At 45.8% G+C, this 72,089-nt stretch overlaps 1 protein-coding gene across 1 annotated transcript; it reads left to right on the top strand.

The window, feature by feature from the left end:
• Nucleotides 1-38,417: 38,417 nt before the first annotated feature.
• On the top strand, nt 38,418-65,284 carry NDP (norrin cystine knot growth factor NDP). The gene is made up of 3 exons (XM_047076401.1): nt 38,418-38,653; nt 53,708-54,087; nt 63,990-65,284. Exons 2-3 carry the CDS (start codon nt 53,914-53,916, stop codon nt 64,215-64,217), a joined length of 402 nt encoding a protein of 133 aa, XP_046932357.1. The 5' UTR covers nt 38,418-38,653; nt 53,708-53,913; the 3' UTR covers nt 64,218-65,284.
• Nucleotides 65,285-72,089: the final 6,805 nt, after the last annotated feature.

Here is a 72,089-nt window from a genome sequence, read left to right as displayed (position 1 = left end):
GAAATGGGAGGCAAGGAGATAGAAGGAGCCTGGGCCCCTGCTGCCTTCTGAGACACAGCACCCTCTGTACTTAGGTCTTACAGAAATAAAATTGTCTCTTGTTGGACCCACTATCATCGAGGGTCTCAGTTTCCATGCCCGAAACAATACTGAATGTTTCCCCAGGTAAGTTGGGTTGAGGCTGTTTCAAGTCAAAATACTTGGGATCCTTTCTGCTTTGCCCAGAGGTGACTTAGGCTTTTATAAGCTCTGACCTGACAAAGGAGTTTCTGTCACTGTTCGTTTTCTATGGCCATCGTAACACATGACCATAAACTTAGTGACATATAACAACATACTTTTATTACCTTACTGTTATGTGGCTTAGAAGTCCAACATGGGTCTCACTGGGATAAAACCAAGATGTTGCCCTCTCTGGAAGCTCTAGAGGAGAATAAGTTTCCTTGCCTTTCCAGCATCTAGATGTCACCTGCTTTCTTTGGTTCGTGGGACCCCTTCCTCCATCTTCGAACATCTTCGAATGTTAGTTAATTCTTCTCATGCTAGCCACCTGTCTTCTGCCTCTGTCTTCTGCTTTTAAGGATCCTTGTGACCCACCTGGATCATCTAGGATCATCTCCCCATCTTAAGGCCGGCCAATTGGCAAACTTAATTCCTCTTGTAACTTTAATTCTCCTTTGCCATGTGACCCAAGATATTTATAATTTCTGGGCAATCTGACTTGGACCACTATGGTGCCTACCTCAGTCTCTTTCTTTTTCTTCCTCTTCTGTGCACTGCCCACTCTCCAAAAATTCTGTTTTCTGTACATATATGGATGTTTCTTTGTTATATGCCTCCATCTATTTGCTACCTCTGTCCAATGGGTTGGCCTAGAAGCAATCCTAGAGACACCGTAGGAGCGATCGAGCATGCCTTGCACCTAGATTTGGTTTCTATCTCCAAAAAACAAATCTAGACTTCTTGGAGAAATAGATGATTCCACGGTGGGGGCAGAGAAAGTACAAGATGAGTCTGGAACATCTTATTATGCCATCCAGTAAGGAAGGGCTCAAGGAGTTATAGAGACATGACAAAAGGACACAAGAGCGGCCTTGAAAGGGCTACCATTGGGTAATTGGAGACCATTTGAGATTAAAATAAACAATGATAATAAAGGGTTATAACCCACCAAACAAAATAAGAATCCATGTGTCTAGGAAAAACTCTGTTTTCCTTTATTCTCACATTGAATATTTCTGACACTAGATTTGGGGGGGACTTTTCCTCCAATGACCAATTCTCTGACACCAGCTGGGTGCCCTAAAATTCAATTCAATTCTGACCATCCCCAGGGTTCTCATAAACCCCACAGATTAAGGGCTCAATTCCATAAGACTGTCCCCCATTTCAGATGCCAATCACAAGTAGTAAGTCTCAGGTTACCCACAACTCTTGTACAGCTTAGCTGCCGATTGGAAAGTCCCATGACCCCCTCCTGGAGTTGGCTAATTTTCCATAGGGGCTCACACAACTTAGGCAAACTGTTTACTTACTGGCGCTGATTTATTACAAAGAATGTTTTAAAGGATACAAAGAACAGCCAGATGGAGAGATACATAGAGTGAGGTCTGGAAGGGTCCTGAGTTCAGGAGCTTGTGTCCCAGTGGAGTTGAGGTGTGCCCCTCTCCCCTTCCCAAATAATGGCAGGCGAGTCTAAAAGTTCCAAGCTTCTAATCATGGCTTGGTCTTTCTGGTGACCAGTCCCCATCCTGAAACCATCCAGGAGCCACGAAGAACCACCTTACCAGAACAAAAGACGCTCTCCGTCACCCAGGAAATTACAATGGATTTAGGAGCTCTGTGTCAGGAACCAGGGTCAAAAACCAAATAGTAGAACAAAAGACACTCCTGGTGTTCTTATCACTTAGGAAGTCACAAGGGTTTCGGGAGCCCCGTGTCAAGGATGGGTCAAAGGCCAAATGTTAGAACAAGAGATGCTTCTAGTGCTCTTATCACTTGGGAAATTACAAGGATTTTAGGAGCCTTGTGTCAGGAACCAGGGGCAGAGACCAATGCATACGTTTTCTATTATTTCACACCATGGTAATATAAATGTGTACATAAATAAATACAGGAGAAGATAATACTCTTTCTTACAATAGAAAGGTCCCAAATAGAATTAGAAGGAATGTCAGAAATGGAAAAATCACCATTTAGCATCATTCTAATGATCACTGGGTTAGGCAAGAATCATCAATGGATGACTAGAACCAGCCAGACACGTCCCATCCAGGCTGACCACAGTGGGACATCTGATCTTGTTCTACACATAAACAAAGTAACACATGTGACCCACTATTATTCTTTAAAAGCAGCATCCGGGACCAACTGTTGTTTCTGGCTTTGAGTAGATGCCTGTGAGGGTGTAGTTGACATCCTCTGTGGCTTCTAAAGAACTTTTCTTATTCAGGCTCTCAGTGGCTGGTCAAGAGCTTCGCATCCAGGATCTGGGACCCAGGAGGCGCTCAGGGAACCTGTGTCATGGGCACAAGTTGATCATGTCCCAAGACGTCCATCGTCATTTGTATCTCAAAGGAGCCATCATTTCTTGAGCTAGCAGATATTTTGCACGATTCACCATGCTCTCTCTTTTGTAACTTTGGACATTTGAGGAGGATGCACGAGGCTTCCTGGGAGGAACAGTCGAACCTGTTGCAATGGTGGCCCTGCGTAAGCCATGCCTCCCTGTACTCTTGTTCCGCGTACTCCCTTTCCACGCTGACCCCGGGCTGGCGCATTGAAGCTTTTCTGCTTGGAAAGCTCACTCTAAGAGCCAATCGACCCCCGTGTAAGAAGCCTGCGGATTCTGAGCTCACTATGCTGTCAGGAAGCTGACGCTAGCCACGTGGAACAGCCAAGGTACTCAGGCTGTGTTACACAAAAGAATGGCTCCCCAAAGATCGCCATGTCCTAAACTTTGGAACCTGGAAATATGTCAAATTACATGCAATGTTACACGTTGGATGCTATGCAGCGTTTCCGGTGTTCTGGTAAGAACAAAAGACATATATATACATGTAACAAGCTGTAAAATATGAATTGACTAACATTGGTGATTTGGCACATGAGTTGAGTACTCTTATATACGCCTTCAAAATTGGCATTGAACACTATAAAGATAAATGGTGACACTTGAACTCATAATTTATAATTTTAATTTTTAATGACAGATCTTTTGATTGCAAGTAACAGAAAAGTACGTGAGCTATCTTAGGTTAAAAACAAAAATGGCGGGGGGTGGGGGTGGGGGGGACATGGGTGGCTCAGCCAGTTAAGCATCCAACTCTTGATTTTGGCTCAGGTCATGATCTCATGGCGTCTGGGATTGAGCCCCGTGTCGGGCTCTGTGAGGACAGAGCAGAGCCTGCTTGGGATTCTCTCTCTCCCTCTCTCTCTGCCCCTCCCTTGCTCGTGCGTGTGCATGCACCCCCCCCCAAATAAATAATTAAAAAACCCAAAAATGTATGAGGAAGATTTATTATAACAATACAGAGGTATGTCACAAACCGGAAAATGAGGGAAGAACACAGGAGGGCCTTGAACCAGGACCTGATAAACCATCAGAAGCACAGCAGGGCTCTCTCTGCCTCTTTAGAAATTCATGGTCAAACAGGGTATTCCCAAGCCCAACCTTTCTTTAGCTTGCAGTCCAAGCTCCCAGTACCCCCGATCAATACCTGTGATCCTCGACTGTAAATTCCTTGGAGAAAGTAAGTGGTCCAGGTGGGTCATTTATGCATCCATGGCCCAATCGGCAGTGGCCGGGGGGGCGGGGTCAGCGGATGCAGGGCCTGTGTGCATGCGTGCGCGTGTACATATGGAAGTGTGCGTCCACACGAGCGTGACGGCATTTTGAAGCGGGCAGGCACACTAGACATGTCCTTATAACCCAGCATGTCGAGGCGGTAGTCATCTTTTGGGGCCTGGCTCTAGGACTTTGAGGAAAGTCAGAAGCGTAGGTAGGACAGGGGATCCCAGAGGCCAAAGCCAGGAATCCTGGGACTACGGAGCCAGATGCCCTTCTCGGGAAGGCCTGAGTCAGACGCCGCTTCCTGGAACTCGCACCCCACCCGCTCACCCTCAGATGGGAGAAGTCCGGACCTATGGGACTTTCGGGGCATGGGCGTTCGGGAAGCTACCGTGTGGCGTGGGCGGTGAAGAAATAGCCTGTCTGTGCCGAATCTGCCTCTAGACAACGTGCTCCTTTATGTTTCGCTACCCTTCCTAACGCACGTCTCCCTTTGAGGAACTGAAACTGCCACACCCTCGTAAGTGTGATTGCGTCTTCCAGGTGAATTAGTTATCGTGACTCACATCCAGTCTGTGGTTGTAACAATGACGATTCATTTTGAAATAAGCATCCATCCCCCCCCCCCTTCCCCCCCAGGAGATTCTGATGCATCTTCTCTGGGGGAAGGGCACTCCACTGCCCCACACCAAAATGGAATCCCACCCCGGGTTGAGATTAACTGACTTCAAGCATAAAACAGACTCTGCCTTTCCACAGATATTCTTATCGGTGGTAATTGTTATCAAATCAACACTTTGGGAATCTAAGAAATGGCTTTCGAGCGAAGATTCATGAGGATGCATTTCCTTGCGACGAAGCAGTCGCCTTGAGCCACTTCATTTTATTAAATTGCCTTTGTATTGGACATCTTTATATCTGCTATTAAAACGTCAGCTCTTTTAGATGTGCCCTCATATTGTGCTATACTTTCTGAAGTATATATAAAATGCCATTTGTGGGGCACCTGGGTGGCGCAGTCGGTTAAGCGTCCGACTTCAGCCAGGTCACGATCTCGCGGTCCGTGAGTTCGAGCCCCGCGTCGGGCTCTGGGCTGATGGCTCAGAGCCTGGAGCCTGTTTCCGATTCTGTGTCTCCCTCTCTCTCTGCCCCTCCCCCGTTCATGCTCTGTCTCTCTGTCCCAAAAATAAATAAACGTTGAAAAAAAAAAAAAATAAAAATAAAATGCCATTTGTGCAAATGAATAAAATCGCAAACTCGACGGCTGGCTGATCTCTGCATGGCCGGGATAATAAGTTTTCCCAGCGTGGCCCTCCTACCTACAAGCCAAGTGGTAGTTAAGAACCGTATTATGTCTTTGTTACTCTCACATCCCATCATTCACTGAGAATTGGGTTTATTAAGGCCACCTCTTGTGGTCTTTGAACATTGGCAAAAGACCTCATGCTATTTCTGCTTGAAAGATAAGTTGTTTTCAGCAAATATCGAGAAAGGCTGACGTCTAAAACCCTTCTCCCTAGAACAGTTAAAACGAGAACAGGTTGAGCCTTTCTTGTCTTGGAAAGATCTAGCAGAGTATTTCCCCAACTGTGTTCTGTGTGATGTTATCAGATAGGATGCAGAGAGCTGGGGGATGAGAGTCCTCGTGTAAACAAACATCAAGAGCTTTACTGCAGGACCACTCAGCATCCGTAACACACTAATGCAGGGTGGATATATCCAGGAAGACGACACGGGTCCACTGCTTCAAAGCAAATTGGACCACGGAAGTCCTTTATGGAGAACCATGTTGGGAGATTATAACTCCATGCAATGTGTTTTTGGAAAAGCCCATCTATCGTATGGTGGCTTTTTAAGAAACCGAGGCGATATTCACATAACAGAAACTAAATCGTTTTCCGTGGCAGTTAGTGCATCCGGGTTGTTGTGCAAACACCACTTCTATCTAGTTCAAAACATGTTCATCATCCCAAGAGGAAACTCCCTGCTCATTAAGCAACCATTCCCTGTTCCCGCCTCCCCTAAGCCTCTGGCAACCCGTGATCTTCTGTCTTTACGGATTTAGTATGGTGGCTTAAAAAAAAAAAAAAAAAACAAACTTCATTTTTTAGAGCAGTTTTAGGTTAACAGCAAAATTGAGCAGAAGTTACAGAGAGTTCCCATTACCCCCCTGCCCCTACACATGCACAGCCTCCCCCACCATCAACCCAACACCAGAGAGGTACATTTGTTACAATTTTATGTTGGCTTTTTAATTGGACACTTGTAATGGTTCTTTATTATTTTTTTAATGTTTATTTATTTTTGAGAGAAAGAGAGAGAGAGACAGAGCATGAGCAGGGGAGAGACAGAGTCAGAGGGAGACACAGAATCTGAAGCAGGCTCCAGGCTCTGCGCTGACAGCACAGAGCCCGACGCGGGGCTTGAACCCACGAGCTGTGAGGTCAGGACCTGAGCTGAAGTCGGACGCCTAACCGACTGAGCCACCCAGGCGCCCCTGTAATGGTTCTTTAAAGCCTTGTTTCCCTAGCTCAGATATTTTATATGAAAAGCTATACATGGCATATTTCTACAGAATTGTTCTATAGTTCCGCGTTTAACTCTGTTGTCCTCTTTCCCCCAAATGGCGTCTACACGAGCGGTTTCCCCTACTCATCTGCATCATAACATCTTGCTTCATGACTATGATGCTGAAGTGCAAAGGTATTTTCCGATGACCCTTTGGAGTTTGGTCGTGTCACCTCTCCAAGACTGGCATTGTGGCTTCCACAGAAGACATTACTAATCATACCTTACACCTCACCTCCCTGGAGCAAGAAGTCTATTTCCTGAGCAGAGTAATGGATGCGTTGTAGAAAGATGAGGAAGCATCCAGTTTTTAAATGTAGTCCTCTCAATCTTCGGGTGAAATGTAAAACTTTAGGCCATCGTTGTTTCCATCTTAAGATAGCCACTAATTTAGAATTTGAAATCAGCTCATCGATCATTCAGTCATTCGATGACCATTTTTCAGGCACCCTCAGGTCTTCTGGTTGCTTTGGAGGAAAACCAAAAAATGTAAAAAGGAAACAACAAAAAAAAAACCAAAACCTAGACACCTGTGTTTAGTTGGGGAGATAATGAATAGTTGTGGGTAAAGTTCCTTAGGCTTGAGCCCAAGCACTCAAAACACGCAACTTGTATTGATTTTCTTTTTTAAAAAAGTTTTTATGTACATTCTAGTTAGTTAACATGTAGTGTAATATTGGTCTCAGGGTAGAATTTAGTGATTCATCGCTTACATACAGCACCCAGCGGTCAGCCCAATAAGTGCCCTCCTTAACGCCCATGACCCATTTAGTCCATCCCCCCACCCACGTCCCTCCAGCAACTCTGATTTTCTACTAGAGTTCTCGAAAACTCCTCTGTATGACTGGTTATCTCTAGCTCCCATCATGCTTGGTAAAAAGAAACTTCACTGTAGTTTTTTTCCCACATACATTTCATCCGTCCGGGGTTTTCTTGGTCATTTCAAAGCTTCCCCTTTCTGCCTTGTCTCTGGGGTGGTAGCCAACTTCTCAGAGGCTCAGTATCAGGCAAGGAATGGGGTTTTTAGCTTCAGCAGAGGAACCAGGATGGGTCTGCTCCCCCGGTCCCTGCACGTCATTGGCATTCATGCTTGCTCGCACCCACCCAGATATTTCCACCTGGTCTCTGGTCAGTGGACCTCTGCCAGTTACCTGTGTCCTCCTTGCCCAAACTCAGGATGCTCTAGTTCCATTGTTGTCCTCTCGGTTACACCTATGCTTGAGAAAACCCGGGACTGCTCCTTGGACCATACTGGAGTGCATGGGGGCTCCCCAAGGGTTCCTTACGTCCTTCTGCCCGGCCATTCCCAACCCTCAAGAGCCACTGTCACTTACCTGTATTCATTCCACAGAGGAGGGCATGGGAAGCTTGTTCAGAATAGTTCACTCCAACTGGAAAGGGACCACAGGTTTCTATCTCCATCTCCTACTTCCTGCAAAAGCCCCTCCCCCCGCTCTGATTCTCTTTGCCTTTGCCCAGCTCAGGTCATTGTTATCTCTTCTCCATGCCTTTTGATCGGCAGTCTATGGCTCCTGAGTGTCCTTGACTTTTCAAACTGGAAACGACTCTCCTCTTGGAATGCAATCCTTTGCTTTCAAACTACTGGCTCTTCCACAAATTTCAAAAGCCTTTTTTTTTTTCTTTCGGTAAAACAGTATAGAGATTCCTCAAAAAAAATTAAAGATAGGACTACTCTATGACCCAGCAGCTACATTACTAGGTATTTATCCAAAGGATACAAAAATGCTGATTCGAAGGGGCACATGCACCCCGATGTTTCTAGCAGCATTATCAACAGTAGCCAAATTATGGAAAGAGCCCAAATGTCCATCGTCCATCGACTGATGAATGGATAAAGATGTGAGATAGATATCTATATCTATATCTATATATAGAGAGATATAGACACAGATAGATATAGATATCAGAATACTGTTCGGAGATTAAAAAGAGTAGTATTTATAACATGTGGATGGGACTGGAGGGTATTATGCTAAGTGAAATAAGTCAGTCAGAGAAAGGCATATATCATATAATTTCACTCACATGTGGAATTTGAGAAACAAAACAGATGAACATAAGAACATAGGGGAAGGGAAGGAAAAATAAGATACAAACAGAGAGGGAGGCAAACCATAAGAGACTCTTAAATACAGAGAACAAACTGAGGGCTGCTGGAGGGAAGGTGGATGGGGGAATGGGCTAGAGGCATGATAGGCAAGGAGGGCACTTGTAGGGATGAGCACTGGGTGTTCTACCTAAGTGATGAATCACTGGGTTCTACTCCTGAAACCAATACTAACTGTTAACTAACTTGAATTTAAATACATTTTTAAAAAATTTTAAGCTTATCTTTATATTCAAAACCCCAAAAAACTGGGCACACTTTTTCCCGTTTACTCTGCGCTAATAATTCTTTCTTCCCTAAGTTGATGCCTGTGCCTAGAAGGGGGGAGGACCGTCAAGGCACATCTCAAATTGCTAACCTCCCCCTCTCTGTCTCTGTCTCAAAGAAGAAGAAGAGTGTAAGAATTCACTAAAATATAAGGCTACATTACAAGAGGTGTCACAAAGCTGCTTTTGGTTATTGACCAAACTGATACAAATAGTATGCAGTCAGTGGCAGGTCAGATCAATATGGGATGGTCTCGGGAGTTTTCGAAGAGGAGAGGGGCATTGATTTGTTCGTAATACGTAAATCAGTGGAAAGAAACACCTAGTGGGTTCCACGCTCAACCACTGAGATGGGAATGCACAAGGCATGGCCATGGAGGGCACATGGGGACGACTTCAAGGAGGAAAGGGCCGAGTGTATGACAAGCTATAAGGAAGTAAAAGCAAAGACCTATTGAGAAAAGGCTATTGTGTTGGCTGGAAAGTTCCCATGTGTTGCTGTTGGGAAACCACCCAGCAACATTCCCTGATGTTTCAAAAGTATTGACTTCTCAATGGAGCGAAACAATGGAGACTGTAGGAGTGGACAAAGACAGGTAGGACATGTTGGGCTCGTGGTGGAAAATATTCACTGACCCGGAAAACTGCCAGAGAACAGTTCCACCTCCCGTGGATACGGGTCCCTGGGGCTCTGTACCCATAACAGACATACTGGGGGTGGGGGCTACTTGGCTATCCGCAAGTATGCAAATGACAAGAAAAGAGGAATAATATTAGCATTCTATTACAAACTGGCAAGGGAGTATGTTCAAAATCAGCCTTCCTTTATTTTTTTTTTTCAGCTTATTTATTTTTAGAAAGACACAGAAGGAGAGGGAGAATCCCCAGCAGGCTCCATGCCACCAGCACAGAGCCTGACAAGGGCGTGGGGGGGGGGGGGGTGGGGTTCAACTTACGAACTACAAGATCATGACCTGAGCAGAAATCAGGGGTCAGATACTCAACTGACTGAGCCACCCAGGTGCCCTTAAATCGGCCTTACTTTAATCTGTGCATATAGTGGGGCGTTCTCTCAGCTGTGCTCAGCCGTTATTTATTTATTAGTATTCTAGATGGGCTCTCAATGCCGTATGTCTACGTTAGAAATGCACAAACAAAAAGTTTGGAGAAAAAGTTAGTGGAGACTCAGCCTGCAGTATTAAATTTTATATTGCATAGCATGTTCATAATATTCTTGGGTCTTTTTTTTTTTTTTTTCATTTTAAAGAATTCCTTTCTGTTCCACTGATTTGAGGGGGAGAATAGATGACCTTCATTAGATTGTAAAAAAAAAAAAAAAAATGGCTTTGGCTTACCTGGAATCAGTGTCTTGAAGCCATTTTAGTCTTGTCTTTGTACTGTGTATAAAATGAATACAGAAATCTGCTCAGAATGATGAGTCCAAAAAATCTATAACTTTAAAGGGCTCAATCTATTTTTTTTTCATGTTTATTTATCGTTGAGAGAGAGAGAGACAGAGTGCGAGCAGGGGAGGGGCAGAGAGAGAGGGAGACACAGAATCGGAAGCGGGCTCCAGGCTCTGAGCTGTCAGCACAGAGCCCGATGCGGGGCTCGAACCCAAGAAATGCGAGATCATGACCTGAGCTGAAGTCGGACGCTGAACTGACTGAGCCACCCCCCCCCCCCCGCCCCTGATCTATTTTAATGCAGTTACTGAAGGATCAGTTTGATGTGTGACAGAGCCTTCAATAGCATCAATTTTGAAGTAACTGCATGGTGAGCATTTGCTGTTAGCCAAATAAGCATTTGGGGAACTTGGTGATAAGAATAAAATCTTGATCCAAGTGAGAGGACACTATCAGAGCCCAGTTAAAGTGTCTGTCTGCTGAAGAGCCAGATAATGGTTCCACTGGGCAACTGGGAATTAGACCTCAGAGCAAAATGAGGGGGTGAAAGACACCCTCTGTCTCAGTGACAGCGAGAGGCGGAGGGTGCAACTGAATGAGTGGCCGCAGGTGGTTGATGAATGCCCGCGAGGGCGTGAAGAGAACGAAATTGATTTCGAGACACTCCCAGGTGTAGACCTCCGTCCACACGTGACCGTGGGGTCACAGTCTTTCTGCTTACTTAAGTCCTCACTTGGTGGCCGCCACTCTTTCACACATTTCACCAGGATCAGGCAGTGACCTAGAAATGCTAGAGGCACCCGGAAGTTTTTAGGACAGGGAAAAGAGTTTCACAAGTACAGAGAGTCAGTATCACGAAGCGATCTTTACCAAAATTAAGAGTGCCCTTGTGGTGACGAGCCCCGAGTGACGTATAGAACTGGTGAGTTGCTATATTGGTGCTATACCCGAAACTGATAGAACACGCGGATGTGTACGTTGATTTTCCTGGAATGTTTTCAATAAATAAATAAATAAAAAGACCAAAAAAAAAAAAAAAAAAAAAAAAGAACTAAACCAAAATAGAAAAAAGATGAATCCTGGAAGAAGGTCTTTCTACTCCACCAGACTTTCTGGATTCACGCGTCTGTGACGGAAGATACTTCTTACAACGAAGGACTCGACCAAGAAAGCAAGTGAGCAATGAATGATGGGGCCCACGCTGGGTGCTGAGGACTCCTAGTGGGTCCGGATGTCTGTCCCCAGTGCCTCCTCGTAGGACCTGTTCGGCCTAGCTTGACTCTTACATTCTGGAACCCGCTCACTTCTTCTCTGCCCTGGACTCGCATGCGTGCTGCCCCTCTACTTGGAATGATTTCCCCCAAGTCATGGGCCTCTTCCTTCTCATCCCTCAGGTCACGGCAGCAAGCTGTCCTGAGTACTCAACCCGGACAGTTCACCACTCTTTTTTTTTTTTTTTAATTTTTTTTTTTTTTCAACGTTTATTTATTTTTGGGACAGAGAGAGACAGAGCATGAACAGGGGAGGGGCAGAGAGAGAGGCAGACACAGAATCGGAAACAGGCTCCAGGCTCTGAGCCATCAGCCCAGAGCCCGACGCGGGGCTCGAACTCACAGACCGCGAGATCGTGACCTGGCTGAAGTCGGACGCTCAACCGACTGCGCCACCCAGGCGCCCCTACCACTCTTAATGATATACTTGTTTGTCTGTTTACTTATTGGTTCCTTTTCCCCCTCAATGGTGACTGGCTTCATTTCCTGGGGCTGCCATAACCAAGTACCACAGGCTGGATGACATAAGCAAAGAAAGTTCATTGTCTCATGCTTCTGGAGGCCAGAAGTCTAAACTCAAGGTGTTGTTGGTGTTGGTGCCTTCTGGGGGCCGTGAGGGAGAATGTGTTCCAGGCCTGTCTCCTTGCCCTTGTAAGACGACCTTCTTCTCCATGTGTCTTCACGTTGTCTTCCCTCTATGGGTGTCTGTGTCCAAAGTTCCCGTTTTCATGTGGACACCAGTCCTACTGGGTCAGGGCCGACACCAATGACTCCGTTTTTGTTTTTTTAATGTTTATTTTTGAGAAAGAGAGAGAGAGAGAGAATGAGCGGGGAAGGGGCAGAGAAAGAGGGAGACACAGAATCCGAAGCAGACTCCGGGCTCCGAGCTGTCAGCACAGAGCCCGATGCAGGGCTCGAACCCACGAACTGTGAGATCATGACCTGAGCCAAAGTCAGATGCTCAACCAACAGAGCCACTCAGGCGCCCCACTAGTGACTCCATTTTAACTTGATGATCTCTGTGAAGACCCTATCTCCAAATATAGTCACATTCTGAGGAGCTGGGGGTTTGGACTCCAACACGTGAACGGGGAAGGGGCACAATTCAGCCCAGAACAACAGGAATTATGCAGTTTTCTCATTATTCGCTGTACGGCTGCTCAGCACCTAGAAGAGGATCTGGCACATCATAGCCCCTCAACTAATGTTAGTTGAGTGAATGAATGACCTATTCTCAGCTGTTTAAGAAATGAGTTCTTTTGTGGGGCTGGTACCGACTCCCCTCTGCTGTGCTTTATGATTCTTGCATGCTGGGAAATTCTTGTATTACCTCACAGCCCTTAGCGGGCGTACTTACAACCTTATACCAATTCTGTGTCTTCCCTGGAAAGACTTAAGCTAACTTATTGGAATACACAAAATACAAGATGACAAGGTTCTTACGCGGAACAATTACATGTCACATAGATTCATACCCTTGTTTACAGAGGTGAACATAGGTTGTCTCCAAGCTTTCTGGTTTACATGGTTCATAGGGTCCATCAGATAAAAACAGGTCAACTGCTCGGGACAAGAGCAACTGTCATTGGTTGTTCTTGTCAAGAATGGATAAGAATTTCTCCAGGGTGTTCCCCTGAAGGAGGCACTGCCTGTCATGACAAACGCATACTGACAAAAGATTTTTCCATCAGACACACCAAGAGGTCCACGAGACTGCTTGTTTCCCTTTTTTGACTTCTTAAAAGTATTTTTGACTTAATTTTAATGTATTGACAATTTCTGATTATAGAAGAGTGCGTGCTCGCTGAAGAAAATGTGAAACCAACAGGTAAGCCAAAAAAAAAGATGTTATAAATCATCTGAAATCCCAGCATCTAGGAAAAAAGCATTGTTAACATTCCGGTATGTGCTTTTCCTGTCTTATATTCTGCATGAATGTAATTTTTAACAAAAAGTTCAAACTGCATGTTATTTTTCAATCTGTTTTTAATTAAACTATATATCATGCACATTTTCCCATGTCATTAAATATTCTTTAAAAAATACATTTAATGGCTTCTAGGTATTTCATTAGATAAAGGCATTTATTTATTGAGCCAATCCTTTATTAGAGAATAGTGAGTTGGTTTCCAAGATTGGCCATTATAAGAAATGAGGCTGTGGATGTACTTACAGATAAATCATTGGAGAAATGTATAATTATTTCCTTAAGGACAAATTCCCAGAAGCCCAATGGTCCATATATACACACGTATATATATACATATATATATACATATATATATACGTGTGTATATATACATATATATGTATATATATATGTGTGTATATATACATATATATATATGTATATGTACATCTGACCACTTTTCTACACAGAACGTTATAAAATTTACACTCTTGCCAGCTGTATTTGGGAGTACCAGGGGTGGCACACTTCACCAAACTTAGTGTGTCGTAATTTTATTTCAGCCTTGTCAGTTGACTACACAAAAGGTGATGTATACCTTGTGGTTATTTTGATTTGCACTCTGTTGTTAAAGAAGCTACACTTTTGCTAAAAATAAAGCGACTGGCTCTGCGATTCGGTGAATTACATTTTCCTGGCCTTTGCCAATTCCAACATTACTTTTTTCTCTGACTTGTGAAAGCTCTTTATGGTGTATCTTTTTATTTTTCTGCTTCATATGTAGTCACGATGTTTTCCCAATTTTGTTTGTGCTCTTCCACCAGAGGAGCACACTAGGCTTGAGTTTATAATATGTATTGTTGTTGCTTTTATGTGTTAATATTTTTATAGAGTGAAAGATACCAGTGTTTTCTTCTTGTGATGTTGCTTTCAGTGTTATGATTTGAAAAGCCTACTGCACTCCAGAATGACATAAATGTGTATCTATATTCTCTTCTGGAACAGTTCGTGCTTTTTTTTCCCCCTAAAAATTTACATTTTTTTTTAGCCCAGCTGAAATCTATTCTGGAATGTAATGAAGTTAGATGAATTTTTCCACAAATATTTAGTCAAGTTCTATAAAAATATGGTTTTTAAATGAGACAGCTATCATATGCTAAATTCTTAAACATTCCGTGTCTGTTCTGGACTTTCTATTTGTGTTACCTTGAATTGTTTGGCTAGTCCTGCATCCACACCACATTGTTCAAATTATTGCGGCTTTATAATATATTTCAACATTTGGCTTCAAGTCCCTTCTCATTTTTCTTTAAAAAATTTTCTTGGTTATTCTTGCCTGTTTATCCTTCTGGATAAACTTGAAAAGCCTTTGGTCAAGTTGCAAGAATGTGAAGTTGGTGTTGGATTAGATTAGAAATGTATCACATTTGTAAAGCAAACTGGGAAGAATTAACACTTTAGTAATAATGGGTTTTCCTATCCAGAAATACAGGGTGCTTCTGCATTGTATTCTAAACTCTTCTTTTAAGTCTATTTTTGTTTTCTTTTCTTTTTTATTTTACGAAAGTTTATTTTATTTATTTCTGAGAGAGGGAGAGCATGAGCAGGGGAGGGACAGGGAGAGAGGGAGAGAGAGGATCCCAAGCAGGCTCCAAGCTCTGAGCTGTCCGCACAGAGCCGGATGCGGGGCTCAAACTCACAGACTGAGATCATGACCTGAGCCGAAGTTGGACGCCCAACCGACTGAGCCACCCAGGCGCCCCTGTTGTCTTTACACAGTGTTGCACATTTCTCGTTAAGATCATTTGTAAATAGGTTATATTTTTTGTTCATTTTGTGAATGAAATAATGTATATTTTTTAATATGTGAAAGTTATCGATACTTGTAAATTTGTGTTGGTGCCCATCACTTCCTAGTAGTGACAACCTTTTCGTGGATGATTTTCTTGAAGTTTCAAGAAAAAAATTCAAAATGGCATTACTTCTATTCTCTCTCCAGTGTTTATGCCTCCTATTTCTTTTCTTGTTTCCTTATGTGGTTTGGAACTTACAACAAATGAAAAAGAATAGTGATGATGTGAAGCATCCTTATATTATTCCTCTCTTCAATTGAAAGGCCTATCAGAATGACGTAAATCGTTGGTTTGCAAAATATGCTATTTATCATGTTGGCAAAATTTTCTTCTAGTCCCAGTTTACTACACATATTTGTAATGCATGGTATTTAATTTTATCACTGATTAATTAATTTGGGATGTCTGTTGAATTTTTTTCTCTTCTCCCTTGATGTGATAAATTATGTGAATCGATTTTTAAATATTAAATAACCCTTGCATTCCTAGTATAAATTTGTTTCTATTGTGGTGTACTATTCTTTTCTTTTCATGCTGGATTCGGTTAATGAATGCAATGTTTAGGATTTTTGTTTCTACATATTTGCTGGACTATTTAATAAGCTTTGTCTCTGAGTGTTTAATCTTTATCAGGTTTTAACATCGTGGTTTTGCTAGCTTCGTAAAATGAGTTGGAAACTTTCCATTGCTTTCTCTACTTTGGAATTATTTAAATAGCATTGGAATATTATAAAAATGAAAATAACTCAATAATTCATTTTTGACAAGGTTTGTGATTTCTTCCACGGTCTATTTCTGGTCTACTCCAGTCTATTTCATTTCTATTTCTGGTCTATTCCAGTGTCTTACTTCTTCTTGAATCAGTTCATAAAGCACTTTCTCAGGAAAGTGTTTCTGGAACATTAATGTACACACAGATCTCCTAGGGATCTCCTTGGTGTCTAGATTCTGATCCATTAGAACTAAACCATAAGAGACTCTTAAATACGGAGAACAAACTGAGAGTTGCTGGAGAGGTGCTGGGTGAGGGGATGAGCTAAATGTGTGATGGGCATTAAGGAGGGCACTTGTTGGGATGAGCAGTGGGTGTTATATGTGATGAACCACTAAATTCTACTCCTAAAACCAATACCACACTACATGTTAACTAACTTGAAATTAAATTAAAGAAAAAAACAAAAAGAACTACACCATGTATCCTACTCTCTAGTGAGTCACCCTAATTCACAGAAAGCTAGTAGAATGTCGGAGACTCTGGGTCTGGAGTTCTCTCTTGTCCAGTAAGAGAGCGGAGGCAGGATTAAAATGCAAGAGAGGCTGATGTCCAGGAGGAGACAAGAGCCCCAGGTAAGGGTCCTTGCTCCGTTTTTATTAGGATCAGAGGGCCTGCAAGCATGATGGACGTGCACAAGGAGACAATGAAATCGTGATCATTAACTCATGGGTGTGGGGGAAAGGGGGTTTTGAAGATACGCGGTGTCAGGGGTTTGGGTCGATACAAAACAAAATCCCGGCACCGGGAGGATGGCTGTTTACAGCAGACAAGAGACACCACCTCGGTTTACCTAAACTTGCCTAGGGGACAAGAAAGGCAGAGCATGCTACCTCAGGGTCAACAAGGCACCTTTCTTTTGCTAATTAGCTCTGCTCTGGGCAACTTTGCCCTGCCATGGACTGTAGCCCTCTGTGTTCCTGTTTTTGTCCTTCCTTCCTGTGAAAGCGCCTTTCTGCTATTGTACTAAGTTGGGAGATGCTTCCGCCCTGAATGCCTAATCTTGTTTACCTCATCTTGGATGCTTTCATCCTGAAATTTCCAATTCCTATGCCTTTGCCCTGTTTACCTAATCTTGTTTACCTAATCTTGGATGCGTTCATCCTGGGACTTTCTATGTCTTTATGTCTTGTTAACCCATCGGTGCAAACTCAGGGAATTCCTAAGCTTATTCCCCACAGTTGCCCCTTTTTGTTTTTCTTGGTTCTTCCAGTCTTGTGTTTGAGGACTGTCATGACCAGCTCCTGGTCCTTCTTTTGCTTTTGGATGGTTTGGAGGCTGATGGTCTGTGGAGTGGTTTCAGGACAAAGAGTCCATGAAGAGGCATCCTCCATCTTGAAAAAGGGGTGGGGTGGTGGCTACTCATTCAGAGTCATTCTCTGGATGTCCTGGTTCATTGGAAGATATCCTGGGGGTCTCCACCATGCCATGGTACGGCTTCCCCAACTGAGAGGGAATCCACAGAGGTCTGGAATCTGAAAGAACACAAGCATATTCTCGATCCCGGGTGTGGTGTTTAGTGGGCCCAGTCTGTGTGGACCCCCATTCAGGGATTTTGTATAGCGTCCTAACTTGAGAGGGTTTATCTGATTTTGAAGAATGTCACTCAGCGGCAGGTAGTCCTTGAGGATTAAGATTTAAAAACTTAAGAGTAATCATAGCACAATTCAGAAGGAGCTGAGGTCGTCATGCAGACAGTCAGGGGTATCTCCCCCTTTTTGTTTTTTTTAACATGTTTTGGAGCGTATTATGTGCTCATTTTACAATTGCTTGGCCTTGTGGATTATAAGGAATGGGCAATTCCAACCAAGGCTTAAGTAAAACAACTTAAAAAGGGCATTGTGTCCTGTTGTTTTACCCTTTTGGTGAAATTATATTTATTTATAATTAATAAATATATGTATATGTTCATACATAAATATATGTGTATATTTATTTTCAATATATGTATGTATTTATTTATAAATATATGTGTGTATTTATTTACTTATTTATTACCTGTAACAAAAATGTATTTTCATTTTTTGTATCTTTCTTACGTATCTCTTACTTTCTTATAGACGAAGTTACTTATTTCCATTAGCCTTAATTACATTTAGCAGAATGTTAACTTTTAGAAACCTTAGTCTCCCTTGAAAACTAAGTAGCAAGCAATTGTGAACTGTCTGTTACATCAGAAATTTTTTAGGTGGCAGAGTTATGAATCCATTAAGCATAGAGCATGTTTGTTTTTTTTTTAATGGGTTTAAATATTCTTAGTTTTTGTGGGTTTTTTGCCATAAGAAGTCAGAAGCATAAACCTATGTTTAGCAAGCAAAGCTGCAACATCCCGTTGGATTTGGAAGAGGCCTAAATGTCCGACGAACTTAATTCAATGTGTCATTTAAGCAAAACGTGCAAGTTTTAGGTTACCAAAGACCCTGAAAGCTATTTTAACAATTACGCCTGAAAACTATGAGACGGACAAAGTTCACCATTCCTTTAAGTCGTCCTCTTGCTGACAAACTGGAACAGAGATAACATGAGTTTATTGGACCTTTAGTAAACCTTAGTAGAATGAAGTTTTATTCTTTAATTTTAATAATTCAAAAGACATGTCTACCTTAATTAGATTTCAGCTGTGTCCCCTTAAAAGTTTACCACTGTTGGGGCGCCTGGGTGGCTCAGTCGGTTGAGCGTCCGACCTCGGCCCGGGTCAGGATCTCACTCACGGTCCGTGAGTTCGAGCCCCGCGTCGGGCTCTGTGCTGACAGCTCGGAGCCTGGAGCCTGCTTCGGATTCTGTGTCTCTCTCTCTCTCTCTCTCTCTCTCTCTGCCCCTCCCAGCACATGCTCACACTCTGTCTCTGTCAATAATAAAGAAACTTAAATTTTTTTTTGGAAAAAAAAAAGTTTACCACTGTCAATTTTTTTCTGGTGGAAACAGCGAGGAAATCTGAAGCAGGCGGCATAAGTCTTAGGGGGTGTTTTTTGCTTTCTGACAGGTGGGGAGGAAGGGAAGGCAGAAAAGGTGAGGTGCCGCCACCAAGAGGCCTGAAGGCAGATAAAGGCGCAGAGAAAGAGTTCACGTGGTCCTAAAGCCTGTCGGCTCAGAGAGATGAGCAAGATAGCGATTTTGGTTGTGTTTTGTATTATTTGGTTTTCCACTAGTGGGATCTGGGCAGTCCGTATCGGGCCAGAGAAGACAGGGAAGTTCCCCGAGACAAAAGGAGTTTCGGCAGCTGCTTGAGAATATTCCTTAAAATCTCCATCCCGAGGTAGACCCTTAGCCAGAGACAGTTGGCTCTAATCATCATCGTTCTTAAGCCGGGAAATGAATGAGGGAGAAGCCCCCCGCATACGGTTAGTGCATTGTTTTATTGTCAATGATTGGAAGCTGGGCTCGCTGGCTTGGTTGGGAATATTGCCCTGTGCTGGACAGTCGTTCAAAAGACGCCGGAACAGCAGCGTCAAAGTGTTGCTTAGCACAAGCCACGCAAGCAGCCCGAAACTCTTGGGCATAGATAGCGTGTTGGGCCAGGGTCAAAACGATGTTCGTAAGGGAGCCCCAGTCCCAGGCCCACATGGAACGAGTGCCACAAGTATTTTCTAAAATGCCGATTGCACAAGGGCTGTGCTGGCCATACAGCTGAACTGATTCTTGCCATTCCTTTACTATTGGAAAGAGCAGGCCTTCATGGACATATTGCCTACTTTGCCTGACAACGGGAAACCGCTGGAATCTACCGGCCTTATGAGCTTTCTTCACGTACTTTTGCATTGGGGTAAGGACCGTATCGGAACCGGTCAGTGAGGTTTTTAGAGGCTCAATATCGTCCCATCTTTTTGAGGGAGGGGGAGGTGCGGGCTGTAAAGGCACCGAAGGCACAGGCTGACTAAAAAAAGCTCAAGGTTTTCTTCTTCTTTTGGGTAATTTTACATCTTTATATACATCCTCTGAACTCAAGGGGAGAGGGGCAGTGTGGACAAGGGACCAAGTGAGGACGACCTCAGGGGGGACATTAGCCCCCTCAGAACGCCCAGCTCTAAATGTTTTCCCTACTTGTTCCCAAACGTCAAGATCACAAGTTCCCTGTTTGGGGAACCAAGGGCAGTGTTGCTGGGTACTCATTAATAATGTAAGGAGTGCTTTCTGATTGAGGATAATGTTGGCCACCTTTTCCGATGACTGTAAAATACGAACGTGTAGTTCCTGTTTTGGGGATAGGGAGTCTCCCGTGATAAATCTCTCCAAAGTTCCGCGGCAGCGAATCCTAATATAGTTTCGCTTATCTCTTACCTCGTCAGGAAGAGATTGTAATCTGGTGCCTTTTTCTTGGAGCTCTTTAGTCGCTCCACGGCGTCCTGCAGTCCTTGAGTCGCACCACCTCCTGGCCATGTCGGCCTGTAGTGCTCTGGGTTCCAATCCTGCCGGCGTCACCATCTGTCGTAGACTCTGGGTCTGGAGTTCTCTCTTGTCCAGCAAGAGAGCGGAGGCGGGATTAAAATGCAAGAGAGGCTGATGTCCAGGAGGAGACAAGAGCCCCAGGTAAGGGTCCTTGCTCCGTTTTTATTAGGATCAGAGGGCCTGCAAGCATGATGGACGTGCACAAGGAGACAATGAAATCGTGATCATTAACTCATGGGTGTGGGGGAAAGGGGGTTTTGAAGATACGCGGTGTCAGGGGTTTGGGTCGACACAAAACAAAATCCTGGCACCGGGAGGATGGCTGTTTACAGCAGACATGAGACACCACATCTGTTTGTCTAAACTTGCCTAGGGGACAAGAAAGGCAGAGCATGCTACCTCAGGGTCAACAAGGCACCTTTCTTTTGCTAATTAGCTCTGCTCTGGGCAACTTTGCCCTGCCATGGACTGTAGCCCTCTGTGTTCCTGTTTTTGTCCTTCCTTCCTGTGAAAGCGCCTTTCTGCTATTGTACTAAGTTGGGAGATGCTTCCGCCCTGAATGCCTAATCTTGTTTACCTCATCTTGGATGCTTTCATCCTGAGATTTCCTATTCCTATGCCTTTGCCCTGTTTACCTAATCTTGTTTACCTAATCTTGGATGCGTTCATCCTGGGACTTTCTATGTCTTTATGCCTTGTTAACCCATCGGCGCAAGCTCAGGGAATTCCTAAACGTATTCCCCACAGTAGAATATCTAAGGAAATGGAGAGCACTTATGTCTTGTTCTCCAGAAGCAGACCCTCCCTAATGTGAGGGCTCAAATTTGTGCCCTCAAAATCTGATTTCTTTAAAACATGTTCCCAGGAGAAACTGGCAAGGGCGTTGGGGCAGACAAGAGGGAAGAAGGGGAAGAAGCTAAGGAAGGGTGTGAGGTCGAGTGACGTCCCAACCTGAACCTGATCCTACGGGGGGCTCTGGAGGAGAAATTGCAACTCAGAGTCTGTCCTGACCCGGGGCAAAGGAACTGTCCTACACCCACCAGAAGTTGGGGGAGGGGGGACACACTGTTATAAGGGATCCCGGGGATCTGAGCAGAGTAATGAACGGGGGGATTCTGTATGATTCTATATGAACAGGGGGAATTCTCTATCCCTCAAGTAATCTTCCCCAGACATTTTCTTTTTATTTCAGGCAAACATTCAATGAAAAATAGAGCAACAGAGGGTTTGAGATTGCGCTCTGATAAGTTCTGACAGTCAGCCTTTGTATGTTGGAATACTTTTGCAGACGGTCGATCACCCGGGAGTAGGGTTGACATCCATTTGCAAGAAGCTGGGAATCACTTAATAAGGGTATATGACCGAATAGGGAGCCATATTACCTCTGCTTTAAGGTGAGACAGGGGCGCACCGTGGGCCAGGCCAAGATCCTCCTAGAAAATTGTTTTTCATTTACTACAGTACATAGACACATAGGAAATAGAAGCCCAAACTCTATTTCATATGCAGCAGCAAAAATATCTTTGGTCTGGAATTTTTCAAGGCTCTGAACATTAAAGATATCTCAGTAAATGACCCCAGTTATTTCCAAACGTACAAGATAACTACATAAAATAATGCATACGGACATTTAACCTATATACTAGTTTGTGATTCGAGGAAGGTCTACCAAAACATCTTTAATTTTAGAAAAGCTTATCGGCTGCCTCTCTTCCTTCATGTAATTATTAGCTAGAGTTTCAGTAATCTGTCCAAACCATATCTGCGTGTAAGAAAATGTCTGTTATTCTCATCTCCATAGTAGGAGGGCAAAAATCAGCTTGTCCCAAAGTAGTATTGGTTCCTTAACAAACACATTACTCATTTTCACTGTGACAGATTGTATTTTTCAGAGATGGTAAGTCCATGTATATATATTTTTTTCCCATCCTTCATGCCCTTCTTATAACACGACATGGACACTTCTCCACTGAAAGGCGGTGTCTGTATTCTCTCCCTTAAACCTGGGTGAACCACTGTAACTGCCTCAATCAGTAGGATGTGGCAAAAGTGATGCTGTGTGACTGCGAAGGCTCAGGTCGCCATAGGGAGCACAGCCCTTTTTTTTTTTTTTTTTTTGCTTACATTCACCCTTAAAACCCAGCCACCATGTTGTGAGGCTGTCCAGGCCATGCAGAGAGGCCACACGTGGGTGTTCCAGCTGCCGGTCCCAACTAAGCCTCAAGCCAACAGCCAGCATCAGCCTCAGACACGTGAGTGAATGAACCCTCAGAAAAATCTGGCCCTCAGCCTTTGAGCTGCCTCAGCTGAGGCTCTAAACACTGTGCAGGGTGTGGAGACGAGCTATCGCCATGCCATTCTGTCAGAATTCCTGACCCACTGAATCTGTGGGAGACAATAAATGATTACTGTTGTTTTGGAACACTAGGTTTGGGGTTCATTTGTTAACTTAGACATGCACCAGTAATCCGTATTTCCTCACTGATTTAAGACCTCATTGTCATATACTAAACTTGTAAGTAGACACGGGTCTATTTATGAACCCTTTGATATTTCTTTTTTTTTTTTTTTAAATATTCTTTTTTTTTTTAATTTTTTTTTTTTCAACGTTTATTTATTTTTGGGACAGAGAGAGACAGAGCATGAACGGGGGAGGGGCAGAGAGAGAGGGAAACACAGAATCGGAAACAGGCTCCAGGCTCTGAGCCATCAGCCCAGAGCCCGACGCGGGGCTCGAACTCCCGGACCGCGAGATCGTGACCTGGCTAAAGTCGGACGCTTAACCGACTGCGCCACCCAGGCGCCCCATAACCCTTTGATATTTCATTGATCCGTTTGGGAGTGTCTCTTGAGGAAAGTTTCCTTTTGTATCACTATATACATATACGCTATGGGAAAACCCAAACCCCCAAATCTCTGTAGTTGAATACAACAAAGACTTACTTCACATTTACCTGAATTCCACCTTGGGTTGGGCAACGCTCCAGACCAGTTGTCTTTCATGGAGAGATTCCTTGATACAAGTCGCTTCCATGGGCAATGTTGCAATCTTAGCACGTGGCCTTCGGGTCACCAAAGTATGGGAAGAAAGAAGTGAAGAGTTGGTGCCCGAGGTCGTAAATGGCGTGACCCAGGGGTGACACCTTTTCTGCCTGTTGGCCAGAACCAGTCACGTCATCCCATCAACAACGAGGAGGCTGACAAATGTGAGAGTACGTGAGTATTGGGTGAGCAGTAGGTGTTTTGGCCACACCCTTCATTAGTTATTGTTTATTTTCCCAGAAAATAAACACCTGACACATTTTAGAGTCCGATCCATTACATTTTCATGATCTTTTTGTTTTAGAGGGGAAGAAATAAACTAACACAAAGAGGGACCAGACTAGTTCCCTAATTTTTACTTGTTGCTCCACTCCTACCAACCAAGACTCTTTCGGTTCCTGATTAAATATTACTAATCATGATTTAATGTCTACTTCATTTAGCTTAGGCCACAACCAATTCCTGGCTGTAGATTCGAAAGTGGAGGGAAGGCCGATGGCATTTTCAAATTTCCTTGATGACTTCTCCCTAGAGTATTAGAGAATATAAGCCTGATCTGCGGTAGAATAACCATATCGGAAACATCGTTGCTCTGTAACTCAGGCCAAAGAACATTGGCCTGAAAGGCCTCCTCTTGAAGCAGAAAGTAGACATATCCCACGAAGGGAATGTCTACTAATTTAATAGTTCTGTAGTTTTATGGGAGGACAGAGTAAAATATAGCCCAATTAAAAATAGGATAAGATGTTGCATTCGAAAGAAAAACAAATCTTCTCCAAAAAAACTTTGAGATAATTATATCATTTTAATTGAAATCTCTGCAAGAGACGAATTTTGCCAATTTTCTGTTCAGCTGATAGGTAATTCTCCTTGGAGGAGTGAAGAGAAAGCTGTGGTTTAATATGTGTATGTTCGTCATGTTTTGTATCTGCGTTTGCAAAAATACTCCCCCATGGCCTTGGAACGGGACGCTTCCGGTCTGTGTCAGGCCTGCCTTATGCGGTAAATCACAGGCATTATTTTGAGATTATATTGTGCTTGAATCTTCCTTCTTTTCTTGGTGTAGGCAACCGAGAGTCTAGTGGGCATTAGGAGAAGTGGGTATTAGGCCTTCTCCAGATTTCTAAATATTGATTATAACCCAGGCTGAGTTCAATTTGTGGCCCTTTTCTCTTTTATATTTGCTCCTGAGAGGATCCAGTCCCCTGGCTCTATTGTTTTTTTTAATTAAAAAAAAATGTTTATTAATTTTTGAGAGAGAGAGAGAGCAGGGGAGGGGCAGAGAATCCCAAGCAGGTTTCACACTGTCAGCGCAGAGCTCGATATGGGGCTCAAGCTCACGAACTGTGAGATCGCGACCTGAGCTGAAATCGAGAGTCGGATGCTGAACCGACTGAGCCAGCCAGACGCCCCTAGTCCCGTGGTTTTAAAAGGCACCTACGTGCCGATGACCCCAAAACTTGTATCAGCTACACGGATCTCTCCCCTAAACTCCAGGTGCTGGCCGCCTCTCTACTTGGGTGTCTATCAACCATTTCCAGATCAGCACCTCCTTGATCTCACCTCCGCCCTCACTACGCACTTCTTTCACCTTCCTTATTTCAGTGAGTGACAACAAGATGAAATCAGTTGTTCGGGACAAAAAAACTCTACGTGCTTCTTGAGACCTCTTTTCCCCCTCAACTCACGAGATCAATCCATTAGCAAGAGGTTTTTTTGGTTGGTCGGTTGGTTGGTTTGCTGTTGTGTTTTTGTTTTAGAAAATCTGCATTCAGACTGTTTGCAGAATCCAAGCACATTTCACCCCTCTACCAACTTAGTCCAAGTTTTTTTTTTTTTACTACGAGGTAAGTATTAATTTGTCTGTGATTTATCCCCTGTAGAGAGGAAGTTGGCCTCTTGCAAATCTCCGTAGAAGCTGGCCAAGGCTTAGTACTTAAGGACATCAATCCTGGTCGACCATGAGACTTGGACCTCAGCCCTCCAAACATGCCCAAATTGAAGCTGGTGCTCCTTTAATCGTGAGCACTAGTGTGACAAATCCTACTGCTAGGCTCTCTTTGTCCCTACAGCTGCGGCACAAGGTCTGGACCCTTCACTCACTCCCCTAACACGGGAAGAGGAGCTGGCAGGATAGGAATGGGGCACAGCTCGACTTTTTCATACTGCTTTTACGTCCTGGCCCCTCATCATGTCAGAGAAGAACCTGGCTCTTCCCTACCCATTCAGCTTAAAAGCCCCACATCCCAAAAGTCATGCCCCTCTCCAACATCTGGCATCAGACTCGAAGGTACCCCAGAGTGGGAGGGGCCGTGTGGAACTCACTTATCTGCCCCAATCCTGTTCCCCATGAGTTTTCTTCCAATGAGTGATGTTCTTACAGGTCTGGTCTGTGTGGTAGCCATTTTTCCTTGTTGCACAATAGGTGTTCTATTACGCCCAAATCCCAGTTCTTGGTTCTGCCTCCCTCATCCGCTGTTTCAGTGAAATGAGAACGCCAACCGATCACCCATTGTGTTCCTACCAAAAACCTAAGTGTGTCATTGCCTATTATTCCTCTTCTTCACCTAAACCATACATTCGGTCCTTCAGCCAGTTCTGCAAGAGCTCTACTTTCAAAATACAGTCAGAATTTAACCATGTTTCATTGCGTTCGCCTCCTAACCACTATTTCCGCAAAAGACCACGAGGTCATCCTTTTCATTTTTTTAAATTTTTTTTAAGGTTTATTTATTATTGAGAGACAGAGAAATGGAACATGAGCATGGGAGGGGCAGAGAGAGGGAGAGACACAGAATCCGAAGCAGGCTCCAGGCTCTGAGCTGTCGGCACAGAGCCTGACGTGGGGCTCGAACTCACAAACTGCGAGATCGTGACCTGAAGTCGGACACTTAACCGACTGAGCCACCCAGGCACCCCCCAGAGTCATCCTTTATAAACCTGAATCAGGTCATGTCACCTTCTAGTTTGAAACTCCCAGATGACTTCTCATCACATTTAGAATACTCTTAAAATCCTCATCGTGGCTACAAGGCTCTACGTGATTTGGCCCTTGCCTCATTTTCTTCTACTCTTGCTCTGTTTCCTCTGCCTGGAATGATCCTCTCCCAACATGACTCTCTCTTACCTTCACCCACATCTCTGTTCAAACATCACTTCCTCCTGAGTGCATTTCCTGGTTGCCCACTCCAAAATAATAGTCCCCTTCACTCTGGATCTCATTATTACTATTTTTTTAATGTTTATTTATTTTTGAGAGAGAGACAGACACAGAGACAGAGCACCAACAGGGGAGGGGTAGAGAGAGAGGGAGACACAGAATCCGAAGCAGGCTCCAGGCTCTGAGCTGTCAGCACAGAGCCCGACGCGGGGCTCGAACCCACAAACTGTGAGATCATGACCTGAGCCGAAGTCAGACGCCTAACGGACTGAGCCACCCAGGCGCCCCTATTACTATTTTTTAAGAGAGCATGTGCGTGTGCACACCAGTGGGGGAGGGACAGAAGGGGGGGGGAGAGTCTCTCAAGCAGGCCCCATGCCCAGCACAGAGCCCAATGCAAGGCTTGATCCCACAACCCTGAATTATGACCTGAACCGAAATCAAGAGTCTGACACTCAACTGACAGAGCCACCCAGGAGCCCCATCTTTACTATTGTTTTTTGTTTGATTGTCACCATGGCGCTTACCAATTCCTGAAAGTACATTGTCTGTTTGTTTATGAGCCTGTTGTCAGCCTCCCTAATGGAATTTCTGCTTCACGAGAGCTTGGACCTTGTTCGTGTCCTTTGCTGTTCTGCCTCCAAGGCCTAACACAGGGCGTGGCTCTGCTCAAAAATTATCTGTTGAATAAATGAATGAGTGGGACTGAAAAAAGAGGTCTGAAAATAATTCCTCAGAGATATGGGAAAATCTGAAGACATTTCTAAAAGCATAATTATCCATCAGCCCCATTAGGAAAGACGGAGCCTTCTGCACTTAATAGGTGTTTGATAAATACAGATCGAATAAGTAAATGGATAAAATCAAGCTGCCTTTATTCATCACACGGAACAGCTATAGCATGCCTCTATGCCTGTTATTTTTTTCTTGACTCAAACCACCACATGTGATTTTTAAAATGAAAGTTTTGGGGCGCCTGGGTGGCGCAGTCGGTTAAGCGTCCGTCTTCACCCAGGTCACGATCTCGCGGTCCGTGAGTTCGAGCCCCGCGTCGGGCTCTGGGCTGATGGCTCAGAGCCTGGAGCCTGTTTCCGATTCTGTGTCTCCCTCTCTCTCTGCCCCTCCCCCGTTCATGCTCTGTCTCTGTCCCAAAAATAAAATAAACGTTGAAAAAAAAAATTTTAAATGAAAGTTTTGATTGAAAAAGTCACAAATTTGTGGAAATGGTTCAATATGTGAAAAAAATTCTTTGGGGAAAAATAAAGAAGTGGGAAGTATGATGAGTGGTATCTTTTTGCGTGGCGGGGGGGGGGAAGATCAAGAACTATAATCTTTCTCTGAACATCAAGTGAATGATTATTCATCCTTTGAAAAGTATACGTGAATTAGAAGCTGTCAGTACAAACTCTTAGAGTAATTCTTTCTGCGTGAAACTGACCATTAAGATGAAAACTGGCCTAACATGAATTTGTTGAGCTACTAGTGAACGTAGTTTGTCCTTGATCACGGAGACATGCAAAGTTAATTAAGAATGTTATTTCCAAACGAATGTCGCCTTTGGTACTAAAGGAAGTGAATATTTCTTAATACTGTGAAATTGAAGAATCTCTTTGATTCTTAAAGAAGAATCAAGAGTTGACAGCAGAGTCTATTATCTTACAGGAAGAACCAAAGAAGTTGAAGTTCAAATATGACTGAAGCAGTTCGGTTTCATTCTGAAGAGAAAGTCATTACTTCCCAGCCTCCCAGTAGTTTTATAGGCATCTTAACATGGGAGTCGAAGACCTTGGGCCTGTTTGTAGCTGGGGCTGAGTTCACCATTTCCGTTGGCGTTCTCCAGCAGGGTAAAAACACACAGCGATAATCTTTGAAATCATGTCAGCTCAATGCCTCAAATAACCTTCACGCCGAGCCTCTTAAATTGGTTTTCTTTACCCATAAAACAGATGAAGTAACTGAGGTTGTAAGGAGTTTAACGACTCTGCCCAAATTGCTGAGCTAATGAGATTCGCCAGGCTGGGGCGTCCGTGGTGCAATTGACTTAAAGGTGCAGATAATGTTGGAGACTTAGAGGATAATCAGTTGCACTTATGTATCCCGGTGAGAGGTGCCCATGGGAGATTTAAATGGTGCTTTCTCAGGAATCAGTGCCAATTCCTGTTTTGAAGTTCAGAAACTAGGCTGAGAACAGAGATCGACGTGGAGGTGACGTAGGAACCAGGAACTAGATAAATCATTCAGGTGGGTGTTAGTGAAGAGCATTGAGGCCATGAAAGAAAAGGATGCCAGGGAAGAAAAATTTGGAGGAAGCGTGGCTCGTTTGTGTCCGATATTATTGAGGGCTCCTGTGGAGTGAGGACTAAGACCTTTGAAATAAAATGGATATCGGGGTCCTTACCGCTAGTATGAAGCACCCCATGCCCAGTAGTGTGGCATAGTACTAACTGATGATTTTAGTTCTATTTCTCCCCTAAATAAGGAAGAGCTTATTAGCAAGCTGACACATTTTGTTAGAGGATTTGTTTCCCCCCTAAATATGTCCTTTTTTTTTTTCTTTCTCAAATGTTCTTCGGACTGCTTTGAATCTTTGCATTTCTAATTGTGTGTATAAAATGATTGTTCACTATCTTTCTGGAGTAACTCGCAGATAGAAGAATGTATTTAAAAAGAAAAGGGCTAGATAAAAATCTTAGTTTTCTTATTGCACTAACAATGTGGCTCTTAAATCACTTTTTATAAAGTTCAAAAGGTGCTTGAATTTAGGGCTGAGAGTCTTTTTTCTTTCGTCATCTTTTTATAAACTGAAGATTGTCCTGATTTATGCTTTGATGAGATGTACAGTATGCTGTATGAAAAAGATATCCTCTCAGTGCTTTGAAGATTCTCATAAAATGGTGAAAACCGTGCCAAAAGAGATTATTCACTAAAATTAGTACATATGCAGTGGTTCATTAGCTTGAATTTACATTGTGAAATTGCTCATTGAATTGACTGGGTATTTTTATAATGGTTGAAGACTGGTTCTTAATTCTGATTGTGCTTTAGAATTGCCTGGGGAGTTTCCCCCTGCCCCTCGAGGCTGTCTGCTTAATTGGGTAACATTTCATGCGGTGGGTGGGGGGAGAAAGAGGGTGTGCTATGTTGTTGGTTTTTTTTACATAGACTTTATTTTTCAGAGTAGACTTAAGTCCACAAAAAAAAAATTGAGCGGAAAGTACAGAGAGTTCCCGTGTTTCCCCTGTCTCCCCTCCCCATGCACACACACCCTCTCCCGATATCAACATTTCACACCAGACTGGTACATTTGTCACAACTGATGAACCTACATTGACATCATTATCACCCAAAGTCCATATAGTTTACATTAAGGCTCACTCTTGGTGCTGGACATTCTATGGGTTTGGACAAACGTATAATGACATCTATCCATCATTACGGTATCTTGCAGACTATTTTCACCGTACTAAAAATTCTCCATGTTTGGCCTATTCATTCCTTACCCACACCAACCCCTGGCCAGCACTGATCACTTTACCGTCTCCATAGTTTTGCGTTTTCAAGAATGCCATATCGTTGGAATCATACGGTAGGTAGCCTTTCGGATTGGCTTCTTTCACGTAGGAATGTGCATTTTCCACGAATGTAAGCTTTATTGAGGTATTATTGACATATACAATTGGAAAGTAATATGCATTCAGGATTCTTTTCTGTCTTGTCATGGCTGGATAGCTTACTCCCTTTTAGCACGGAATAGTATTCCACTGTCTGGATGTACAGGAGTTTATTGATCTGTTCACCTACCGAAAACAGCTTGGTTGTTTCCAAGTTGGGGCACTTATGAATAAAGCTGCTGTGAAGATCCACGTGCAGGTTTTTGTATGGTATAGTTTTCAACCCTTTTGGGTAAATACTAAGGAGCACACCTGCTGGATCATATGGTTAGAGTATGTTTACTTTTGCAAGAAACTGCCAAGTTGTCTTCCAAAGTGGTTGTACTGTTGTGCATTTCCACCCACAATGAATGAGAGTTCCTGTTGCTCCACATCCTCGCCTGTGTTTGGTGCCGTCATTGTTCTGGATTTTGGCCATTCTAGTAGGCATGTGGTTAGTAGCTCACTGTCGTTTTTGTTTTTGTTTTTTAATGTTTGTTCATTTTTGAGACAGAGACCGAGCATGAGCAGGGGAGGGGCAGAGAGAGAGGGAGACACAGAATCCGAAACAGGCTCCAGACTCCAAGCTGTCAGCACAGAGCCCGACGCGGGGCTCGAACTCACGAACCGCGAGATCATGACCTGAGCCGAAGTCGGCCGCTCAACCGACTGAGCCCCCCAGGCGCCCCTCACTGTCGTTTTAATTTGCATTTCCCTAATGACATATGATGTGAAGCATCTTTTCATTTGCTTTTCTGCTTTCTTCTATGGTGAAGTGTCTGTTCAGGTATTTTGCCCATTTTTTCCTCAGGTTGTTCATTTTCTTCTTTTGAGTTTCAGCATTCTTCACAGATCTGATGTCTTTCGCAAATGTTTTCTCCAAGTCTGTGGCTTTTCTCTTCATTCTCTTAACATGGTCTTTCACAGAGCAGTCTTTGTTTTAATGAAGTCCAGCTTATCAGTTGATTATTTGATGGACTGTGCTTTTGATGCTCTAAGGGAAACTTTATTTTAATTAATGTATTTTTATTCCTTGTCTTCTTATTCTTTTTTTCACACCTCCAGTTTTGGTAACCACCTCCACTTTCTGTTTCTAAGGATCCTGCTTTTTTAGATTCTACATGTAAGGGAGATCATACGGTATTTGTCTTTCTCTGTGTGATTTATTTCACTTAGCATAATACCCTCATGGTCCATCCAAGTTGTTGCAAATGGTAGGATTTCCTTATTTTTCATGGCCAAATAATATTCCTCTGTGTGTGTGTGTGTGTGTGTGTGCGTGTGTGTGTGTGTGTGTCTCACATCTTCTTTATCCATTCATCTGTTGACGGACACAGGTTGTTTCCATATCTTGGCTATTGTGAATAATGCTACGTTGAACACAGGGGTACATACATCTCTTCAATATCCCGCATTTTCATTTCCTGTGGATATATACCCAGGAGCGGATCATATGGTAGTTCTATTTGTAATTTCTTGAGAAACCAAAGAGAGCTTTTTAAAATACCAGATTCCCTGTCTCCACCTTTAAAAACCCTGTGTTTTTTTAATGTTTATTTATTGGGGAGCCTGGGTGGTTCAGTGGGTTGAGTGTCCGACTCTTGATTTCAGCTCAGGTCATGATGCCAGGGTCGTGGGATCAAGCCCTGCATTGGGCTCCTCACTGAGCATGGAGCCTGTTTAAGATTCTCTCCCTCTCTCTCTCTCTCTCTCCCTCTGCCCCTATTGTCTGCTCATGTGCACACATGCTCTTGCTCTCTCGCTCTCTCTCTCTCTCTCTAAAATAAAAAGAAAATGTTTATTTATATATTTTGAGAGAGAGAGAGAGAGAGCAGAGGAAGGACAGAGAGAGAGGGAGAAAGAATCCCAAGCAGGCTCTGTGCCATCAGCGCAGAACCCAATGCAGGGCTCAAATTCATGAACCGTGAGATCGTGACCTGAGCTGAAATCATGAGTCGGGTACTCAACCCACTGAGCCACCCGGGCGCCCCAAGAGCCTGTTGTAATTAGCCTGAGTGAGGCCCAGGCATTAGCATTTTTAAAGCTCTTGTCTATTCTGAAGTTGAGAAGCACAGTGCCATCATTTCCTTTCTCCAGTCTTAGGCAACAGCTTTCAGTGTTTAAAAAACAAAAACAAAACTATCATTTGTTTTTTTTTGTTTTTTTTTTTTAACGTTTATTTATTTTTGACACAGAGAGAGACAGAGCATGAACGGGGAAGGGGCCGAGAGAGAGAGAGAGAGACACAGAATCTGAAGCAGGCTCCAGGCTCTGAGCTGTCAGCACAGCACCCGACGCAGGGCTCGAACCCACAAACCGTGAGATCATGACCTGAGCCGAAGTCGGATGCTTAACCGACTGAGCCAGCCAGGCGCCCCGTACCATTTGTTTTCTGATGACAACCCACTCTCCTGGTTTTCCTCCTACATCTCTGGCTCTTCTTTTCGATCTCCGTCACTGGAGGGGAGCTCAGGGCTCCATCCTAGTTCCTAGCCTTTAGCTGGATTCTCTCCCCCGGTGATCCCAATCAGCCATATAGCTTTAAATACCTTGCATAGGTTGATATCCTTGAAATATACATAGTGCTAGCTCTGAAATTGTCCCTGAAATTCAGGCTTGTGTATCGCACCATCTTCTCTACCTTTCCAACGTGGACATCTTCCGAGAATGTCCAACTGAACCTGTTCCAGACTGAATGTAATGATTCCAAACCCTGCCCCTCACCAAACCTGTGCTTCCCTCCGTCCGCCCTGGGACAGGAATGGCTCTGGGTTCTTCTCTTTTTGGCACCTTCCACATTTCATTCAGAGGCAAGTCTTGTATCATTCACCCCCCAAAATACCTCCCAAATCTGTCTGCTTCACTTCACCTGCTCTGCTTTGACCTTAGTACCAGCAACCGCCTTCTCTTGCCTGGGAGACTTCACTGACCTCTCTCTTTTTTTTTTTTTTTTTTAACGTTTATTTATTTTTGAGACAGAGAGAGACAAAGCATGAACGGCGGAGGGTCAGAGAGAGGGAGACACAGAATCTGAAACAGGCTCCAGGCTCTGAGCTGTCAGCACAGAGCCCGACGCGGGGCTCGAACTCACGGACCGCGAGATCGTGACCTGAGCCGAAGTCGGACGCTCAACCGACTGAGCCACCCGGGCACCCCTTCAGTGACCTCTCTTGTTGCCCTCTGCCCTTCCCCCCTCATCTGCCCACGACCCACCTACATATGAGGCAGAGTGAGCTTCCAAAAATGTGAATGATTGCTTTACACTCATCAGTGCGTTCCTATCCGATGGCAAACAAAATTGTGTTAATTTCCTCTATCAGTGTATCAAAAACTGTGCGGTGTTAGACAACAGAACAGTATCGCATCACAGCTCTTGAGGCCAGAAACCAAGACGGCAACAGGGCTGTGTTTTCTCTGATGGCCTTAGGGAAGAAGCGTTCCTTGTGTCTTCTATCTCCTAGTGTTCGTCAGCAACCTTTGGCCTTCCTTGGCTTGTGAATCCATCACTCCAGTCACACGACCATCTTCTCCCTGTGTGTCTTCACCTCATCTTCCCTCTGTCCGTGTCTGTCTCTGTGTCTAAGATTCCCCTTCTCATAAGGACATCAGCCATATCAGGTTAGGGCCCACCCTCGGGACCTCATGGTAATTTGGTCATCCCTGTAAAGATCCTATTTCTTTTTTTCAAGCCTATTTATTTGTTTTGAGAGAGACAGAGAGAGTGAGCAGGGGAGGGGCAGAGAGAGTGGGGACAGAGGATCTGAAGAAGGCTCTGCACTGACAGCAGAGAGCCCGATGTGGGGCTCGAACTCACAAACTGTGAGATCATGACCCGAGCCGAGGTCAGACACTCAACCGACTGAGCCACCCCCATGCCCCTAAAGACCCCATTTCTAAATAAGGTCACGTCCCGAGGTACTGGAGGTTAGGCCTGCAACGGATGGTTTTCTGAGGGGACACAATTCGACCGATAGGAAGACCCAAACTCTCTCCACTGGCCAATAAAATTTTATTTTATTTTATTTTATTTTATTTTATTTTATTTTATTTTATTATTTTTTTTAACGTTTATTTATTTTTGAGACAGAGAGAGACAGAGCATGAACGGGGGAGGGGCAGAGAGAGAGGGAGACACAGAATCCGAAACAGGCTCCAGGCTCCGAGCTGTCAGCACAGAGCCCGACGCGGGGCTCAGACTCACGGACCGTGAGATCATGACCTGAGCCGAAGTTGGACGCTTAACCGACCGAGCCACCCAGGCGCCCCTAAAACTTTATGTGAGACGTATACGACTGCTGCTTTCATGTCCGGCCCAGCTCCTATCACTTGTCCCTCTCCCTCTTTCCAGCCACCTTGGCATTTCTGCTTCCCAAGTTTGCTCTTAGCATTTCCATTCAAATGCCACCTCCACGGGGTGCCCAACTCTGCTCACCCCATTAATTCAGCCCTCTTCCTGGGCTACTTCACTTACTCTTTATCTACCCACCTACTGGTCAACCTTTTTGATCACTAAGAAGCAGGCATAGAGCAAGCTCTTTCCTCCTTCCCTCTTGATCCCTGAATCGAGAGGCGATTTCTAGAGTCCCCACCGGTTATCTTGGGTTCACGAATTAACCTCCCAGGGAACAGGAGCCAAGAACGGTGAGCACGACAGAAGTGGAAAGAGTTTGAGGTTTTTGATGACACCAGGTCCTGGTCTCACGGTTCATGGGTGCGAGCCCCACCCGTCAGGCTCCGTGCTGGCACCGCGTGAGCCTGCTTGGGACTCTCTCTCTCCCTCTTTCTCTGCCCCTCCCCCGCTCATGCACACTCTCTTTCTCACTCTCTCAAAAATAAATAAATAAGCTTGAGAAAAAGCCTTAGTATAAAAGAGAATAATAGTATTCACCTTACAGGACTGTTGTGTATCTCTCTGAAAGAGAGCATACGTATAGAATATTTCGCTCAGAGCCCAGTAAAAAAGCATTCAATAATTGTTGTCGTTATTATTATGGATAGGTATTTTTGAATGAATACTATCCTCTTCATGAGGATGGTAAAGATTAGTATTCTCAAAAAGAATTAAAAACTGTGACTAGCAGATTATGCCAGTATGTCTGGATTTTACACACACACACACACACACACACACTCGCACACTCCTATCTTTATCCATGTAGATATGATATGAAATGTTATTGGCTCTCAGTGGGTACCTCGATAAGTATTGATATATAAGAACTACGGGTCTTGCTGGGAATTTTCTACATTTGAAATTTTATAACAGAGACTATAGTAGACGGTCAGTGAATCGGAAACCATTTTTTTATTTGGGGAAGTGACTAAGAAGAAGTAAAGGCTACATTTCCATCTGTATGCTAATGGTGTTGGTTTGCCTAAATTTGGAAAATCGAATGCTCAGGTCAGGACACCTGGTCGCCCATCTCAAAAACTGTTTCTTGCTAATTAAAGCAGAAAGAAATTTATTGGCAGGATCTTGGTGGGTATGGTGATGGGGGGTACCGTTCACAGAATCACGTGGAAAGCTGGAGATCCAGGCTCATAAAATGGTGAATACGGATGTAGCCAAAAAGAGCAAATTGCTAAGGATGCCTTCTTGGACCCTGTGTCCCCAGGAGAGCCAACTCACGTGGCTGGGCTCGGTTGCCCCCGACATTGGCTGTTGTATCCTCCGGGCTCTCCATTCCAGAACAACCATGGAGAATAACCTTTGAATGTCTGCATGTGTTGGCCACTCCTCCTGGATGGCCCATCCACCTGGCTCTCCAGCTGCCCAAAGAGGGGAGAGGAAATACCTCCTCCCTTCAGATTCCGCAGGGAGGAGGCAGGACCTGTCTTGGGATTACCCATCCCTTCCTAGGTGTTTGGATGCTCGGGCGGCTCCAGTAAATACCCACGAGAGCTCCCAAGAAAGAGAGAGAGAGAGAGAGAGAGAGAGAGAGAACCTGAAAGCAGTACCAGAAAACAAAGGCTCGGAAGCGAGCCCTTAAAAGATTTCCCATCCAGCTGATAGACACCTCCTTCTCAGAACCCCGAGTGCATGTGAAATTGCAGCAGGAGTATTTTCATCCTTTCATCCCTTTTGGCATGGGTGGAAATTTAAAGGGAACCCTTCTTCCTCAGCAATGTTTACAACAAGCCAGTAAAGTAACCATACGTGGCACAGCGACCTTTCTGAAAAGCACGATGTGAGAAAAAAAGAGTTCCTGTCGCCAGATGCCTATTGATAGGCTCGGAAACGGGTCTTCTGGAGCCCAATGGGCGGAGGCGAAGCCTTTCTCTTGAGAAGGGAGCAGATGGTATTCTTCGCCACCCCTGACAGAATAAACGGCTGGAGGAAGCACTGGGGCTCCATCTGGGAGAGAGCCGGTCTTCTGTGGCCAAGCAGTCAATGTGTTTGCGATCTTTACACTTCTCTGTGGTGCTCTTGCAGAAGGGCAGGTTGTACAAGGCTGGAAAATTCCAACCGGGAAGGACCATACACCTCTTGACGTCCCTTCAGAGCAGATAAACTCTGAGAAACCCAGAGGAAACAGATAGTAGGGCGGAGTGGTGACCACGCGTTGGGAAAGCCACAAGGTATTTATTTGAGAGAAATGAACAAAGGTGGATGGGCGTCAAGCTGTGATATTTGAACGTGTTGGTGGCCAAAGAGTTCATCCTCCCTCCCGATCTGACCCAGAGAACTGAGCCAGAAAATGTGTTCATGACTATTTCCATGGCTCTTACTCAGCTACAAGTCATTTTCCCTTTCAGATTGTTTCCATTTTTAAGGCCCAATTTCCATTTGCTTTTTTGATCTTCTGCTTTTAAGACATTTGGCCAGTATCATCATCGGCCCTAGTGCCCGGTTTTCTTGCAAGGCTTTGAACTTGTCATTTCTCCTTCGGCCTTGTAGGTGGATTCTGTTTGTAACTGGCTGGTCCCAGGTAGACAGAGTTTTGCTGACGGGGCAAAAGGAAAGGCTTCTTCTGAAAAAGGTAGAGGTATAACTGAACATTTGAAGACACCTCTTGTAAACATCAATGACTGTTTAGAGTAAAAGTTCTGTGGAAAAGTAATGACGTGATCATCAATTTATTAATGAACAAATGAACATGACAGTTTCGGCATCAACAACCCTATGGGCCTCCCAAGAGAAATTTCTTCTTCAGTTTTATGATACATTTACTCTTCCGTGAAATGCCATTTTTTAAATATTCTCAGTTTAATTCTTCATCAGGGTTAATTTAAAAAAAATAATTCTGGGGCTGTGTCCGTGTGACATAAAATAATGCATAAATGGTTCAATGGTTCTTTGTGTTCTCCACAAAAATTGCTTGATGGTTTTCTGTCTTAATTTTAAGCTTTTGAAGGAAATATTCCCCTTTGTCTTTTCACAGCTCCTAAACAGCGTTATCCAGCTAGCAAGCACTTAGCGCCCACACATAGTGACCTTTGCCACTTTTGTACAAAACTAGCCGTTTCGCTGGGGAGTCGGCCTTACCTATCAGTTTCACACTCCTCTATTCCAAGGAGCCACGGACTGCACTTCCTCATGGTTTCAAAATCGTATGGAGAGTTACCTGTTAGTTTCACACTCCTATATTCCCAGGAGCCAAGGGCTGCACTTTCTCATTGTTTCAAAACCATATGGAGAGTTTTATTCTAAGTGATGCAGATGAAGGCACTTATTAACGTGCCCTTGTGGATTTCATCGTGTACACGCTGCTAGAAATCATGTAATGGATGAACAACTCAGAAAAGAGCTCTCGCCACCCACACACATCGTGATGAAACGGGGCAGCGTTTTGCACTTGCTTCTACAGCATCGCCTGAGAAGTCGTTCTGATTCCCGTCCTCCTCCTCCCTTATACTTAGAATCTCAACTTCATCTCGGGCAGCTGCCGAATCGTTAAACAGAATGCCACCGTCCCTGTATTTCCAAAACTACGACTCTTCCCTGCGGACTGCCCATCTCCAGGGCAAGCTTGCCAAAGAATTAAACCCAGAATATTCATTCAGCCTCTTGTTATTCCAAAAGGGGGGTGGGGGTGGGGGGAGGAAACTTCCTCGCCCTTGCCCTTGTTCTTCTGTGTCGTTCCCATCCCATCGTAAGATGCTCCGTGGAAGGGAGCCGAGCGGTGGGCAGTGGCCGAGTCCCCGATAAGGAGCGCCTCACATTTCCGTGGCATTCTCATTTGCTAGTGCGCTGCTGCGGCCGCACGCCTGATTGATATATGACTGCAATGGCACTTTTCCATTTGACATTCTCTCTCTCTCTCTCCCTCTCCCTCTCCCTCTCTCTCTCCCTGTGTCGCTTAAACAACAGTCCTAACTTTTGTGTGTTGCAAATATAAAAGGCAAGCCATGTGACAGAGGGACAGAAGAACAAAAGCATTTGGAAGTAACAGGACCTCTTTCTAGCTCTCAGAAAAGTCTGAGAAGAAAGGAGCCCTACGTTTCCCCCAAGGTAAGCAGGAAAAACAAACGCTGACGGCTTGCCTAGGAAATTGCTTCTTTCCAAACCGACCATTTCATCCTCCTCTCAGACAAAGAGACAACCTTTAAATACCACTTAAATTTGCATTACTTGAATTTGCATTAATCGGTAGCATGCTAGCATTGTGGGTTTTTTTTTTTTTTTTTTTTTTTTTTAATGAACGGGTCTTTGAAGTCTGTGACAGAGCCGGGGAGCCTCTCGGAGAGGCTGCTGGAAAATCCCTTTGGGTTTGACCGAAAGAGATTTTATTTTCGAACTCTCTGCGTAGTTCGATGGAACTTTGTAATGGTTCTTATATCTGACCCGGTGAAAGGAGGCTGGGAAGGAGCATTGGGCGACATGGATTCCTGGAGCCCCAGTATCTTCCCCACCGCCCTCATCCCTGTTACAATGGGGGCACTATGAAGGCGGGCAACCCTCCGAGTTTAAAAGCGCACTGTTTACTTTTATTACTACTTCTGTATGCTGCTGATCTCCTGCCAGGGCTCCGCCGGAGCGCTTAGAATGACTTCAAACAATAGGCAACATTTATTTCTAGCTTTCTCTGTCACGCTTTGCAGGAATCCTGTTCCTTTGCACTCTCCTCCCAATGTGCAAGGACTTCGCTTTCCGTAGACGCAGTCAGGAGCGCCGGGGAGAGAGAAGGACGGGTTTACTATAGGATTTTGATTGGGCAAAAAGTCCAAGGAAATGCATGCTGTTTGCCTTGGCCTTATCGCAAAGGGTTATTTTTAGTAGTCAGCTTGTCCCTGCGGCTCGACCGATGCTACGCTGTCCGAGCGGTGACCGAGGAAGGATGCTCCCACCAGCGCAGGGACCGGGACCTGTAGGAATGACTCCTACAGACACCTGAGGAATATTCGGAGGGTTCTTTCGAGCTCCTGAATACAAGTTCTCTCTTTAAATGAACAATTGGGCTGTAGGAGGCCTGGGCATAACTCTTTCTTGAGGGACGGGAAGTTTGTGTACAGAATGTTAATGACTCAGAACGCGTTGTAACTGAGGCTCATTGTAATTCACGAGCCCAGATAAACCTGCGTGAAGAGTAGACTCCCTTCTCCAGTGAGATTCAGGTGCAGCAAAGGAAGCTCTCTGGCGAGATGGGAGTCCCACTCCCTTGCCCTTTGTAACTGTCAGTAATAACAGATGTGGATGCTGTGAAACCGTCTCTTCGTTTCTAATACTCGTGTATTTTAATTTGCAAGGAGCTGGCTACGGCAAACTGCTCCAACATGTAACGTTAAGTACCTGGTATATTTGAAAATGTGGAGACGCCTGCAATACAGTGTCGGCTGTGGGTGTCAGCCACATACAGCGGGGACTGCAGAATGCTTCTCGAGTGTGTCCTTAGACCAAATGCAAATATCTGCCCATTTCCTTCTCGCCAGTCTGGCTTCTGAAAGTGAACTTTAGGGTCCTATTCAGTTTATGGGGAACTTGCCTGATCTTCTCTAATAACTAGCCTCCCGGGCATTGCTGAGTGGAAATGCAGCTTCTGAATGAGTTCATTTACAACTTTGGGCTATTCGCCGTTTGAGAAAGCCTGAAACGATACTATGGGTTCTATTGCTATGCAATTTTATGGTGATTTTTTTTAACTACTGCGGTTAACAGAGCCATCAGCTGAGTCGAAACAATAGTCTTCTACTGTTATTCAGACCGTTGTATGAGAATGTCTGAACACAAAATGCAAAGTTTTGCATCATTTACTTTAAAGTACGTTTGGTTCAGGTAAAGGGACAACTGACCGAGGCCTTCTTGAGCGGCTCTGTAACCAAGCAGCTGACACCCACAGATGGAAACATGCCTGTGGAGTTTTCAATCTTAATCCGGGTTCCAGTGACACTGTCAAGGGGAAAATAAATCATTTTTCAATACACTTAACAATTTCCAACTCTTTGGTTTTCCTGGGCCCTTGAAAAACGTGAGTTTCTCAGAATCATAGCCACCAATGGTGGCTGGCAATTTCTACCAGACCTTAAGGACTCAGGATTCAAGTGCTATTATTCTTACTGGTGAATTATTCATTCCATCATTCCTTTTAGAAATTCCGCTAGTCCTGATGGATGCAAAGGTGAATGAGGCATTGTCCCATGCCTTCATTCTCAGCCTGTATGCCCTCTGCAGTTAGATTTGGGGACTGCGATGGACTTTGCCAACGGGGAAACGGGTCAATGACTTTCTTGTAACAAAGAGCTATTTCAAATATCTGCTGATACCCAGGCTTACGTGAAATGATTGCCGCTTATCAATGGGTTTTCTTTCCATTTGTGACGAAGGGGTTCCCCTGAGGCCTCTATCACCGGATCTCGGGTACACATCACTCAAAGCTGACAAGGCCCGGACCTTTCCCGCCTGGGTAGAGGAAGCCTGGAAAAAGGGCAGTTAATCCTTTCTCTGCTCCCTTGAGCACACTTTGGAGAGGATCACGTGTTGTCTCTATCAGGGATGGCTGTGAGTCACCTACTCAGCAGCTGACATCAGGGCCGCTGGATGAATCACTGAATTAAAAACATGCCCGGAGGAAGATGCTATCACTGTCTCCCACCGCTCACTAGTCCCGCCCCCAGGATCCGAACCAGTGACCTCTGGGGTCTGGCCTAAATTCAAGGGGGCCCCTGGGAAGAAGTTGCCGGAAGTCATTCCCCAAGCCTAGGTCCCAGGCAGAGCCACACGCAGTGTTCCTTTGAAATAAGGCAGTCTTGTGTTTTCTGGCTTCGGTAGGTTACTCGGGGGAGGAAAAAAAAAAAAAACAAAACACCCTGAAGACAGCATCACCAGAGTCCTTGATTTCGGTCCTTATCGGCAGATAAGCCCCCGTGGTTGGATTAAAATGCCTCTGACTCCCTGGGGTGCCTGACTCACCCTAGCCAGCCTCAGCTTCTTGGCCAGCGGCCTCTAAGGCCAGGCCACCTCTCCCCCTCCCCCCAACACCCCCCCCACCCCCAGGCTGGGCCAAGCAGGGGCAGAAGGGATGGGGAGGCAGGTGGAATGACCGAAGTGCTAAAGCAATGGAAGAGAGCTGGGCCATGTGAGGGTGGGTAAGCTCCAGGGCCCAGATCGCTGTGGCCTGCCCTGGGCTGTGATCAGCTGTCATTTCCTCTTTGTGTATGACACTGTGGAACATATTAAAATTTCTCGGGGCTGGTATGTGTGGAATTCCTCTGATGCCCCACCTCACCAACTTACCCGGACAATAAAAGCAAGGTTGTAAGCCTTTGAACAGCTGGCGGGCTATATATTTCCCCGCTTTCTTTCGCATAATCTAATTCAGAAAAGAATCCAGCTAGACTGGCAGTGCCACGTCTGGGCACTTGTTGCCTGCAAGTCCTTCCTCCGCCACCTCCTTCCCGCCCGCCCTGGAATCTTCCTGGGTGGCATGTGGCTTTTATTTTCTTTTGCTCTCCACCACTCGCACCCCGCCCCCTTTTCCCTGCGCCGGAGCTTCTGCCATTGGGAGCTTGCTCTTCTGCCCTGCCTGAGTTTCCAGACAGCCTGGGTCCGGCTCCATCGGGGGTGGGGGGGGTGGGGGGGAGAGCAGCCCCGTGAGGTCTGCTAGGATGGGGGGCTTCTGGAGCCCTTGAGCCTGAACCCACTCGCAGAGAGGAGCAGGGCTCGGCCTGCCCCTCAGGCGGTTGAGAGCGGGGCTGGAGTGACCCCGGGCTGGCGGGGACAGGCATACCATCACAGTGACCCGGCACATCTCCTCCGGCGCAGGGCTGGGGGGTGGACAGCTATGGGAACGCCTGGATGCACTTCGGCCTACATTAAGAGAAATGTGATTATTGTCTGTTCCGGGGACAAGTGGCTTAAAACAAAGCTCCCTGGATCCTCAGGCCCCACTCCGCCCCCTTTCTCCGTCCTTCCCACAGCCGTCCCTTCCCAAGGAAAAAGAAGGACAGACAGGGTTTTTCATTTGGCTAGCACGAGCTTGACTGTCTTTTGGAAACCCAATTGGGCGAAAGGGAGAGGGAAAAAATGGATCCTAGCCGGAGCTGACCTAAAAATGCATGGGGCCGGGGAGATGGGGAGGACTTTTTCTCCCTCCCTTCCTCCCTTCCTTCCTTCCTTCCTTCCTTCCTTTTTTTTTCTCTCTCTCTCTCCTAACAGCAGAACAACCGTTTGGTTTATGAGTTGCCAATGGAAGGCACTGGACTTCTCAATTAGGCATCCCCATTTAAGAGCCTCATGCAAACCCTTCAAAGATGGGTTTAAAAGCATCCTTGAAAGATGCTGCTAATGTCTTTGGGACCAAAAGGTATCCAAGAGCAATCGACGATGCAGCTTCCTATTCCTTTTCTTTTCCTGGGGGTTTTCGTAGTCTTTTCTGAATTAGCTCAAGTTCATTAAAAGACCCAAAAGGAGAAATTTAACACAGCTGAATGAAAATGAGTCTTTTCCTGTTAGCTTGACAAGGGGTGGGGGGTGGGGGGGGGAGGAAAGAAAGAGAAGAAAGAACCCTCCTCTGCCACTTCTTGGGTTTTAATATGAATTATTCCATACAAGTCCCTAGGCTAGAGGATCTATTTAAAGACGCCTGGCAGCATGAAGGGAGAGGGTAAAAATACAACCGCTCTTTTGTCCATCAAAGGTTTTCTTTGGGAGGACATTAAGAGCATTTCTATTTTCCTGTCTGCCCCTGCCAGTGGCAACGTTCCAGCTGGTAGTACCCACTCCTCACCAGTCAGATCAGCAACCATGAACTTCTGTGTTTGATTCGGGCAGAAGACAAAGGGTGGGGAATCCTTCCGAAACCCCCAAGTGTGTGCAGCGCGGCGGGAGAGGCTGGTATAGAAATGAGTGCTGGCTCGGCTGTTCAGGTTGCATGCTGCAAATCCACACACACACACACACACACACACACACACACAAACACCCCACGTTTGAGTTTCTGAGGACGATTGTGCCGATGGCTGAGAGTTACACCCCCTAGACCCATTTTCAATCGTCAGACTGTAACACCCTGGATGGGGTTCACAGTCTGGAACAACCGCTTTCTTGTTAGAAAGAGTGCTGACTCAGAAAATTCAAAGAATGGGTAACTTCAGTCGACAATATATCCCCAGTGCTTAGAATCAGGAATTCATCCAATTGGGGTCCGTTTCGCCCTCATGTCAAAATCTGCACATGAACGCTGACTGGTGGCTTTAAACTGGTTTCTAGAAGGTTTGCAGTGGATGTGTTTCTCTTTTTGTTTTTCTGCAAAAGCTAAGAATTTTTCAGACAATTTTCTCTCTTCCAAGGCCTGGCTCAAGCCCAGCTTTTCCTTTCAAACTGTGATCCAACCAATTGCAGTATCCTTTAAAAATGAAAGGGCAACAGGTTAATACATTCACAAAAGTTGATGAACTGTCAGAATGTCACAATAGCCCTAAACAGGGCGTCCCCTTCCGTCCTGCCATCAATAGGGAATAAAAGCAGGGAGGGAGCCGGGCACGGGAGAAGCAACAAAAGAGAAGGAGGAAGGATTATTTTTGATGTTCAAAATCTGCCACCCCACATTTTCAAATGGCACCATTTCAGAAAAGGAAGCTTCCTTCAGTTTCACCTACTCCCCCCCCCCCCCCAGGAAGAGGGGTTTGAACTCTGAGGTTGCCTTCTTTACTTGGCGTTAGAAAAGGAGGTCAACTCTTCAAGTGAAAAAATATCCCCATCCTCAGCTCTCAGTGAAATGTAGGCACATACGTGCCTAAAATGGACGTGAAAAATCAAAGTCCGATTTTTTTTTTTTTTTAAAGCACAAGGCGATATTTTAGGACTTGATACATTTCTGTGATTTTTTTTTCTTTCCTTCAAACTATGGGAAATTACTCCTTCTCGGAATTTAGATTTTTCTTTTGAGGTTGGAAATCCAAAGGCAGCAGAACGGAATTGTTCAAGGCGGACTGACAATCAAATGCCATGGCTAGCCGTAAGTGTGCGGAGTTTACGCAAAGCAAAAATACAAAGGGAAAACCCACAGCCCAATGAGTTCAGAATTCTTAGCAATATGGGAGGAAAATGTACCCCGGCGTGTTTTTATTTTCACCTTGCCCCTTTGACGGAAGTCTGCATGGATTACAAGAGGATTGAATTCGGTATTCAAATCCCACCGTTGGGCAGAAAAGGCCATTTGAATGGAGACTGGGAAGAGCGAGTTTGTCCCATTGTTTATGCCCCATTTCTAACTAAGGGCTCTACAGCTGTTAGGTGAGATCAACTACCCACCATTCCAAATCGTTGTTGCGGGTGAGGAGATTCAAACGCAGCTTTGGAAACACTTTGCTGGATACTTTGAAGAAAAGCCAACATACTCATTTGGCTCCAGGGCAAAAGGAAGCCTGTACCCTGAGCTAACAGTGGTCACCTCTCTTCTCCTAAGGCCACACCAAAGCCAGCAGTCCAGCGGCAGAGCAAGTATCGAATTGCACCGGCACTAGGGTTGGGTATCTCAAAACTCTCACCCCTCATGGGAAACCCCTTTCAGGGGAAAGAGTGGGTAAAATGTAGGCAATCTTCCCTCTCTGAAATTGGGCTATTTGCAATCGTTGAAAGAGCAGTGGCAGATTTTGAACATAAAAAAAAAAAAAAGAAAGAAAATCCTTCTTCCTTCTCTTCTGTTGCTCTCCCTGTTTTCACGCCCTGTTGATGGAAGGATGGAAAGGGGCTCCATGTTTAGGGCGGTCGTTGATTCGTGGCACCGTGGAAAGGCCACCCCTAAGCATTTTCTGACAGCTCGTCACCGTATCAGCCACAGCTTTCAGTGGAGTGGCAGATTTACAGAAATAATCCAACCCCCCCCCCCCCCCCGAGGAAAAGACTTCAACCAGATCGTGCTTTTTGACACACACGGGTAACCAGACTTCATCACTTCCAATTTATGCAAGGTTTTGTACTCTAAAAGTCGGTTAGTTATATCAACCATTAAGAACTCAGAATGGGTCTTTTCATAGAAACTATAGAAGCCCACAGAAGCCCAGCACTGGATCCAAGAGCCATCACCAACAGGCAACTCTTTTAGACCCGAGTCCCCACCCGGGGCTTCAGGAATGTACCTCCACTAGCATAAAGGTTCTATGGATGCTTTACCACGCAGAGTGCCTTGCTCTTGACCGCTAGGACCTTATTCATTTTGCATCCACCAAGAAGACGACCCTTCTAACTAATCTTCCTCTTCTATCCTAACCAGAGTATCACAGATGGCCCCACCAGGGGATGCCGATCTGGGCCTCAACCTCGGTTTAGGAATAAGGTCATTCGTAGGAAAAGTGCAGGAGGGTTGAACTCAGTTTATATCTACCATGATCGGCTGCCATCAGTGTTTCTCCTCTCCCCATTTGGTGGACACTGGAAAGAAACACTGCAAATTTTAAGACGGGTCTAAGAGACATAGGGACTGGTTACATATCCTCGCCAACCACTTCTTACTATGAACAGCATATCACTAATTTATAACTATAGTTGGTACATTCAGGGACTGAGTCAATTGGTCATCTAGGGCTATTTTTATTTCAGGCCACCAATATGGTCTCATCAAAAGGGCAAATTCCTATGGCTTGACCTTCGGTTTTGCTTCAGGCCCCACGTTACGACTTGTTTGGACTTTTCTGCAATCATTAACTTCTGGAGTAAGAAAGGAACCCTTTCTTACTGTAGTATGGCTTCGGGGAAAATGAAGCCCCAAAGCACTTGCTGTACTCTGAGAAGGTAGGATAGAGTTGGAGGATGTTGGAAATGGATAAAACCCCACCAGCATCTAGAGCAGTCCGTTCATTTTGTAGATGAGAAAACTGTGTCCCGGAGAAGGCGAGGGACTTGCTCGGGATCACACAGCCAGTGAGGGGAAGGGTTTCCGGTTTCAGGGGCGCCTGGGTGGCCCAGTCAGTTGAGCGTCTGACTTTGGCTCAGCTCATGATCCTGCAGTTCGTGAGTTCGAGCCCCGCGTCGGGCACGCTTCTGTCAGCACAGAGCCTGCTTGGGATCCTCTGTCCCCTTCTCTCTCTGCCCCTTCCCCACTCATGCTGTTTCTCTCTCTCTCTCTCTCTCTTTCACACACAAAAATGATCTTTTAAAAAAAATTCTAAAAATGCTCTTCTGGTTTCAGAATGCAGTGGAATAATTATCTAATATTTCTAACAAATGAGTGCAGAACACTGGGGCATGGGACACCGAACCCGGGCTGGCAGTGGGTTTGGGGAAGAAGAATTGAAAGCTGTAGGTAAGCGGGGGGTTGACTAACGAGAAGCTCCTCTGGAGGTCCCGAAAATCAGGATTTTTAAGTTTCAGTCAAGTCTCAAGGTCAAGTCCTCCCACACCAGTCCCTCCCCAGACAGTAAAACTATTTAAACCAAGGACACACACACATAGGAGGGGCCACTTGACACTTGACTCATCCTCAGAAATCACTTCCATTCCCAGTCCTTCTTTTTTGCACCCTTCGTTCCTCCGGGATCGTGATTTACTGCCTTTTTCCCACGCTGTGGTCCTCCCCCGGCGCCTTGCTTGTCCCACCACTCCTCTCTCCATCACTGCCACTGCTGCCTTTGGCCATGCGTGGCTAGGAATGCAGGTGGTGAGAACACGGAGTCCCATCCCAGACGGGAGGACTCAGGTCGACTTGCAAAGAAGTTGCCGTCTCTCTCCCAAGGTGCACCGTGGAGGCAGGCGTGGCCTCACACCCCACGCGCCCCGCCCCCCCCCCATCGGAGAATAGACACGGGGAGATGACAAGGGCGCGAGCCACACCCTCCCCAGTGACCTTGTGGTTGCCCAGCCTCAGTACCGCTGCCCCCGGGTCAGCCCGGGCTTGACTGCTTGGCTGCTTACTGATGTGCCGCCAGATGGGAATAATATCAAAAACCATTCGTTGAGCGCATGGCATGCTTTATAAAATCCAACATGCTGTTTACAGTTTATAAATTAAGTGCCTTGGGAAGAGGCATCTGACTTATTCTCCAAGGCATCTAGTTGACTAGATCCAATTGGAATTCTTGGAGTTCCTGAAAAGGAGTTACTTAGCATTCACACTCTCTGATTAGACCTAGAATTCTTTCTTTTTCGAAAAGCCTAGGTGTGATGCGTCCTCTCAAGGCAAGCTTTCTTCCACACTTCAGTCTTCTCGTTTTCTTTCTGGCCGTTCCTTTGAGAGAGGCTGTGTGTTCTGCCATGTTTACCCTTACTCGTGCCTGAGAGGCTTGTTTAAATTTTTTTAAATGTTTTCATTTAGTTTTGAGAGACAGGGCGAGACCATGAGTGGGGGGTGGGGGGTGGGCAGAGAGAGAGGGAGACACAGAACCCGAAGCAGGTTCCGGGCTCCGAGCGGTCAGCACAGAGCCCTAAATGGGGCTCGAACTCACGAACCGCGAGATCGTGACCGGAGCCAAAGTCGGATGCTCCGCCGACTGAGCCACCCTGGCGCCAGGGTTGTTTTAAATGATAGGAAATATCAAATCATTCTGTCTGTTACACTGACGCCATTCCGAGGTCATGATGTTCTATCTGTTTAACTTAATCTTCTTAGAAATGATGCAATGCGTGTTAGATATGAATTAGATGTTAAGAGAGTTGATCCTTGTGTCCAAAAAATTACCCAGGAAACAACAGGCCAAGCCTCTTTGCTCGTAGATGCAGTGAGCTGGAAGAAGGCACCAGAATAGGCCCTATTTCCCCCCACCCCCGACCCTTAACTGTTATCTGCTAGAGCAAAAGGAGACACATCGTAGGTGCTTAACGAATGTGTGTTAAACACATATTTGTACAAAGAAGCCACAGGAGGGGCGCCTGGATGGCTCAGCCGGTTAAGCGTCCGACTTTGGCTCAGGTCACGGTCTCACGGTTCATGGGTTTGAGCCCTGCGTGGGGCTCTGTGCTGACAGCTCAGAGCCTGGAGCCTGCTTCGGATTCTGTGTCTCCCTCTCCACCTGCCCCTCTCCCACTCGTGCTCTGTCTCTTTCTCTCTCTCAAAAATAAGTAAGAAGTATTTTAAAAAATTAAAAAAAGAAACGAAAAGAAAGGAGACACAGGAGGCATTACTTGCATCTATCAATACTGAAAACAGCCTCCGGGTGGGAATATGGATACCCAAGCACTGCCCTCTCTCGCCTGGCAAGCGGGGCAAGAATAAGGCCATTCTTGGCACAGGCCGCTTGTCTTAGCCTGTTGCCGGAATAACTTGCGTGAAACCAGCAGTCCGGCCTCTGCCAGGCAGAAGGTCAGCCCAAGAGTGAGCTGATCTGTGGACACAACACCATCTCTCACCCAGGAGGCTGGGCCCGCTGTAAGCTCTGCTATATTATTTCCCCGAGGATGACAGGTGGGGAAATCTGGGCACCAGTTGTTCTTTTCCACTGGTATCGTTTGGAGGGTAGCTCCAAAGTCGGGCACGCGGGCCTACGTGCCTCTCCTGCCGGCAGAGGCTCTACATCGGAGGGATGAGAATGTGGGCTCTGTACGTCGGCCAAGTCCGTGTCTCAGAGACCGTACCCAGCGCACGGGGCGGCCCTGGAGCTCCTGAGTTCAGCAAGAGAGTCGCTTTCTCATTCAATCCATCGCTGGCCAGGCCGAGGTTCTCAGTCTCGATGGGCAGCATTTGATTTTTGATGCTATGTGGCTTAAAGAAAGAAAGAAAGAAAGAAAGAAAGAAAGAAAGCAAATTGGAATTAACTTAACTTTGGGAAAAGTGACAGGAGCTCCTTCAAGACAGACATCAATTGCCGCTAAGCCGCCGTAAATCAGGGCTCTCGGGTGATGTGAATTTCCCTCATTTTCGTGTTCCTCTTCGTGAATGCTTCCCCTGGCCCTGTGCGCTTCTCCCCTATGCACCCGCCACCAACACGGCGTTAGGACAACTTGATTTAACATCGCTCTTTGTTTCAGCGTGAGGTTTACTTCTTCTTCCACACGACGGTGGCGGTTCATTCGATTTGAGCACTTCAGGCAAAAATCCCAATGTTAAGTTGCAAGAATCTGACCTTTATGTTTTGAGAGCTCCGTGAGTTCTGTGGCATATGTACATTGCTGCTTGGATTCTTGTTTTGGAGTTTAACATGAAAACTGAACAAAAAGTACCATGCTTTGTGAGTGTGTGGAAATGAAAAATGTATTTCTTATCAGCAGTAAAGCAACATTTTCCCTGTCATGCTTTTATACTTTATTACCACTTCTGGGTTCAGCTTATCTTCAACGAGAAAATCAGATAATAAAGTTACATTTTGTGTGACATTAACTATCTCTTTGCCGTTCTACGCTTCCCAGCATTCGTTGGCAAAATACTTTTGCAAAAAGTATCTTTACCTTTTAGGGAAAAAAAAAAAAAAATTCAACTGTGCTTGCAATTCAGGATGTTGCTACTAGGTGGCAGTAGTGCTTAAGAACCAAATGATCCACCAGGAACAATGTTTGACTAAGAAAGGAGACTAGCCCCTACGCGGCTCAGTCGGTTGAGCAGCTGAGCGTCCCACTCTTGATTTCGGCTCAGGTAGTGATCCCGGGGTCCTGGGATGGAGCCCTGTATCAGGTTCCATGCTGAGCCTGCTTGAGATTCTCTCTCTCTCTTCTTCTGCCCCCTCCCCCACTGGTGGTGTCTCTCTCTCTCAAATTAAAAAAAAAAATGAAAAAAGAGACTAACACGTCTTCCAATATTTATAAGAGATAAAAATATAATACGAAAATACTCAAACTGGCACAAATCGTAAGCATCCATTAACTTAATTGCTATTTTTAAGCCAATTTTAAAAGACAAAGTGTAATTTTTTTGAATGAAATTTTGGATGGGCAATACATTTACAAGTTCGGAAATGGACAAAGAAAATAGATGTCTGTATACAGCGAAAAGCCTTCCTCCCATGCCTATCCTCCCGCTGTCGCAAATAGCTCATCGTAGAGCTTCTTGACTACCCTGCCAGAGCGACTCTGTGCCAATATAAATGAACACAAATATATGTTCATATCACACACAAATTAGTAGAGTCACTGCATCCTTCTTTATACAGTTGCATAGTATTCCATTGTGTGAATGCTGTATAATATATTTAGCCAGTCCCTTGGTGGTGGGTATTTTGTGCAGTGTCCAACTTTATGCCATGACAACCAATGTTGGAGTGAATAGCCATATGCTTGTGTGATCTCACACGGAGGGCAATTCTCAGAAATGGACTAGCTGGGTCTCGACATTCACATATATAGGGTCTTGTCATTGGATGTCGTTTGCTTGTGTTTTTTTGTTTTGTTTGTTTCTTTGTTTTGTTTGCCATCAAGCTATGGGTTTTTCTTTCATTTTGCTTTGTTCATTTAACCATCCCTGCCGGCCATCGGCTCTGAAGAGAAGTGGCTAGAAGTGGGGAGGGAGGGCCAGGACCAGAATGTCTGCCTTTCCCTTCACCCCTTCACCGCCGATTCCTGGGGGGAAATACCTGTAGGGCTGGAGCGGTAAAAGGAGAAATCTATAAATTCCTTTTCTGAGACTAATTAAGGCTTCAAAGAGACAGCTAACCACTTGGGATAATATAGTCATATTGAAACTCAGGAAATGGTCAGTAATGCTGCAGCTTCTGAACGTTGAACCCTAGAAAGCTCTGGCTCTTTGAGGTGAAATCTTGGTGAGTTTCAGTGTGATGTGCAGCCGAAAAGAAAACAAAACAAAATGCTCTTTGTCATTCTTTGCCAGTTTGGAGCTTTAGGCTCAGGTTTGACCAATTTTTTAAAAATAAAAAAATTGGGGGGGGGGCGCCTGGGTGGCTCAGTTGGTTGAGCGACCGACTTTAGATCAGGTCATGATCTCACGGTTCATGAGTTCGAGCCCCGCGTCGGGCTCTGTGCCGACGGCTCGGAGCCTGGAGCCTGCTTCGGATTCTGTGCCTCCCTCTTTCTCTGCCCCTCCCTCACTTGCACTCTGTTTCTCTCTGTCTCTCAAAAATAAATAAACATTAAAACATTTTTTTAAAATAAATAAATAAATAAAAATAAATTTTTTAAAGCTTATTTATTTATTTTGAGAGAGGCAGGGACAGCGCTAGTGGGGAGGGGCAGAGAGAGAGGGAGACAGAGAATCCCAAGGAAGCTCTGTGCTGCCAGCGCAGGGCTTGAACTCACGAAACCGCCAGATCATGACCTGAGCCAAAACCAAGAGTGGGACGCTTAACCGACTGAGCCACCCAGGCGCCCCAGGTTGACCAGTTTTCATGAGATGTTGCCATTAGCAAGCTCATAAAAGAAAGTGATGCAAAGTTGTGTGAAGATATGGTCTTACCTTTAGGACTGTCTTCTACATTTGGAGACGGTGGTGACTGAATCCGTGCGTATCAGGCGGGGCCGTTTTAGAACAAGAGGGGACTGTAGGCGCCATCTTTTCCAACTCTCCTACCCTACAGATGGGGAAACTGAGGCCAGACCAGTTGAAAAGCCCTGTGCAAGGTCTCCCAGCTAATCGATGGCAGTGCTCCAGCTCAGGTGGGTCTCCTCATTACTGGTCCCTGCCCGTCCTGCCATTTATAGGATTTCCCAGAAACACTCGCGATGAGATTATGCCATCATCAGGGATGCCGTTCTCTGAAACGGCCCTGTGTCACATACACTTTTCAGCCTGGGATCCCCCACCCCCCCACTCACAAGAGAGCTAACTGAAGCTAAGTGGGTCTGGGGCCATTCTATTGGAGCAAAACGAATTGACTTGAACTTCTTATCTGGATCTTATCATTACTTTGCCCTGTTTATTTGGACTGGCCATAAGTAGGAAGTTAAAAAAAATGTTGTACCATGAACAAAATAATCAAACTCTTATCTGAAATACCTTTTGAAAGTTTGTCTGAAGCTTTTATTATCATGTTCCTTTTGTTTGGGATGTAACGACAGGTCCCCCTAGTTTTCCTAAAAGTTTGCAAATATTTTTGATGCTCTGTCATCTGGCGGGATAAAAAGCACCCATGTTGGCCATGTGGAGGGGGGCTAGTGAGGTGAAATGAGGAGATCTCAGGACCTCAGTCCCTTGCCCAAGAAGTACATAGTTAAAAGAACAAAGCAGATTTTGGGGCGCCTGGGTGGCTCAGTCGGTTAAGCCTCCGGCTCGGGCTCAGGTCATGATCTCGCGGTTTGTGAGCTCGAGCCCCGCGTCAGACTCTGTGCTGACAGCTCGGAGCCCGGAGCCTGCTTCACATTCTGTGTCTCCCTCTCTCTCTGCCCCTCCCCTGCTCGTGCTCTGTCTCTCTCTGTTTCTCAATAATAAATAAACCTTAAAGAAATATATATATTAAAAAAAAAAAGCACAAAGCAAATTCCAGGACAACTGGTATACCCTGATCCCATCGTAATGGTAAGCGTTTGCTCTGACGACCACTTACTTTGTCACATTATACCAGGTGCTCAGGCTACAGAGGCTCTGCGGAAACGTGTGACTCTTTGGCAAATAACGCGGGTGTCGCTTTAACCACACTGGGGGCCGGCGCGCATAATGTGCATTTCAGATGCACTTTGTCATTGATGCTGGGTGGCACGGGGCTTCAAACGAAAACAGGATGGGCCCAGAGCACAGAAGGGGAAAACTAGGTGGGTGGACTAGGAAATGAAAACTGAGCTGCTTTCCCCTGGGACGCGGCCTGTGTTCATTCGGGCTGGCCTGTCTCCTTTCTAGTCCTGTGCGCTTGACGTGGCCACCAGAGCTCACTGAGAAGCTGGATAGACCCTCCCGCCCCCACCAGCCAGGGATGGGGATGGGACCACCCGTATTCAGTTACGCTGGGGCCAGAACCACATGTTTCATCTTGACCGTGAGTTCAAACTATCCTTGCTCCTAGAAACGTGGGGCTCCGGCAACTGAAATCAACATGTGCTTTCCTGAAACCATTGCGTCCACCTCCCAATGGCTATAAATACGTAGCACAAGCTATGGGGCGGGAGCTGGTAGGATGAAGGACAGCCCGTGCTAATGGCACTCTGGAAACCGATACTCTTTCCTCAAAACGACATGGAAAAATTCTACTCAATACCTCCTGGGCTCCATTCGTTTTTCTGGGTAAATGTTTCCGGGGAAAACCATTTCTGTTCTCATTCCAGCTGTGCGGCAGATATCGTGAGGGTGGATTGCAAGTGGAAAGAGTGAGACCCGACTCCGACACACAAAGGACAATGACAACCAGAAAGCTCCGGCCAGATCGTGCCCTTTGCTGGGAAGGAACTGGATCCTAGGGGGCGAAGGCATTGCCAATCTTTAGTCCTCTGCCTCCCTCTGCTGTTCCTTCTGAGAAGTTTTCCTTACAACAATGAGAAATCATGCACTCGCTGCATCTTTTTCTATGCTCTCCCTGCTGGCGCTGATGGGAGATACAGACAGCAAAACGGACAGCTCGTTCATGATCGACTCGGACCCTCTGCGCTGCATGAGGCACCACTATGTTGATTCTATCAGTCACCCGTTGTACAAGTGTAGCTCAAAGGTAAGACGAAGGGCTCGGTGAAGGTGGTGCGACTTCCCAGAGTCGGGAGAGGAGCCGTATTCCTTTGTCAGGGGCTGCAGAACCATGATCGTAGTCCAAACCTGAGCTAGATGGCTGGCCCACGGGGCTTGCGGGAGAATCGTGCTTTTCCTGCTTTTCGGGTTTCCCAGCATGCTTTGGACCTTTGTCAGTAAAGCCGCCTAACTGACCATGTGCACACCCAGGCAGCTTCTCTCCTTTCAGGCTGCTCAAAGTCCATAGGAAAGGCCGGAAGGTTCTCCCAAGGAAATTGTTGCTAAGCACGGGGGAGAGAGGTGTGTTTCGTCCCTGGCTGTGAAATTCACGAGCAGTAATGTTCTTTATCGACAAAGAAAAGTAGAGTAGAGGCGCCTGGGTGGCTCAGTCGGTTAAGCATCTGACTCTTGATCTCGGCTCAGGTCATGTTCTCACGGTTCGTGGGTTCGATCCCGCATCGGGCTTTGCGCTGACAGCGTGGAGCCTGCTTGGGATGCTCCCTCTCACTCTCTTTCTGCCCCTCCCCTGTTCTCTCTCTCTCTCTCTTTCAAAATAAATAAACTTTAAAAAAGTGGAATCTACAGGTTATCAAAACTCCTTCTACTTTCACTGGCAATAAAGAGGAAACAGAGGCAAGAAATGTGGTTGAGCAGCAAATCGTACTTCTCAGGGGGACTCTTCAAAGCCATGCATGCCTGATGACATAGCTGCTCACCGGCCTCGTGGCCCAAACCTTTCTCCACCTGCCACGTTTACGTTACGATGATTTCGAAAGATAAGTGGCAGTTTGATCATTTATCACTCTTACGTCTCAGTGTTGGGACGAAGCGTGAGAAGGAGTACCATGCTTCAAAGGCCACCAACAGTGGCCGGCCACCTGGACCACCCAGAAGGGAGGCACATAGTAGCGAAGAACAGACTCAGACTGAAAAATGTCACGACCGTCACTGCCCCCAGTCACATGAATGAAATGTGCCCACATTTGGTAAATAGGAATCCTTTTAGCCCAACCTCAGAGATTTTCACTGCGGTCCTGAGACCAAAACCGCTTAAGCATTCTCATATGGCAAGTATTTTTTAAATTACCAGTATAATTAAGAAGTTTGGGTAATATCAACCACGAGAATTAAGACCATATAAGTTAATGTCCCTACCCTCCATTTAAGAACATTATGACTTCTGTCTGCCTTTAAAATTTCCATCACTTCTCTGATTACACCTCGATGATAATGGCTTGTTTTAGTCTGGGGGAATCAGAATTTGAGTTAAATCATTTTACCCATTATATTAATAAGATCTAGGACTGTGGGAAAAATAGAGAGCCTTTCCACTTAAAAACTTTCTGGCTCTCATTTGTAGTTATAGAACTAAAAAAAAAAAAGGAGTAAACAGATAAACTTACATTTTTGCAAGATTGCAATCCCTTCTTAGGGGGGAAAAAAAACTAAAGCAAATTGAGGGAAAAAAGTCGGGACATGTTTTTACAACTGTGATTGCTCAAAGACTGTGGGCCTCAGCAATTATTAGCTTCTCCTCCACTAGTATTTGAAAGAAGAGATGCCGTGAACTTGAGCCCCACACACTCACGGTGCTGCAGCACGATTCCCAGACACAAACTTTGGCCCACCTTTGTTCACGTCTGTTTCTTCCAGAATGCCACGATAAATAGTACAAACTTGTGATAGTAGCAGAAATGTTTGTAGTTCTGTGGGAACAATCTGTTTCCAAACATCCCAAACTATGTCAGATATAGCAATATTTTTATGTAAATGGTGCTCGTAATTATAAACCTTTCTTTCTCGGCCTTAAAATATGCCTGGCAGAATCTGAACCACCCAGACCTTTTCTGGATTAGATTTGCTCTATGTGTCCAGGAACAAAAACTGGTTTTCATTTTCATTTTATTTTATTTTATTTTATTCTTTTGGTTTTCATTTTTAAATATTCTATAATTCTTGACTCTCACAGACTCAGGCTGGTCTTCTTTCTAACGGGTCTCGTTAACGAAACTGTTCGTCTTGACAGACTCGGGATAAAACCTTTAGCCTGTGTCTAGAAAACAGGCACCAAGGGTTTTTACAGTGGAGGAGACCAGGCTAGATCTTTCCTCTCTGTGAAAAGCATCCCTCCACATGCTGTTCAAAGACTGTTATTTACTAGACACATGTCTACCGTTGGCCTGTTGCTTGTTAATACTTCCTGACTTACATTTATCCCACTGTCTGGCCTTGGGAAGACAGGTGAACGGGAGAGTGCGAGCCAGGCTTAGGGGAGGGAGAGCATCTCATAATATATGATCTAATCACTGCCAGCAAACCCATGTTCGAAGGCATTACCGATCCCATTTTACCGGTAGGGAAAACTGAAACCCTAAAAAAGTACTCAGGGGCGCCTGGGTGGCTCAGTCGGTTACGCGTCCGACTTCGACTCAGGTCATGATCTCACGGTTCGTGGGTTTGAGCCCCGTGTCGGGCTCTGTGCAGACAGCTCGGAGCCTGGAGCCTGCTTCAGATTCTGTGTCTCCCTCGCTCTCTGCCCCTCCCCTGCTCTCTCTCCTTCTCTCAAAAATCAAATTAAAAAAAAAACTAAAAAGTGTAAAAACGTATTCAGCATAGATTCCTCGTTTAGTCCAAGAGTGAAAGTGCCTGTTTCAGATCATTTCTTTTGACCACTGGGATCTTCATGTTGGAAAATTGCAAGTAGAATGGAGAAGGCACTTTTTAAAAAAAATGGTTTTTAACGCTTATTTATTTTTGAGACAGAGAGAGACAGAGCATGAACAGGGGAGGGTCCGAGAGAGAGGGAGACACAGAATCTGAAACAGGCTCCAGGCTCTGAGCTGTCAGCACAGAGCCCGACGCGGGGCTCGAACTCACGGACCGCGAGATCATGACCTGAGCTGAAGTCGGATGCTTAATCGACTGAGCCACCCAGGCGCCCCTGGAGAAGCCACTATTTCGAAGTCCAGGCTCAGCTTCGGATCCACGGGAGATAGTGATTTCTACTCAGCAATGTTTCTAGAAAATAGGAAGAATAGTGGGAGTCTTCCATGAGCCTATCTGATCCCCCTTGCCCTGAGTTCCAGAGGCTTGGCGCCCATCGCCTAGCAGTTCAGGAAAGGGCCGTGATGGAGTCCGGCAGAGAAGACTGGCCACCGTGGTCCACCAGGGAGGTCAGTGTGGCCACAGATTAAGATGTGCCTGCTAGCTTTTGGGGGTGACACTTCCTAGGACTGGGTACAAAGGATCCTGGGAGTGGCAGGTTCACTGACAGTCTTCCCTGACATTCTGAGTGTGTAAAGGCTCTAGAGAGAACAGGCAGAAGGTCAGTGGTTAGTGGAATCTTGAAGGGAGCTGAGGCGTCTCAGACTTTGAAGTGAGAGGGAGCCGGTTTCCTATTCCAGATCCACAGTGCGCCCAATGGGTGACTTTGGGAGAAGTGAAGTAGTTCTTGGGTGCCTCGACTTGTTCCCACATAAACTGGAGCCAATGCCGCCTATCTGAAGGTGGGGTACGAATGCGCATGGGTGATGGTGTTTGCCGAGCACGCGGCACGGTGTCGGGCATATCATAGACGTTAAGAAACGATGTTATGATCTTGATGATGAAGTTATGCACCGGACAGGTGTTCAGACTCACTTTTCTATTTCAGTCACTACTAAGACCTCAATAACGGTTGGGATCTCGGATAGCCTTAAAGGATTAGGAAAACGAACCTCATTGGGGTTCTGGTTTAGCACGGAAACCTGGCGGGGGTGGGGAGAGCGTGCCGAAAAGCAACGTAAGCGTAAGCCATCACGCTGGCTGCTAAGAGTGGGGATAAAAGCAGAAGAGAGGCAGATCCCGCTGTCTGACCTCCCTTCCCAGGTGAGGGGGGGGGGGCGGGGCCGGTTCTGGATTCGAGCCAGGGAGGGGTTTTCAGGAACCGAAGCTGGAAGGCAAGCTGGTAGGGGAGGCCTGTGAAGTCGGAGCTGGGAGATGGTGGCCCCGCAGGGACATGGGACCAGGGCAGATGGCTGTCTGAACTCAAGGCCCACAGGCCCAGCAGCCGAGGAGAAGGACAGTTCAGGGGATAAAGCCTGGGAAAATTCCCAGAGGTAAAGGGGCCTGGCAGGCCAAGGGTTACGCCTTGGGATTCGGAGGGAGCTGTTAGGATCTCTCTCCCAGTGCGGCCCAGGAAGCTCATACTGTGGTAGAAGACATAGGGAGAGTCCGGAATATTGAACTTATAACACAATCACACAATCAACTCTTGGAGAGATAGGACTTCTTTTTTTTTCTTATTTTGTATTTTTTTAAAAAAAATTTTTTTCAACGTTTATTTATTTTTTTTGGGACAGAGAGAGACAGAGCATGAACGGGGGAGGGGCAGAGAGAGAGGCAGACACAGAATCGGAAACAGGCTCCAGGCTCTGAGCCGTCAGCCCAGAGCCCGACGCGGGGCTCGAACTCACGGACCGCGAGATCGTGACCTGGCTGAAGTCGGACGCTTAACCGACTGCGCCACCCAGGCGCCCCCTTATTTTGTATTTTTAATGTCTATTATTATTTGTGCGTGTGTGTGTGTGTGTGTGAGAGAGAGAGAGAGAGAGAGAGAGAGAGAATGAGTGGGGGAGGGGCAGAGAGAGAGGGAGACACAGAATCAGAAGCGGGTTCCAGGCTCCGAGCTGTCAGCACAGAGCCCGTCGCAGGGCTCGAACTCACAGACCGTGAGATCATGACCTGAGTCGAAGTCGGACACTTAACCGACTGAGTCACCCAGACGCCCCAGGACTTGTTTTGGGGTTTTTTTTTTTTTTTTTTTTTTTTAAGGAATGATTTTATCCTGAATGCCCACTACGTACAGGCACCGTGGCCGGTACTGGAGGCACAAAAATCAGGGGAAAAAGAAGACAGCATTTTTTACAGTCGTAATGCTTTTAAGTAAATGGGGTATAGAGGGAAGGGCAATGCTCTGTGTGCAAAGGTTTCACAACTGTTTCAGCTGTGACCAGAGTGAAGGCGACCAGATCCCATCATTCCCCATGGTGCTTCATTCCTCTGGTTGCAATTTTGCTGACACCCTCAGCCGGGCACGGACCCTTTGGGGGTTGACCTGGGTGCCTGGAGATGAGCTGAATAGTCATTTATTGAGGGTGCCCGGGAGGGCAGAAATGGGTCTCCAGGAGGTGCCAGGGGATAAGGGGTATGTCGTGTTCACTGCTGAGAAAAAAGGCAAAAAAAGAAAAAGAAAAAAAATAGTTTCTCACTTAACTGAGGCAAAATAGCCAAAATCCGGTTTTAGCATAGGATGTTTTGTGTGCAAAGTCTTTTTTTTTTTAAGTTTATTTAGTTATTGAGAGAGAGAGAGGGCAGGATAGGGGCAGAGAGAGAGGAGAGAGAGAATCCCAAGCAGGAGCTGCACTGTCGGTACAAAACCCGATGCAGGGCTCGAACTCATGAACTGTGAGACCTGATCAGGACCTGAGCCAAGATCGAGAGTCGGACGCTTAACCGACTGAGCCACCCAGGCGCCCCATCTGTGGGCAAAGTATTTATTCTGCGTCTTTATTCTGAAACCGATGAAGACACCTTGTCAGTCATGGCCTGAGCCAGGAATTCACAGGGGTTCCACATGACAGACGAGGAAAGTGGCTTTGGCAACGGTAAGAATCTTTCAACAAGGAGCGATGAAAACCATCTGTGGTTGAGTTTTCTCTCAGAAGATAGGTGTATACAGCAGGAGAGGACCCAACTGCCCAAGACGTACGGGCAAGTCTCCGGGTGCAATCCTTGGTCGCGACCCAGGAATCACAGCAGGCTGTAACCCTCACGATGTAGCCTGAACTTGCCCATGACCACCTGGAGCAACTCGCTGAGGTTGACAGAGGCTTGACAGGCTGACTGTCATGGTTAGGACGGAGGGCTCAGCAATGAAGCTGTCTCTGTTCAGCATTCTGACCCTCCGTTATACAGCTATGTGATTTCAGGCCAGTGACTTATCCTCTGCCTTTTCGGTGCTTCATTTGTAAAATGGGGAAGGCTTAGCTTTTGAGATGGCTGTTAAGAATGAGATTGCACATGACGGGCTTGGCACAGAGCCTGGAGCCTGCTAAATGTTCAATACGTGTTATATATCGTCATCATTACTGTTCTGTTATTATTACCCGAGGGCCTTGCATTCCCCTTAGCCCCAGCCCACGGAAATCAGATGACAATAGGAAGGAGCCCACAGCTCTGTTGGTATTAGAAGGAGCTGGCCACATCCAGCGGGAGCCAAGTGACTCTAAGGTTGGGGGGCTCCCAAGGGACCGCTAGAGAAGTCTCCTAGCTTCCCAGAATCAGGCCACTTGCCTGGGGAACATAAGACAGCAAACATTAAACTGGACCCAAAGCAGATAATGTGTGTCTGTCACCCTCCTGAGCTGTGAGACGTCAACAGAAGGTCAATGAGCACCAACCAACTGTTGAAGCTTCTCCTTTAATGGTGGAGCCCCGTGCGGGCTCGCTGGCAAAACGAGGTCGTTTCCTGATTTCGCAAAGGAGTCGTGTGGATGCCCTTTGTTAGGAGCAGTTGAGTGCACAGTGAAGAGTCTTCCCGTGTTAGTAAGACACGGCCAAGTCCCCCAGGCATGAGGGGGGGTGCGTCTGACCCGCAAACTGGATTTTGGCGGGTGAACTGATGTTTGAAGGTGGTGAAGGTTTGTTGAACCGAAGGGTGAGTGGGTTAAGGAGTTAGACACTGTGTGGTGTGGTACCATGCAAGGAATTTCTGGGAGTCCCCAGAAGTCCCCCAATCGCTGGACGATGGAACCGGGGGAGGGTCTCGGTAGCGGAGGGGATATTATTTAGGAGGGCACTTTCACCATTCAGCTCTGCGTAAGCTCGGAGGTGGTGATGCTATCTCCCAAGAAGTTCATAAGAAAAAGGGCAGACTCCTATGCTTTTGATCGGGTTAGGGCTCCCAGAATCAGGTCAAAGTAGATGAGAGAAGGGTGGGAGCTGGCTCATGCTTCAGGGAAACATTTTGCTATGATTTAGACCAGGGGGGGTTGGTTTTGGACAGACCCGGGTTTGATTCCAGCTCTGCCTTTCACCAGATATGTGAGTTTGGGCAAGTTACTTAAACTCTCTAAAGCCTCGGTTTCCTCATCTATAATAATACTACAGATAATAATCGTACCCCAGCAGGGGAATGTTATGAGGAGTAAATGAGATTGTAAGTGTTGTAAGCACTCAGTAAATGTTAGCTGCCATTATTATTATTGGCTAAATGACTGCTATCTAGTGGCCCATCTAGTGTGGAACCTGTCAGACTCTCCCACTTTGCTACTCAAAGCGTGGACGTTCAGCAGTACCGACATCAACCAGAATCCGGCGAGAAACGCAGGCTCTCCGGCCTCGGCCGGAACTACTCAGCCACAATCTACGTTTTAGCAAGATCCCCAGCTGATTGACATGCCCATTATAGTTTGAGAAGCTTTGGCCTGGAAGAGGTGAGAAGATCCTCGTGAAAGCCATAAAACAGGCGAGGCACGGCCGAGAGCGAGCCTGGAAAAGCAGACATTTATCCCTTCCATCCCGTAATGACACTCGTTTCTCGATCTTCCCTTCCAAGCTCCCGGCTGTACCCCTCCAACGCACATTCACAAAACAAAGCTAGCCTTTTATAGCATTTCCAGCGTTGTGATGGGATCTATATACTGGAAATCTCCCAGAGGGGAGATTTGCACGTGTGTGTCGAGACCATCAAGGGCCCCGATAATTCTTTCATAGTGTCTTCTTCTTCGAGGAGAGGGCATCTGAACGTGGCAATGGAGGATAGTCGGGATTTCATTAAGCAGAACTAGGAGGAAAGGGCATTCCTGAGAGACGAAAGACACAAGCGAAGGCAAGAGGCAGGGAAATTCAGGGCGGTTCCCTGAACTCCTAACTGATTAGGCTTGATCAGAACAGGGAGTGGGTGATGACAATGAGAACAGTTTTAAGTAAGACTGGAAAGATGTGACATCCGGGTCACAGAGGATCTTAATACCCTTTCAGGATCTGGGGTTTTATTCTGAAGGCTGGAGGCAGCCACCGAATGCGTTTATGGCACATGTCTGTGCGTTCTCCTTGCGCAAAAATCCAGCTGCGGAGAGGGGGGGATCCATTAGAGGTGGTCTCGGGGTCTTTTCAGCGCCGGAGTTCTTGTATTTCAGAAAGAGCCGAAGGTGGAGCTTGAGACCCTTGAACACGTTTAGTGCAATCACGGTCAGGTTAGTGCTTCTACCAATGGCCCAACGTTGCTGACTTGGTCGTTTTATGGACAGTGTTAATTGCATGGTCATCCAAGGTCTACATTCAGTTCACCTGCATTTGCATCATTCGGGTATGATGCACCGCCATGTCCGTGCCCCTTTGAATTAAATCTGTGGACACGGATTCACTACATTCATCTGGACTGAAATTGGACCTCTGAAGACTTCCGTCTGGGGAGGTGATCTCTGAATATTGCTTAATCTGCCTAGGAGATGCCCCGCATTAGAGATGAGCACATTTAGAAGACCTTGGAATCCCTCTCATTAGGGGGATGGGGTGGGCACCAGAGACTGGCCCGTGTGCTGCTGATTTATGGCATAATCTCTCAAAACCTATTTCGGGTCCTGTCTGTTTTGCCTACCAACGGGCAGGCAGGATGGCACCAACGCTTTCATAAAACCGAGACGGTTTATAGCTGCCATTTCCTCTCTGCCCCTGCGATCTTTCAGAGAAAATAAATCAATAGGTCCTACCCCCCACTTCACCAAGCCCAGCTGGTCGCTTCCTAGCAACTCGTATCCTCTTGCGGGATTCATCCGAGCATCTTCTTCGATAGTGGGGCTGATCGTCTATAGTTACCAGAAGTCATCTTGGATTCCTTTGAGAAAGATGAGCAGGCCATGTCTTTCTTTTAATTCTTTTCTCTTTGATGCTTATTTATTTTTGAGAGAGAAAGAGTGAATGTGCATGAGTGGGGGAGGGGCAGAGAGAGAGGGACAGAGAAGATCCTAAGCAGGTTCCCCACTGTCAGCTCAGAGCCCGATGCGGGGTTCAAACTCACAAACCATGAGATCGTGACCTGGGCCAAGATCAAGAGTCAGATGCTTAACAGACCGACACCCCCCCCCCCAGTGCCCCTTCTTTTTTAATTCTTAGTGAATCAAGCTCCCCACCCTACCCTACCCATGTCTGCCACTGCCAGGATCCCGGGATTTATGCTTGTGTCCATCGTTCGGAGCATAACCTTGGTAGTTTGCATCGGACTCTTAAAGGAGACTCTTTACTAAAGCCAGGTGAAGAGCCACTAGAGAGAACACACAGCCTCTGTTACTTCAGCCCAACCTTTATTGTCACCCTAACCTGCCTTTGGAAATGGAGATGGTCAGAATGGTAATTTGCCACAAATGACTCTGAGATTGGGTTGTGCAACTCTCGGGCTCTTTCGGCGTATATAAGCCCAGAAGTGTGATTCCGGGGCCCCAAACGTACGCTGTTTCTGTTTCATTCTCTTGTTTCAAAACATATTTTTTTTAAATGTTTACTTATTTTTGAGAGAGAGAGAGAGAGAGACAGAGTGCGAGTGGGGGAGGAACAGAGAGAGAGAGGGAGACACAGAATCTGAATCTGAAACAGGCTCCAGGCTCTGAGCTGTCAGCACAGAGCCCGACGCGGGGCTCGAACTCACGAACCGTGAGATCATGACCGGAGTCGGACGCTCAACTGACTGAGCCACCCAGGCGCCCCTCGCCCGGTGATTCTAATGTGCAAGCGGGGCTGGGAGCCGCTGGTGTCATCCAGCGGGAATTGGCCAAGGGTGTTAGGATGCTGCGGGACCCGGCTGAGGTTTTGGCACCCCCCACAGGGTAACCGTTTCCCTTCTCTCCCCAGATGGTGCTTCTGGCCAGGTGCGAGGGGCACTGCAGCCAGGCGTCACGCTCGGAGCCCCTGGTGTCCTTCAGCACTGTCCTCAAGCAGCCCTTCCGCTCCTCCTGTCACTGCTGCCGGCCCCAGACCTCCAAGCTAAAAGCACTGCGGCTGCGCTGCTCCGGGGGCATGAGGCTCACAGCCACCTACCGGTACATCCTCTCCTGTCACTGCGAGGAGTGCGGCTCCTGAGACCGGCCGCTCAGCGGCTTCTGGACGGGACATCCTCCTCCCTCGCCGAGGCAGATTATCCAGCCAGGAGAAGGACTGGCAAGAAAAGAGTTAAGGAGGAAAACACCCCCAAAAGAAGCAGCAATTCCCACGGGATTCTGCATATTCTAGTAATAAAGACTCTCCATGCTTGTTGACAGAGAGACAGAGAGAGAGAGAGAGAGAGAGAGAGAGAGAGAGAGAGATGCTCTGGGAACTTGGTTTCCATCCCCGTCTCCTTTCCCTGGTACAATTTCTTTCGGTTCCTTTTCAGATTCAGGCATCCCCCCACCCCCCCCTCCCCCTGCCTTGGCACTGAATGCCGTTTGGGTCTCCAACAATTCAGCGTCAGTCGGGAACGTGGGCCCCCGTGCAAGCGTGGGTCAGGCCGTCACTTGTTGGGTGCGCGTTGGGGGCGCATTCGCCTCGGAAAGCAGGAAAGCGCAACCCTTTCCGCGATCCCGCCTGGCTCTCTTTCGCTCCGGTCTTTATCTTGCCATTTGGTCTCAGGTCGCCACCCCTGCTCAAGGTTACCCATTTCAAATTGCAGGCACCGAGCATGTGGATGTGCGTAGCCAGGCTCACTCGCAGCCGGCTAACCAACATTAAAATAGCTAACAAACGGATGCTGGAACTCCCGAGAGCGGTAATTATTGTTCCGAAATAACTCCTGGGAAGTAAAGGTGGCCTAAGGAATTCGTCACCCGAAGGCTCTTGCAGATAAATTACGGTAGAATTTTGAAAGGGAGCAGACTCTTAAAGACCTGCACAAATACGGATCCTGCACTGACTTTGAAAAAGGCATACACGTACTAGTGGCATGGAGAACATACTATACTCATGCATGCAAATTAGACAACTCAAGTATGAATCTATTTGTGGGTGTGCTATAGTTTTAGCCATGTTGCGGACATCATTCTCAACCATCCACTTGTCCGTGTGAAGCTTGCTGCCCCGAAGGCAGCCTGACTCATCCTCGGAACATTTGGCTCAAATATATTTTGGTCCTTGAGACTCAAAATTTGAGTTATTCCCATGTTGTGAAATAAAAAGACAGTATCTTCAAGATTTTGACCGTGTTAGTGTTTTTTTCCTACTAAATATCCTACTATAATGCATGCCCGATGGTGTGTGTGTGTGTGTGTGTGTGTGTGTGGAAGGAGGTCCAGAAAAAGAGAAAGATAGGGTTCTAGAATGCACGGTGAGAACATTTTTTGAAATTTTGTCGTACAAAAGAATTAAATTTAATACCTAAAGTTACAATGGTTATAATCCTTAACTGATTATCCTTAACTATACTCGGGTGATGGAGGCTTAGGGAACTTGGCTTTTAGTTTCAGAAATTAACTTACTGAATCAACATAAAATCTGATGCATTCTGGCTTCTTTGGGCACTATGGAATGAAATAGAGGTCATTTTCTTTAAGTTTATATAGTTATTTTGAGAGAGACAGAGACTGCACCCGCGGAGGAAGGGCAGAGAGAAAGGGAGAGAGAGAGAATCAGGCTCTGCACCGTCAGCGTGGAGCCCGACGCAGGACTCGAACTCACCAACTTTGAGATCATGACCTGAGCCAAAATCGAGTCGCTTAACGGACTGAGCCACCCAGGTGCCCCAAAGTCATCTCTTTTTTAATGTCTTCAATTTACTCGGAAAAGAGTCAGTATCCATAAATGAAGTCTGAAGAGCCAGGACGACAAATAATTCACCCACCATGGTTTCTGTGCCTTTGACTGTCCGGGGCCCTAGGTCCGATTATACTCCTGAGCATTATGAGAATTATCGCGGCGCTTTAGGCGCCACAACACTACCCCAGACTGGCGACTCAGTTTCCAGGGCAACCTTGACACTGAGCTGTCTTGGTTCACCAGGGATAACGGTGCACCCCACTGTTAGTGCAGCCATCTTGTGAATTGCTTTTCCTTTGTACACTCTCTGGGCACAGCTTTCGCACCGTTTTCAGAAAGCCAGCAGGGTTGAATTTGTATTTGTGACCTTGGAACAGAATCAAACGAATGCTATTAAACCTTGACCTTGATCTCAACCTTCCTGGTGACAGAGCCAGGCAGTTGACTGATTAGAGGTCTCCTCATTTTGAAGGCAAATGTGAACTGGTAATTTAGACCATTACGTAAAGAGAAATTTTGTCATAAAAAAAGAATTAAATTTGATACCTAAAGTTACATGGTTATAATCCTTAACTGACAATGAAAGTATTAGCTGCAGGTCACATTTATAGCTATATTCTTTCATGTTGCTAATCAAAAAGCGCAAATAATGCATCTAGCCTTAAAAGATCTCTTCCCGGCTTTGAAAATTCAATTTGCTTTGAGCGTCATATGCCCCCAACTCCAGTTTTTGTTTCCTTACTACCAATTTGGGACTAGAGGGGGCAGTTATGTGACTCATGTTTTCCAAATTCCCCGGAAGCCATTGAAAATATTCCCTTCAAATCCCATTACATAGCCTATTGTCAAAGCTTCCCCCATGGAAATGAGCAGACTATGCTCGAAACACTAGAGAAGCAAAGAACAGTGGCATTGAGAGAGCCATGAAAGACCACCCATCCTCTTCTCTCCCTAAACACGAGCAAATGGAGACCCGCAGAAAGCCAGGAACTCGCCCAGTTGCCCAAAGAGTGAGAGACACAGAGTGAAGTTTAATGGGGCATATCAAGGCTGAGAAAGAGGAAAAAGAATGATATTTTCCCTAAAGACCTCAAAATAGCCCTGGGAACGGAGAGAAGTTGGACATTATTGGATATTGAGTTACTATGGAATTTGTATTATGTCTTTAAAAAATCAAACATATTTAGCCTTGTTTTAATGTCTACCCCTAAGGATTGAGAGAAAACCAAATGAAAACATTGATCAGTTAAAAACATTACCCCTGGAATGCCTGAGAAATGTTCACCCACCTTCCCCATTTGCTATGCATGAATAAAGGGAGATCAAAGTATGTTATGATCTTAGTAGCATACATCTTCAGAATCTGCATGAGAATCCATGACGGTGGAGGGCAAGACTCTGGTAAACCGATTTAACCCTCACCATTTATAAGCATTTATTAATGGTGAGTTAACACCGCCCTGGAAGATAGAGGGGATTATGGACCGAATTGATTTTCTTGAGTTTCCCAGACCAATCTCTTGAGCCTTATTCATGTAAGCTTCTGAACTTTCCCCAGAAGCTTAGAATGAAGGACAAATGAGCCCTTCTTGGCCCTAAGGAAATAATGGTTGATTTTTTTTTTTTTCTTCCTAAATTCAAGTGCTTGTTAATCCAGCCAATGCAGTATTTTGTATTAGGCAGGGCGGGCGGCATCCACATTATGACTGGGTAACTGAGTACGTTCATTTTTTCCTTGGGACGTTGGAGGAATTAAGGTCCAGACATGCTTTAGGCCACTTCTTCAGGCCCTGCTGAAACAGACACGCTTGAGCAAGAGGGCCGACCAATATGGAGCACCAAATGCACGGGGGTCAGGTGGTTGGGAAGGCTTATATCCGAAAGGCAAGCCATATCCTGCTGGCGCTGTCCTCTTCAGGACCCCAGGGCGCAGTCACATCATGGTGGATAGACATGGCCATTCCCTCCAGGAACTGGAACAGTGGAGACGCTCAGATCTGGAAAGAGAGGTCCTGCCCGTAGCTGTTGGGAGCAGCGTTTTGCTTAGTAATGCCTGTGTCAATGCACAAACGGGTACCCAGCAACTACTTGCCGAAGGATGGTGTTTCATGGGAGAATGATAATCACATGCCAACAAATCAATACCTTCCTTTTAAGTCTTCACTACGTTAATGAAATGTTTCGGTACGTTCTACCCTAAATCTGTAAGGGCATAGGCCTTTTCTGTAATTCAATTAGGAATGTATAATTCCAGGGGTGCCTGGGTGGCTCTGTCAGTTAAGCATCCGACTCTTGATTTCAGCTCAGGTCAGGATCTCACAGTTCGTGAGTTCGAGCCCTGCGTCGGGCTCAGTGCTGGCATCGTGGAGCCTGCTTCGGATCCTCTCTCTCTCAAAAGTAAATAAGTAAACATTTTTTTAAAAAAAGGAATGTTGGGGCGCCTGGGAGGCGCAGTCGGTTGAGCGTCCGACTTCAGCTCAGGTCACAATCTCGCCGTCCGTGAGTTCGAGCCCCGCGTCTGGCTCTGGGCTGACGGCTCAGAGCCTGGAGCCTGTTTCAGATTCCGTGTCTCCCTCTCTCTCTGCCCCTCCCCCATTCATGCTCTGTCTCCCTCTGTCTCAAAAATAAATAAACGTTAAAAAAATTTTTTTTTTAGAAAAGGAATGTAATTCCAAATTTCTCATTCATTGAAGTCATTCTGTGCCCTCAAATATTAACACCATCTTCTCGCGGGGTAGACAGAATCTTTTAAATCTGGTGACTATGGTGAACATGGACAAACACCAAAGAAGGATTTGTGGCTTCGACTGTCAATCCCTTCAGGAACTGCCTTAGCTACGGAGTCACCTTGCCCAAGGACACGTTCTTCCAGGGGTGGCTCATACCCAGTGACTGATGCGGGTGGGGGTGTAAGAGCCTGGTTATCCTGGCCTGATGAAAGACAGCTCGAGCAGGCGGTCCCGGCTCCAGGGCTGGCCAGTGGGGTTGATGGACGCGTGCCAGCTCCACCCGTGTTTGTGTCCAAGCTTGCTTCCCCCGCTTGCTTCCAAGCTTGATCAGGCACCCATCCCTAATCAATACCGGTACCACAAGCACCACCTCAGCTCAGGAACCAAGCCCACAGCAGTAACTTTTACATATTTCATTGGCCTACGAAAGGAGACAAGTGTCTTTAAGCCATCGAGTCTCATTACACATGTGGCCCATAACATGTGGGGTTCAAACCAATGTTCGTGCTCCCTCTGAACGCGAACGTCCAACATATTATGCCAGCGCCTACTACGCGTCCGCTAGAGTGCTAAATGCCAGAGAGATTTGAGGTGAAAAACTCATAGCCTTGCTTTTAATATGTGCCCAAGCTAGAGGGGCCAAGAGGTAACTGTAATAAGTGACAATGCACCAAGTGATGACCTTATGTGCTTGGCTTTGAAGCAGCCATTTCAGGGGTGCCTGGGTGGCTCAGTCGGTTAAGCGTCCAACTTCGGCTCAGGTCATGATCTCACGATTCATGGGTTTGAGCCCCTCATTGGGTTCACTGCTGTCAGCACAGAGCCTGCTTCAGATCCTCTGTCCCCCTCTCTCTACCCCTCCCCCCCTTTCTCAAAAATAAACATTAAAAAGAAGTAAAAGAGCCATTTTAAAAGTAAGGAGAAACGTGACTTTAGGCGATAACACTAACATTTGTATAGCATTTGCACGTCTGGTTTTCAGAATATCCTTACGGCCTAAGTTAATTATTACAAAAATCTTGCGGGTAAGAAACCGGAAGTTGACGTTTGAACTTAAAGTCTATGCCTTCTTTGCCATTTCCAAACACGCTCTGTTTCTTTTTCTTGAAGCATGTGGACAGAACGAAAAGGAACTCCAAATCCCTTTGTGTCGGAATATATCAGTCCTCGTTAGCAAACGATAACACAACATACACAGAGCACGCAGGACCTTGACCCAATAGAACATCAGAGAATATACTGTCCTTCTATAAGCATCTGGAGAAAAGAAATACATTCCAAATTATATATGAGGCCAAAACTGTGCTTATGATTTTAAAATCCTATCACACTCGGCTGTAATCGTTTTAATAGCTTCAGCGTCCTAGCGCTAGACGAGCATGTTAACTGGAATGTTCTATTTTCAAATTGTTGAGAGTGGGACAGGGCTCCCTAGGACCATCATCATCGTCGTCATCAACCTCGAATCACAGCATATAACGAAGCAGACATTGTGATGAGCACTTTCTCTGCTTTATCTCATTTAATCCTCCCAGACGACCTTGAGGTTAACATCACCCTTGCTTTACAGAGAGGAGGAATAAACGCTTTGGTTTTTAATCACTCAGACTTTTCGGCATCGCAGAGTTCTTCATTATCTTCAAAATGATTACCAGAGCTTGTATTGCCATCATCACTGCAAAGCATATGTGAAGTATTTGTGTGTGCGTATGTGCTATGGAAATAAATTTAAAGAGGTAAGTTCTCTCCTTGCCAGAGCTGACATTCTAAACCCTGCTTACGGTTTTAAATAACTGAATTCTTCACAACGCATTCTCTTCTATTTTGGTCTACACCAGCAGTGTGTTTTTCCATAATCTTAGCATCCAATTATGCCCTTTTTTCGCACTGGGACAATCTCGTTCCCTTTCCCTTATTTGATTCCACGGCACCATTTGCGATTCACGACTTTTTGGGTACCTGCTGTTGGGAGAGGCCATAAGAAACCATGGTACTAACATCAACACTGAAGAGGCACATGGAAGGCACGTGGTTCACCTCTCTCATTTTATAGAGGTTTTTGATTCTGTGTCTTCTCACTGCTCCACCAGTACTCACGCCGTTGGCCAATGCGATGTTCCCAATTCTTCTTGCCTGACGGCCCCTCACGCACAATACAAAAGCATTCTTCGCTATTGTCCTTGAAACTGACATCCTAAGATTTTGTTTTGACTGTTTGCCCCCTTTCACTGACTAATTCGTAGTGCTCAGCACACATACTGTTGCATGTTAAGAGCATTGGGCGCCTGGGTGGCTCAGTCGGTTGGGTGTCCAACTTCAGCTCAGGTCATGATCTCGCAGTTTGTGAGTTCAAGCCCCGCACTGGGGTCTGTGCTGATAGCTCAGAGCCTGGAGCCTGCTTCGGATTCTGTCTCCCTCTCTCTCTGCCCCTGCCCTACTCATTCTCTCTCTCTCTCTCTCTCAAAAATAAACATTAAAAAAAAAAAAAAGAGCATGAACCCTAGGGCCAGACTGCCTAAGTTCACATCTCTGCTCTGCTGTTTCAGAGTCATTTGACTTTCAGGCAAGTTATTTGGCCTTTTTGTGCCTTGGATTCTGCCTCTGTAAGTATGTATAAACTTCAGGGTACTGTTATGAGGATTAAAGCGAGTGAATGGGTGATGTGTAGAAATCTAGAACCTTACCTGACACCAGAAAGCAGTCAGAAGTATCAGCTACCATTTACTCTATCCATTCATAGTTCAAGCAAGCTGTAACTTCTCAAATATAGCTTCGCTGAGGCTGAACATTATGCTTACCCATATTTTTTCCCAGCAAAAAATATGCATTCTTAGGATTTCTTGTTATATGACTCTGCAATAAAAAGTTTTAGGTTTTTTTTTTTTAAGGTTATAGTACTACATTGATAGAAATAAATCAGAGCTGGCTGCTATTTTATAGCTCAATTTTTAGCCTGGGTATTCTGCCTTAAAATTACATTCACGCTGCCGGCCGAAGATACCTATTAGATCATTTTATTTGCCCTCCTATGTGCCTGAATCAGGCTTCTGTGGAAACAACCAAAGCAATGAAACGTACAAGTTTCTCAGTACCTTTTCTGGGAAATTAATTTACTCCGAAATAAATGTATAGCCTTCTTATCCTCCAATTATCCATTTATTCTCAGAAACACTGTTCTCTCTCCCTTTCTCCCTTCGTGGCCCCCGCCTTTCCCCACCCTTTAACAATTCCTCTTACAGGTTTGACCTAACAAGCCTAGTCTGAAGTATGGCCTGAGTACTGGCCTGTTGAAAGAACCCCATGAAGGTACATGTTTCATGTACGTGTTCCACCCCAAGGAAGGGAGGATTATAGTAAACAGTACAAGTCCAGACATCGAAATCATTTATTTCTTAAGCTTAGCACAGCTTAGTACACCTGAGTCATTTATCTCTTACATTAATCCTATTTATCCAAAACTGCAATCTTTTATCCAGAGCCTAAATCCATGCCACCT

The sequence above is a fragment of the Lynx rufus genome, unplaced genomic scaffold (assembly GCF_022079265.1).
Source record: "Lynx rufus isolate CCGP_SWC_20201006 ecotype Redwood Valley unplaced genomic scaffold, mLynRuf1.p SCAF_14, whole genome shotgun sequence".
Taxonomy (NCBI): domain Eukaryota; kingdom Metazoa; phylum Chordata; class Mammalia; order Carnivora; family Felidae; genus Lynx; species Lynx rufus.
Note: the sequence above shows the minus strand (reverse complement) of the source record. Positions and strands in the feature narration are given on the sequence as shown.

Bases quoted from the DNA above. Each gene is read 5' to 3' on its own strand.
- NDP (XM_047076401.1), top strand. From the start codon at position 53,914: ATGAGAAATCATGCACTCGCTGCATCTTTTTCTATGCTCTCCCTGCTG. The intron at 54,088-63,989 runs GTAAGACGAAGG...TTCTCTCCCCAG, and splicing joins TGTACAAGTGTAGCTCAAAG to ATGGTGCTTCTGGCCAGGTG.